Source organism: Megalops cyprinoides, chromosome 14 (assembly GCF_013368585.1).
Source record: "Megalops cyprinoides isolate fMegCyp1 chromosome 14, fMegCyp1.pri, whole genome shotgun sequence".
NCBI lineage: Eukaryota > Metazoa > Chordata > Actinopteri > Elopiformes > Megalopidae > Megalops > Megalops cyprinoides.
In genome coordinates this window covers 25,203,489-25,274,566 of record NC_050596.1, presented here as the reverse complement: position 1 = coordinate 25,274,566, position 71,078 = coordinate 25,203,489, and the positions used below count along the sequence as shown (strand labels likewise).

The window sequence follows — 71,078 nt, the reverse complement described above, 5'->3', positions numbered from 1 at the left end:
ACCGCTGCCCGTTTATCGCGGCAGAAAGATCACGTTGCTGCGCCATTCATGACACATCTAACCTATGGCCCGTCTCATTCAGAAAGCAGAAAGTCATTATGGACCTTGTCACTTTATATAACGCCGGACAATAACGTTGGACAATAGGTTCCCCCACTGCCACCTTAATTAGTTTCTATTGTACAGCACACTCTATTCTTCAAGACAGTAACGGCTTTGGAAATATCAACCAGGAGTAACGTTGAGTAGCCTCGGTGCCATCGCTTCGCCTTCACGGGGCAAATTGAACTTGACGTTGCTTTCCCTGTGTTGGTGGTAATTTAGTAGTTTTATTACAAATTAGGGATGCTCATGAATATATATGACCCCCACCAAACTCTCTCACAGGAGCAGTCTGTGTTACACATTTGTTAATTAGGGCTGTTATTAGCTCGTCAACGACTTATCTGTCGTTTATGAAACCCGTGCCCATGACTAAGGGATTAAAAGGGGTAATCGAATAACTAATGGTTAATTAGGAAGCAATTAAGTTGAAGAAAAAGGTCGTATACAGGATATCAATTCTGCAAATGTCTCTCCGTGAGGTTTTCCCCCAGCAGGTTTCCCACTCATAACTAACGCTGGTAATTGTAATGGACACCGTGAACAGACAGCCTGCATAGATCAGTCTGGTTTTATCTGTTTCCCTAAAACATATAGTATTGTGTGGGCCTGTTCTGTCTGTGTATTTTCCCTCTCTATTCATTCTACTGCCTGAAGAGTTACTAAGGTAACGAGAAAAATAGTCTAATTAGCTACTCCCATTTCTGCCAAAGACTGCAGAGTGCAGACAGTGACTTATAGCAGGCAAATTATTTAACAGTTGATATTGTCTTATCTCATTAAAACTATTTAATATTGTCTGGATCTGCAAACAGGCCTACATAAACCAATGGAAAGGGTTAGCTGGACACACATTTAGGTTTTACATCTAGCTGTCTTATGAGGGACATTCACTTGTGTGTGGTGGGGTCACGCAACTAAACATTTCCCCAGGGCTCATTTTTCAAATCCTTACCTTTCCAAAAAAAAATTCAAATTTATTCAATATTCAACCATATATTACATATAAGTGTAAGGTAAACTGCTGATGTTCTGGAGATGAACCCTTGCTATGCTTAAAGCCACAGCTGATAATGAACAAACACTCATTTAAGTTTTCTAGCACAACAAAATACACTACAGTGTCTGTGCTTACAAGGGACCAACAAGATTGTGTGAGCACATTCATCTCTCAATTCAAAGTGTGAAAGGAAATTATTAATACTATTTTATATTCAAGGAATATACGTGTTAGTAGATATTAAATAATTCCACTAAACTCAAAGAAAAAAAAAATGATGAATTCGGTCTCCATTTGTAGTGTTCATTGTCCTCATGTTGCATAAAATTTCACTCTTCAAGAGATAGTGGAATGAACTGGACAGAAAAATTCACTAAATGAGCCTTACAACGCTCAATCCAATTTTCAATGTATTCTTGCTAAAATCACTGATTAAAGTAACTTGATTGAGGTAGAGAATGGATTAAATTGCCCTGTTTCCAGCAGGCTTTTGTTGGATGTATTCTCTTCTAAGGCAATGCAAGGAGGCAGCATCATGTTCAGCAAAGACTTACTCCCTTTTTTAAGTGGACAGGCCAGTAATGTAGGTAGAAGACTGATGAAGGAACATACACTCCAGGTTGTAATGTAATAAATGTTTTAACCCAGATGAGTTTGGGACTTCATCAAACAAAATGAGAGAGACAATTATGTCCTGGGAGTGCCAGCTATAGTTAGGTGGTACTACCATTATACAGCAAGTATTCAAATCCACTGAATATCTATTTTTAAAACTTCCAATCAGACTTGCATTTGGGGGGTTAATTCCTTTTAAAAACACATCAGTACTGCAGGTTAGTCATTTTGATGGCCAAACACCACCAGATTGGAAGATTTGAATGCACTTGCTGTGCTAACATATTTTGAACGCGTTCAGCAATACATTAGTCCATATCCTAAATTTCGCAAGCTGCAGTTCATAGACATTATTCTACCAATTAGGTTTGTTTTCTTGTATTTTCGTTTGCCGCAACTCAATGTTTGTTTAAGCTTACGGTCCTATTTAATGCAACCTGTGCAGCCGAGGCAGATGGTCTGTTTTGGTGTTCTAGAATTTCTCCCTTTGTCCTTACAGACAAACCACAGTCACTTTTAACCTGGCATTTTACAACTCGCTCAGGCTGTAACCCGGAGATGCAAAGGTTTGAAAGGATTAAGCAAAATTATTAAATATAATGCGATGAAATAATATTAACACACTGAAAAGGCTACAAATGAAGACAAAAATATCTTTGCACAAACAAAGACCTGTTTATAATAATTGCAGTGGAAGGTATAGCTATACCGGCTGACCCCTCCACTCAGTGTAAATATTATTATACATTCAAGTTATGGCAGTGCTGACTAATAATAAAACTAGAACATGGAGACAGTTTGCAGTAAACAAGGAAAGCCTTCAGGGCAAATATTTACAGGGGGGAGTAACACCACCACCCCCCCACCCCCAACCCCCAGCTGATAGGGAAGTGCAGAAAATGTGTTCAGGTAATTAGTGCTCACTCCCCACCCCAGCACAACGGTACAAATCTCCTCACTTCCCTTACCACAGCTGCAGTTGCACCTGGAAAAACCACCATTCGCACAAAGGCAAGCGTGTATATATACGCAGGCTGACAGATATTCACACAGGCGCACACACACATAAGGCGCTCACACGTTCACACACGCCAGCACCCGCTTCCCTCCAAGGTGGCTTCCTTCCCCAGCCCTTTCGAAGAATGGCAGGAAGGGAGGCCCTGACCCCTCAGAGAGGCAGGAGGCACACCGCGGCACAAACACTTTCCCATCTCCCCCGTCCCACACACACACACACACACACACACATACCACACATACACACACACACACACGCAAACACACACACACATACCACACATATACACATGCGCATAGACACACACACACACACATGCACACACACATGCAAACATACACACACACACACACACACACACACACACACGTGCATGCACACACACATATACACATGCGCATAGACACACACATACCACACACACACACACACACACACACACACACACACACACACACACACACACTAGCACACACATGCACACACATACATACACACACTCAAACACACACAAAACACACATTCACACTTACACAAACACACACACACACACACACATAATTACAGACAAATCAGCAGGCCCTGAGTCACCTTGGAAGATGTTCTGGAGGTCACTCTTCTTTGGAGAGGCCTGATCCATGCAAGTCAATGTGTCTGTTACAACAGGGACCCTCTCTCATCTCAGTGATGCATTTTAACAGGGTTTGGCAACCTATATCCAGTCCAATTCATACAGAGCAGAACAAAAGAGGTGAATTTTTATCAAACTGATGTAATTAGCCTTTCAGCTGGAGACCCTAGCACAGCTGAAATTCTTTCCCTTGATTTGAACCCCTTGAGGCTCCTGGGCCAGTCAGGTCAGCAACCAATCTGTCTAAATCTGCAGAAATGTGGTGCATTCACCTCCCTCTCTGCGGCCCGGCAATGGAGCCTACACCTGCAGAGAGCTCCGCTACACCTGCTAACACACAGCATTTTCACGACATTCCCATAACACCGTAACGACGGCCATCAGAGCCGCTGCAATACCACGGCGATGTTGTGAGAACATTGCACGTTTTGGCGGGGTGGAAATTCAAGAGGATGACGAGAAAGTTCCCTGGAGAGTCCCGGGCCGTAGATCTGTTTTCCATGCAGAGGCCTCTATTTTGGTTTTGGCGACCGTGATCCTGAGCTTTGCACCTACTCATAGAGATCCTTTTATGGAGAAAAAGAAAAAAAGTGTGTGTGAGTGTGTGTTGGGGGGGAGGGGGCAGGAAATCCTCAAAGCTGTGATGTAGTTTAAAAGACGCATGGTCTGGCCTTTCCCTTATTGGGGCGAGGATAGCCCTGTCCCTCAAGGGGGAAGAAAGGACCAGGACATCCTGAACGCAAAGCTGTTTTTTGGTGGTCAGGGGTCAAGGCACCAGGGGGCAGTTAGAGTAAGCCAGGTAAGTTAGCAGTATGTCTGTCACAGATCATCACTGGATTCCAGATATGTGTATAAATGTGTCAAACTAATGGAAAGTGATGGGTCTTACATGAATGCAGAATGCTTACTAATAGGGCAATACTGTGGTTAATCTAGCCGAATCTCTCCCTCTTCTCTCTCTCTATCTCTCTCGCTCTCTCTCTCTCTCTCACACACACACACACACACACACACACACAAAATCTCTTTCTCTCACTCTATTTTTTCTGTCTTTCCTTCATATGCTTCCTGTCTGCTCCCTCAAGGAATGTTTTTTACGACACCGGCCAGAGAGGAGTCAGCCTTGCATTTCCTGCTTCTCACAGGGGGGCACGAAGAGTGACTTCGGACAGCCACGGTGTTGGGAGCAGGTCGGGCGGTAGGCCTGCCACACACACACACACACACACACACACACACAGATGCAGCTCTGGTTGTGATGCCAGCCTCCATTAAAGAAAGCAGGAGACAAGGATCAGGAAGAACACTGTCAAATCAGGCTTAATTTAACAGTGATGTATTTCGTGCACATCAGATTCTCCACTCTCCACTTTTCTGTGCTCCATCCCAACACAGGAAATTCCATGCATTAGAATGACATAAATGGGGTAGCGAGTATCAGAAAAAGATTTAATATTGTGACTAAAAGGCCATCGCCTGGAAAATTTAAGATTAAATTGCGCGACTGCACATGATAGTGCTTTTCAAACCCAATTTTAGGCCCAGAATTTACCCCGTAGATCCTCGATACCAGTGTTTTGTTTCAAAGCAAAGCCCCCATGCTAGCTTTGGCCCATATTAATTGATTTATTATTTCTTTCAACATTCAGGTTACATTCTTTTTCTATTAATTCTAAATGCTGACTATCCTGATTAAACATTTCAAAGCAGTATTCTGTATAAATGTTTGCCTCAAATATCCTGAGGTTTTAAGACTTGGCTTATATGACTTTGAGGATATCAGATCTTTTTTTTGTCTTTAAATGGCAAACTCAGGGTAAAAACATTCCATGAATTTTCTCAATAGCCTGTGCTTAGAACTACTGCTTTAAAACATATTAATTTACTTTGGAAATGCTGGTGTTGTTGACAGCATATGTTGACTTGTTTCAAATAGCTGTCTCTGCATCCTTTATGCGGTCAGCTGCTTTATCAGGTTTTCCGACGCGCACCCTAAATTACTTGAGGCAAATGCGTGGATCAGAGGAGGGCATGCAGCATGCGGCTGCCTCCTGAGCTTTTATTATACATCTGGTCGCGCATCGATTCGGCGGTAGCTCCAGGACCTGCCCTTTCTATCTGCGCCCGCACACTCTCCCCGGTGGATTACCAAGGGTCACCTGTTCCACTCCGCTGCGTTTTAATTTGTTATTACAAAGTGGATCAAAGGTTTTATCTAAGACTCACACGGCGCCGCCATTAAAGCGGTACTTGCACTTTGCCTGGCATCGATTCGAATTTAGCGTTCATTTGTGAAGTCTGTCCGCGTGTTCAGAAACACATTATCCGTTTGTTACATTGTGCAGTTGTACACATAGTGGCCAAGTAATGTTCAGAGAGGAAGCTGTGCCCATCAATTCCTTTCAAATTCAAGTGTGACACATTTCGTGGCACTTGGAATCAGAGTACAACTATTAGTAAGTACAACGTATTGCAGAAAAAACGACATAAGCTGTCCATTATCCATTTTTCCCTCTTGTTCCTACATGTATGTAATCACAAATAATGCTAAAGTCACTGAGGGCAAGTCTGTCCACTAAGGGTGTTTCCTCTGTGATGGAAAACATTAAAGGCATCAGGGGTTTCCTTGAGATTTGTAAAGAACAATGTTGCTTTGTTCTCCCACCCCCAGCCCCCCCCCCTCCCCCCTCCCCAAAGTAAAAAAAAAAGGCAGAAAAAAAACAGTCCAGTCACAGGTTGTACTTCATCCTGTGTTTTTCCCCTCATCACCGCGAGTGCAAGGAGGAAGGGGAAGTCTGTAGTGAAACAGCAGCGGAGCCTACCGCATGTGCTTCCTCCCTCTCAAGGTCTTTGTATTGTTCGGTCCAAGATAATGGACCACTTAGTGCAGGTGTGGGGCGGAGAGTTGCAATCGCTCTCCATCTCCCTGGACAAATAGATGAGTGTGGAGCACAACTGTAAAACCCCCAGGATGCCGCAGGGACAATGGAGGGCATTGCTCAACACTGCCCTCTAGAGTCTACGCTTGCTATCGCAGGCCTTCTTCACTGTCGTTTGAAATGTGATTTTGAATCGGACCTTTCTGATATCCAGTCATAATGCCAAAATGTTTTACACTGCAAAAACACGCAAACACGTGTACAGATACTTACAACCAGCTTCCATGTCTGCAAAAATAGAACAACCCTAAGGAAACCCTTTCTGGTCAAAGCTCAATGCCTGCATGTGCACATATTTCTCACAGGGATTTTACTGGTGTGTATGTTATTGGTGCAACTGGTGTGTTTAGTGCAGGCAGACAGCAGTTATGTGCAGCTCAGAGAGTGCAAAGATAAACGTGTTTCTGAATCATGATGCTACAACAAGGAATGGATCGAGAGGCTTGGAGAGTGGGGGTGCTACACCAACGCCAAGACCCCACCCCCACCCACCCAAGCCACATCATAATCACATTTTCTGTTAAATCAGTAATGTACTATTAGCATCATCACAACTAAACAGCTTAAATGTATGAAAGTGGTAGAATATAACCATCACTACTGACTCACTAGTACAGTATATCCTCTTTAATAAATCTAATGCACAGTATAGGAAGCCATAGTCTGGTCGTTGCTGCCACGTCCCGAGGCACTGCATCATCATTATCAGCTGATAGGTTTTATTGGTGCACTGATGAGAATGTATTTGTCTGAAGAGCTATACGGTAGACATTGCTCTCTGATGAGCTGACACATTTAAAGTGATTGCATGAAGTGGGCTTTATGATTGCAGCAGTAGATTTAGTGATTGCCTTCTGTGATTGTTTCCCAGGGTTTTTTTTTTTTTTGATTACCCCCCCTATGATTGCCCCAGCTTTGCAGGAAAGCCAAATACAGTCCAGTGAAATGTCAATAGACTTCCACATCGTGTTTGTTTATTGCAACGAACTCAGAAGTGGATAGCCTCTGTAGCATGAAGTCATGTGGAAAACACAATATGCACACAGAAAGTCAGCTGCAACTGCACGAGTCTGATTCAATTGTGTGAGACAAAGCAGATAGTTGAAGGAACTCCAACTTCAGCATTTTATGTGAACATGGACACGGTAGCGGGGGTGGGCCAAAAGGCATTTTCCAGATGGCCATTTTTTTTTGTGTCAGACCGATAAGGAAGGAAAGGCCAAGGGCAGCCGAGTGGAGGGGTAGGCATAGAACCAGATGGATACCGTTCACCTGTGAGATATGTGTCTTATCCTGATAGTGAGCTGCAAAGAGAGCTCTCCCTCTCTCTCCCCCTCTGTCTGCCTTTCTCCTTGCCCCCCTCTCTCTCTCTCTCTCTCTCTCTCTCTCTCTCTCTCTCCCCACTTTTTCCAGCTGCCCTCACAGGAGGCAGCCACGTCCCAGAATGACTCATGCTCTGACTAACTCTCCCCATTCACCAGAGAAGGGCTCCAGGACAAAATACGGGAAGTTGGGCCATGAATCAAAACAGCCTCCACCACTATGTCCCAGTCCATTGAGGAAATTTCCCAAGCTGTGGGGGGGAAAGACAGAGGCCAGCTCAAACTCGGGGCTGGAAAAAACAACTAACATTATTCCGTTATCACATTGTTCGGTGGGAGGGGGGTGGGGGGTGACAGTCGGATATTTTAGGATTCTTTGGGTCAGAAATTTTATGATCTAAATATGGTTTCACATCTTTACCATAGTAAGAATGCACAGCGAGGATCAAAGTTTGAATAGTGAGTCTCACTCAGGCAATGCATTTCACATTTGAATGCAGTGAAAAGCCTGAAACTGCTTTACTCTGACTGCTGGAGACTTGAGAGGTTTAGACTAACAGTCAGTCTTCTAAGGGATCACTATTTGTCTCTAATGATATGAAATAGTAACTTCCTCATTAAAATATAGTTCTCTCAATTGTTTTAAACAGCCTCCTAAACATGCTCTTAGGGCTAATATTGAGATTATGAAAATATTGACCAGCTACAGAGTCAAAATTCGAGTATCCACTGACTTCTTACACCCTGGAATGGGGACATATAGCACTGTGCAAGTACAAACCGAGCAACCATTAGGAGAGGTCTCTGCTCCCAAGACAATGTAATGCACTTCACTGGGACTCCAAATGAAGTGAAAGACAGGGAGCAAAACAACACAGTTGTTTTTACATGTAGAGCACCTTGGCTTTAAACAATGGCATTTCAGATCCAGATTCTAATCTCAGAGTTGTCCTACAGTCCATATATTGTGTTCTTATATTCCTTTGTAGCACGTTCAGTTAATTGCATCTTGGCTGAAAAGGGGGTTTTTGATTTCACCCTTTAGATTCAGTCACATCAGATTTAACTATAACCCCCCCCCCCCCCCCCTTTTGGGGCAATGGAGACAAAGAAGCAATTATGCACTGGTGATCCTGTTCCAGGAGCCTGGAGAAACGAGCAGGCTTAATTGCTTCGATAATTGCCCATTTGATACACCTGGAGCTTAAAGTCAGGCTCCAGACTCTAGCACAGCACCAAGGACAAGCTATGTAGATGAGGAGGGGGGGGGAGCTAATTAAGCTGTAGGCAGGAACAGAGCCCAGGTCTGACGGACAGTAATCAAAGACCTCGGGGGGATTTCTGGTTCCGGGGCATTAGGAGCTGGAGGGCCCCAGTCAGTCCTCATCCCAGTCTTTGTCTTTTTTTTTTCTTATTGGCCTCGATTCCAAGCTGCGGTCCCATTTTCCTTGACGCTCCCACAATACATTGAGCCCTGGATTACTGCTGATGGGTATCTGAAAAACCTGAGAAGGCTTATACCCCTGCTGACCTCTGAACTGTGTACTTGCAGAGCTTGACAGGGAACCTTAACAGATTTTCAGAGTACGCCTGGAAGAACGCAGGAGATGAGGGAATCTGCTGAAAACAGAAACTCCTGTTTGCTCATTGTTAAATCGCTGGTATCAGCAACAAATCTAGTTATCTCAAAAACAATGATTTTTAAAAATAAAGAAAATACAAGATAATGACAAATTCTCTCCAACAGGACAAATGAGTGGTTTTGTAACTGATAGGTCATACAAGTGGCAGCACAAAGAGACTGAAAAATAGATTTTAAATACTTTGGTAGGTGTATTTGACTTAAGCAATAGCGTGCATCCTAATATGTATTTCTTCTGTAAGTTGAGGCCTATTATCCCCTTATTTTCGCACATCTTGTATTACATTGTGATAACAGGTTCATCTTGAAGGGCAATGTCATGATGTCGAGGGGCACTCTGAATGTAGGACCACAATCATATTCATTCAACTTTACTGGGTGCCATTGATCCCATTCAACAGCATGTTCTGGAGTCTGAGTTCATACTCAGACAGGAAGATTTGTGAAGACAGCCTCTGTTTATGGTCATTTTTGCATTCATACGCTACCGTATGAACGTGTGGTGTCGTGTGCGCTGCTGTCCAGAGTAATGGAAGAATCTCCATTTCGTCTGCAGGCCCGCTCAGCGACTAGTTTTCAGAGGGGGAGCAGCTGTGCAGACCCCACCCAGGCCTATGCGCCCGCTCCACTGTGAGCAGGTCCCTTTACGCGGTCGTACATATGTTAGTATGCAGGCCAAGTGTCCGGCCCTGTCCTGCCAACCCCAGGGGCAGCTGCCTCGTGTCTCACTGTTTGCTGTTGCTGTGCAGGCTGGGTAGCTGTCGCGGCAGTAACACCGGGAGCGCCGCTGACGTGCTGCCAAGTGGAATCGCTGTGTCCTTCGGATCGCCCTTGTCCTTCCCGAGGTTGTTATGCATTCACACAGTGTGACACTAATGCTGAGCAATTAACACCATTCCAAATGCAGGAGCATCTTACAGGCGCGGGAGGCGCCCCTCTCCCGTACGTTCCCGGGCCGGGAAGCGACAACGGGGAACGTTTTCTCAGCGTTGGGAGGATTCCCTCCGCACGCTTTGAGTTTTTTTTTTACGATGGTCTCCAGTGCCCAGCCCTTCAAAGGTGGCTCCTTGCCCAGCCTCCCCATGGGAAACATGGCCCCAGGTGTGGATAACCGCTTAAAACAGCACCCGCTGATCCCCCCCCCCGCCCCCAGCCCAGTAACTGTCAGCGTCCACTCCCTCCAAACATCCCTCTTAGGTGAAGGATACAAGCACATTGTTCCAACGTCAAAACAGGAGCGGAGGGAGAGGGATTCATCGCTGACACCCCTGCTATGCGGTCTGTCCCTGACCTTCCACGATGACCCCGTGGCTGAGCGCTCTGATTGGCTGTCCACGTGGCGAGAGACAGTGATTAACATGTCTAATGCCGCGCTGACACTTGCTGTTTGCATTGAGAGGATGTGTATGTGTGTGTGTGTGTGTGGGTAGGAGGGGTGCCTTCTGGCAGAGGAGAGCGAGATCCACTAATTAACGTGACCTCCCTTTCATCCAGGGAGAATACACAAATGACATGTGAATTGAGATGAGGAGAGGAGGAGGCTTTGGCAAGCGGGTTTAACCCTCTGCCTCCTGCCAAAACAGAGAGCGGCCTGCAGCTCCAATGAGCCTTGCGAAAAACAAACGCCCCCCCATCTCCTTTCCGGTTTAATAAAATCAGCTCACATGGGATGGCCAGGCTTTGCCAGGGCAGCGCTGGGTATTCATTTCTCTCTCTCACACACAGTGAAATCACACAAGCTCCCAAATGATCTCCCTGACCACACTCTCTTCCATGCTTTTTTATACTTTTTTATATCTCTCTCTCCCACTCGCCCACGTCATACTTATTACCGTCTCACTCTCACTCTCACTGTCTCTCTCCTCCCCTCTCCAGGAAAAAACACTCCTTTTTTTCTCTCCCTGTATGTCCTTCCATCTTTCCCCTATCTCTCTGCACCTCTCCCCGTGACCCCAGTTCCTACCCTCTCTTGGCCCCAGACACAGGGGACTTGTGGGCGCGTGTCAGGCCTCAGACGGGCAGGCACCTTTCCCAACCCCTCCCGCTCACCCAGATGGCAGAGACGCGTATTACTCATTATCATCACGGACACTCAGGCAGACCGGAGCAGAGCATCCTTCCAAGCCCTGTTCTCTCCTTGCAGTGTCTCTCACACGAGCCGGTACGAAGCAGCACAACCGCAGTTCCAATCTTGCCGGAGACAGATTGCAGTGTGAGAGGTAACCAAAGGGGACAGGGTTGTCGACTGTGATTAGCCTCCATCTTTTTTTTTTTTTTTTTGGTTCGGGCCCAAGTGAGATTCTCTCATCATTGTTGAACATCTTACTCTGCCTCCCTGCACAGCGAACGCTAATCCTTCCTCTCCAGCCTCCCAGGTTGTGTGGATCTCACACATATCCTGTCATTAGGGCTTCTTCATTCTCCGGCCTGCATTAGGACCATCACGTTCTACTAATGATCATTTACCTCTGCACCTGCCACCTGGGTGCTGTACTCTGTGTGTTAAGTGTGTTACCGGAGGCAACAAACCAGGTTTGCGGAGTGTTGCTGGTTGAGCCAGACTGTCACAGAAATATAGGAGTTATATATGAGATTCTGATCATATTCACTGCTGCTTCAGGGTATTAATGCAACTATAAAATTCCAATCCACATGAAAGGTGTTCGTAAATAATGATGCTGCTGTATAGTTAGAATCAGAATCAGACTTTACTGGACAAGCATGCTTTTACACATGCAAGGAATTTGCTTTCATACAAAGCGTACAAAGCGACAACAACAAATACCAAACAACAGTAGTGATACAAGCAACAACAGTAGTGCAGGATACATACATAGAATAAGGAAGGAGTGAATGAGGTATAAGCAAGGAATGAATGAGGTCATTTAGGGTCAGGAGTTAGGGTTTGGGCAAGTCGTAAGTTACAGCACCATTTCACCCCCGCTGGGCTGAGCCGTGCAGTGAAGGAGTAGGGAGAACAGTGTGGTAACTCACTGGGACTGATCGCTTTTATGTAACGAAAAATCATTAGGGGCCGTCGGATCTCTGGCAGGCTGTCGGAGGCAGATTAAGGACACTATCGCCGCATCGGGCCGCGTCTGCTAGCACACAGGCCCGGACGCTGATTACAAGCTTCCTCTGTTTATCTCTCCCAGAGTCCAACAGCTCTATTACACTTCACAGCAGCGCCCGGAGATGGAGCTGTTACATTCACCACGCTTGCTTCCACAGCTATACCCTCTGTGCGGATTTAAAAACGCACTGTGTTAGACACAGCTCATGCAAGAATTGGAGAAAATGTGACATCAAAGTCCAACTCCACACAATTTTAATCTGATGTAATACCTTTTTCTATTAAGGATTTAAATCCACAAATGAGAACTTATTCTTACTCTTACTACTTCAAACAAAAGCCTAGCATCATTTATGTTATCGGCATTTAGCAGATGCTCTTATTCAGAGCAACTTTCATGTGTTACAGTTTTCTTTTTTTTTTACAGCGTTATCCATTTATACAGCTGGATATTCACTGAGACAATTGTGGGTTAAGTACCTTGCCCAAGGGTACAGCAGCAGTGCCCCAGTGGGGAATCGAACCGGCAACCTTTCAGTTATGAATCCTGCTCTTTAACCACTGCATTCACTCAGAATTGACCTTTCACCTTCCCAGTAATAAAAGTATATACTCCATGTAATGGATGTAAGTAATCTGTTTTAGCATTGCTGTCTCCTGAAATAGATGGGTGTGTCTCATTCTACCAGGTTTGTAATTATGGGCTGTTATTTTAGTGCATGAGTCAAAGTTTTAAAACCAGTCACACCCAGTATCATAGGCAACACCTTTTTTTTAAAGTTTTCCCATTGACCTAAGACATACATAAACAAACACAAAAGCCTGTTTGCCACAGCTGAGCATTTCTGAGTGCCGGCCAGCCGTGTGATGTATTCCCCTAGCCACCACCCTGATGCAAAGCATTTCATTTTTGGGTAATTAAAACAATTTAAGGTTTTTCCACATCCACCACAGTCACGGTGTTGTGGCATATAACATAAAAATGTTTTTTTTAATTACATGATTTTTTTTTTATTTTAAAAATACAGTGTATGGTGATTTGTTTTCTTTAGTGATCCTGTTATCATGTGAAAAATGTCCATATGACAGAGATTATTTTATAGACACCATGATCACAAGAACCAAATCATGTGATCATAAAGATTTCATCTTTCATCAAGGATCTTGACCCAAAAAAGATAAACCTTGTCTCCAAGGTAAATGACAGTCGACTTGTGACTGACTGACAAGACCACTTGTGACAATTAACAAGAACACCTTTTTATTCTTATTTGAAACATCCTTATTATTGCAGCCCTTTTTTCCAGAACATTCTGTCTTGACGGTTTGCTTTCATTACAACCCTGAAGGTCACATCCTTTTAGGCCCTCATTGTTGACTCTAATGTATTCCTTTGTGTCCGGCTCCAAGCAGGAAAGGGTTTAAATATTTCCAATTATTGGGAATGTGTCAGGCTGACCCGCGGTAATTAAAGCCTAATCAGCCCGGCGGATTCAGAGTGCGGTCTTCATCGCGCTTTCATTAGTCACATTTCCACCTGCTGCCAGCGTCGCGGCACCCCCGCATTCGTTACGCCGCCTTCGCTCTCGCTTGCGCGGGTTCAAATGGTCTGACCCAGGGAGACGAAGAGGTCTGCGGGCCATTATTTAGACGTTACGGGATCAAATCAAATGTGTCGTTTAACAAATGCACGGCGAGGAGATTCGCCTCAGAGTGGTTCGTATGCGTTGCAGGTGCCCTATACAACGGTCACCTTTGACATTTTACGAAATGCACACAGTTACAACCCACAGCTGAGATTTACTATGGACTACCCATTCTGGGGGGTGGCGATCTTTGAATTCTATCCACGCTGTGAAGTCATGGTCAGATCTCTTAATGTTGTAAGGTAATGTCACCAGAGCAGTCTGCAACGCCGTGGATCAAGCATGTGAGGTACGAATGACAGGTTAACACTGAGGTCAGGGTCAGGGCCGGGAAAGAACATGCATATATACATAAATACATACACATAAACATACAGTGCTTACATACAAATATATGCTCAGTGCATAAATACATACACAATACATACACACATTAATGCTTACATACATTTAGAGAAACATACATGAAACACCACTGACATACATGGAAAAAAATACATGCAGTGTCTATGATCCGCATTAGAATTCAGAGGATGCACGTGGAATAATCAAGAGGGTATCCAGTGGCATTTAGCAAGAAGCCATTTGGACCTGGTGACCTGCAATTCACATGTTCAATTGCCAATGTGACTTTGTGTTTGCCTTTCTGTAATAGCCCATGTTGCACTGTGCTCTGGTCTCTACAAGAGGTGATATTCCTCTTTCCTCTCTGTCAGAGCAGTTAAAATTAGCTCCTGTCTCCTGTTGCCTGCATCAACATCATAAAAAACCCCCAACCGTTCATTTCTGGGTCAATTTTTCCACAGGCGCAACAAACAATCAGATTATGGCACTGGCATCAATACAGTTTGCAGAGAATGACTGCATGATCCAAATAGCTTCGGATGGGGTTATGCAAAGCGCAGGGAGCAGGTCAAACAGAAGAGAATTGAATGGGAAGCTCCTGCATGTGTGATGCTGCTGCTCTGGGGGTGTACTCCGGGTCTCTTCCGCCTCCAGCAAAGACCCACGATCAGTTTATGCATTCCTGAACCCGCTCCAAAAAAAAAAAACGGTGTGAAAACGGTTCCTAGCACACATAATTGAGTGGAAGTTGTGGGTCTCAGATTTGTGGGTCTCAGATCAGTTTAATCTGTTATAATGGTTGGGGGTTAGGGTTAACTGATCCTGGATCAGTCTTCGGAGGGAGGAAATACCAAGATAACAGATTGGAGGCCATTGCTGCTTTTTACAGTAGGGGCATGCATTATGCAAGCTTTTGCCACCATGCAATCTCCCCCTGTTCTGCAGCAAGAATAAAAGGACAGACCTCAAGCTCTTGGTTCAGTGTTTATAATGTACCTACAGCTCCTCTCTCTCCCGAGTATAGGTAGTTAATGCTTTTTTCCTCAGATCAGAGGGAAAAGAAAGGCCAGTTGCTCTGCAAGGCAGGTGCTCTGATCTTGAAGATACTATGTCCCTTCCTTTTATTGGCATCTTGTTGAAATGTACAGCACTTGTCTTTACCTCTGTGCTGAGATGAGACAGAGGGTGTGACAATGAAAATGCATGTGTGGACATGCGGGTCCTTGGTCACCTCAACGAGCTTCAACAAATGAAATGAGATGTCTCTGCTGAAACTGCAGCGTAAGTTACAGTGCAAGGAGCAAGGTGATAATATTACTCAGTATTCAGCCCTGTTGGCTGTAAATATTTACCTACTGATATTCATCCTTCATGTCATTTCTGAAGCATGTGCTCTGCTTTATTACAGAGTATGAAGTGAAACACTGGCCCAATATTAAACATTATTATTATGTGACTCAGAGGAATTGGTGGCAATTTCTTTTTCTTGTAATTTCATTCGATCAGCAGTTTTCTCTTGTGCTACCTGTACCATTTCCAGTATAACGTACTGTGTGTATATGTTTGTTCCTAACAGCTGGGCTCGAGTTTCTGTGTGTATGTCATGTGAGATATGACACACTTTCTCTTTAGGTGAATGGATTTTTTTTCCACATTGTTGGATGGAGTGAAATTTCATTGTGTCCTGTCAAAATATGAGCCAGCTCTTGTACGTACAACCAGTACAACCTTCTAAAACACACCAAATAGGTGCAATCCACAGTGTGGGCTGTGTCCATTCATGACTAATTTAGAGAAACAATTGACTGCACGGAGCTCTGTAACTCTCCTGAGGGGGGTGTAACAGCACCTTATTTCTTTGACCAGAAGAAGGCAGATCAGAGACTGGGAATTAAAATCTACAAGCAATATGCCACTCCAGTGTGGTGGGTAGGTGGGTCCCTGATGCAGAAGCCACTCACAACCAAAATTACTGATATGAAACATTAAAAGCACCTATATTTTTTTAATGCGTGGAGTGTGTTTATCCAGGCTATATTTTATGAGGGAGTGAGAGTAGAACTCAGAATTGCCGTCTTGAATAAATGCACCTAGTCAGAGCTTGGTATTACTTCACTTTCCCTCAAAAAAAGGGGAAATTACACCCTTGAATACTGTTTGCTTAGATGTTACAAGCGTGGGCTAAGTATTCTTGCCTTTTTTCCCAGGGAGCATTTGCTGAATTTGAAACTGGATATATATGATCAAAGACTGCAGTGGTCTGAGCTTTCATGTATTTTTCAGCAACAGAGCGCGCTTGTGTTTTAAACAGTCCCTGAACGATCGAACGGTAAATGCAGGGGCACAGACTGGCTCCTTGCCGGTCGAAGGATACAGAGAGCGAAGCGAGCGCCAGCGCTAGCGCATTCACTCGGGGGAGAGACGCACAGCGGGGGCTCAGCGCAGAGCCGCTTCAGACCCCTCTCCAACTGCGGCGCCTTTCTCAAGGTCAATCACTGAGCTACACGCACACATGCGCGCACACCCGCGCATCTACCCACATGCGCTCCATATAAATGGAACGTAGACAAACTGCAGTTTGGATTGTTTCGTGGCTGTGAATGCATCGATCCAAACAATTAAGGGTATAAAGTAACCTGGCATTTTTTTTTCTTTTTTACTCGAGATCCTGGTAATAATAAACTATAGATGGGGGTGTGTGATACTGATTGTGTGAGTGTGTGCGCGCATAAGTGTGCTTTTTTATTGGCAGCAAATTCTCCCTTGTAAAGATAATTTCATATATTGGTCAAAATTGCCATTTTCCCTTTGGGCCTTCACCAGCTGCAAATTCCCAGTTGCCCATTAACCCAACAGGGTCAATTCCCCATATAGCGTGGTTCATGTCACAATAAAAGGCAGTTTTTATGGGTTGTGGCAGCAAAGCGCTATTAAACAGATAAAACATATGAAATGGGCATCTGGAGGATTATAAAAAGAATTGCCTCGATAAAGCCACAAACACCCGAAGCAGCGCTTCTGCTTTCGAACGCTTTTGAGTGGAATGGTTTAACAACCGTTTTTAAGTGATAAGAGTCTGCCCCCTTCTGGACATAAATAGTGATACATCGTTTTCATGCAGTCTTGGGGTTTGATTGCGGGCCCAGTACTTTGTGAAAGTGGTATTGCTGCCTCTCTCTGAATATAAAATCTACATAAATATAAACATAAAATCAAATCAAATCAACTAAACTGTGAAATTTTTAGTCACCTAAATGAAACTATTGTAAAAGGTTATCAATACAGGTCAGCAGGCTGGTGTGGGAAGTGGAGTCCCACAGATTTTTTTTTTTACATAAAACTCAGGAAAGCAAACAGTTTTGGGGTTGTTGAAATAATTCACTTAAATTCAGTACAATGTAGAAATGGGAAGAGATCTGGCAAATGAATTTCAATGTTGAATAAAATGCACAATTCTTAAAGTAGGACTTTTTCAGGGGAGGTATTTCATTTCATATATGTCTGACATGAAAAAGACTTGGGTGTAGTAACTAACCTAAGTTGTGGTGAAGCAGTAGAAAGGTAAACAGGGGAATATATTGTAAAAGTACTGAGAATACTATACTCAATGTGTGTTATATTAATAATGATAATGAAGTCAGCATCTTTTGCCAGCTGTTCAGCTTCTAGCCAAAAGTCTGTTGTGTAGATAATTAAACTTGTCAACGTCAAAAATATATTAATACATATTAGTGTGTGAATTTGTGTGAATATATGCAGACTACACAAATAAATAATGTATGTGGAAATATATCTAAAAATGAACATATAAACTTTCTGTCAATAAATATTTCTTACTGTTGACAAATTGTCTGTGTACACTTCTGATTTCTATTAAAAGAAGTTTAGCATAACCTTATAGGGACATCTAATTCAACCCCCAGTCCACATGTAGTATTATATTAATGAAAATCATCAAATAATCACTGGGGGAAAACAACTTCTGAAAAATCATGATAAACAGTTAAACTTATGCTGGTGCAAATATACTTGTGCAAATATTAAGTGCTCCTTGAGGAGACTTGAAAAGATACTGTCCTTCTCTCGCCAACTAAACCCAGAGCGAAATGAGAACAGTAAGAACAGCTGGCAAACTTTTCTTGCAGATTAAAGATCCACCTCTTCAGGCTACATTTCAACCCCAACCCCAAAAATAGCTCTAATTTAAAAAAAAAAATTACAATAGCTTTCATTTACAGGTCTATCAGCACATCTAATGGTGTGAAAGTGATGCTTAGTATTATAGGGTTGTGAGGGTGATATCGCATGTGCCAAATGCTACTGTTATTCTGATCTAAAAAACTGCAGAAATGGTGTGGGTGGTTTGGAATCGGTTCTAGACATTAATTTGTTTGTCTTGTATTTATTCATTTATTGTGGGATCCATCCTGAAATGTTGTGTTGAGGTATGAAATAGTGATGGGAGTGTGAGACCACAGTAACCCAACAGGCAGGGGTGACGTGGAGATCAGTGAGGGGTTAGGACAGGCAGTGTTATAAAATGGACAACAACATTAGTCCCTCCTTCATGCAACATAGACACTGGTAAATGCAAAGTCTGCAGTGTTCTCTTTTTAAAAACCGTAAACTCCGTGTGAGAAAAAGAAGGAAAATCAGTGCACCTGTGAAAGATGGATACCTGGCTTGCAGACTTTTCTGACTTCAGCGAAACTACCTGAAATGTCAAAGTCAAAGTCAAAGTTCTGGTTTGAAGGTCATTCGATTTAAATAATTTTAGTAACATTACTAAATAAAATTAACTATTCTTTGGGCCAAACTTTCTAGCCGCTACTTACACAGTGAGCAAAAATTCACTTCCACTCCTGTCAGATACGACATAATCCTGTCAGCAACTCCACTTAGTGTCTGAAGTCAGATGCTTCACGCTCTGCATTTATTTTTATCGTTCAGTTTTCTCTCCTCCACGATTGCTGATTAATAATTTTCCAGTCTTGTTGCTTGCTTGTTATATTTTAAGAAGTGATTTTGTTGTCCCTGTCGTCCAGCAGTATAGGCGCTTCCTTCATCTGACTTGGCTCTGTGCGTCCACCCAGTCTCTCAAACAGCTTCCTGACTAGAATGCTCACACACGCATTACGCATATAAATAATATAAAACGCTGCACAATGCTTGCGCCCAATGTAGAAGTGTCATCAGTTTGTATTTTCAAAGCAAACCGCTGAAAGTCAGTGACAAAGTTCCAACGGAAATATTCGGGTTTGCGTTTGTTCGTTCTACTGCAACGCAATGTATAAAAGCGTCTGCCAACATTTGCTACCCCTGGGCGGCATGTACGCAGCTTCAGCGTATGCATTTCCGGAAATTTCCGCCAGAACTCGGCTAGAGATCGGTCATCTCCGTTAAGTTTCGGTCTCGTCCGCGACGCACTCGGTTGTTCCCGATAGTGCCGCTGAGCTGATTTTCGTCTCCCTCGTTCTCCGTGTTGTTGTTCTCGGTGACGCGACGGAGGTGTAGCCTGACGCGGTCTCTTACGTGTCGGCCTGAATAAAAGTGGAGCTCCGAGGGCCCGGGAGTGACGGAGGGAGTCTGTATCGGTAAGAGAAAGGAAGTGTCCGGGGGGGAGGGAGACAGGGTACGTCCCGGAGAGGGTACGAGTGTCGTTGGGATCGGCCCGGAGGAAACAAAGAGATCATGGCGGCTGCGGGCTTGTTGCAGGCATTCGGGCGCGCAGGGGAGGGGAGGCTGCGGCTGGGACAAGCGGGGAGCAGGGACTGCGAGCCAGGAGCGGAACGCTGCGTGCTCGCTCAATGTATACCGAAATGCACCATAGTGTATGTATCCGTGTCGACTGAGTTCTAACCACCGATGTAATACTGCCTTTAAATGCAATATTCGTCTTTTTACTTTCATTACTGCGCATCAATGTAGTGGGAGGTTTTCAGAAATAAAAAACAATGTTGAATTGACAGTCTCAATCACTGTTTATTCTAACGCTGGGCATTACTGAAAGAGTGGCACTGCGTTCAAACGGAGTCTTGCTGGCGCGGCTAGTGTATAATAAGGGTTGTGTAAGGTAATTTAATCAATTTCGGTATGATCTGTTTTTATCTTACTAGCTAGGTAGGTAGCTAGCTCGTTGAGCTTGCATGCTAGACTAGCAACATCAGACATCAACAAGCCAACCCATTTTGGTTAGAACTGCAAATCCTTTTAGCTATTTGGTCTAACTACCTTGATACGTGACGATTTTCTGCAGTAGTTAAATATAAAGACTTAGTTCGGGTAACATTGCTCTGTAGTTTGCTAGCAAGCTATAGCTATGTTCCCAGCTAGCTGTGTTAAAAAAGGCGGCAACGGGGACATGTGGTAGATATGCAAATAGATTTTTTCTGGATAGCTATCTAACAAATTCAGGGAATTTTGATAAACACGTTTTCCCTGTCAGAGGGTGATACTGTGTTTATCGCCCATATCTGGTTATAATCTGAAATGTCGTTGTGGAGCAGCAGCAACTGGATGTGGCATGCCTTAGAATTCAAAAGAATTTGGCGCAAAGAGGAAATCATAAACAAGCCGTGTGATTGTAACTGCGCTAGCGAGCGAGGTAATACGCTTGCTATGCTATCTGCGTTGCAGGATTGGAAGAGCTAGACTTTTTAAATCTTGGAAAACTGCCAATTAACAATCAAACCACAATTTGTCGGCTCATGTGAGTTCATTCATGAAAACATTACGCGTTCTGATGATTGATTGATTGAATCGCTGTATCGTGGCATTCTGCTTTTTAAGATTTTATGACGGCTATATCTCCTGATTAAGATGTGGTCAACTGAAGTAATGTGTAGTTAAATGAAAATTAAGTGCTAATCTACTGGGAAGAATACAAATCATCAAATGGTCATGAATTAAATTGATAATCTGCACGCTTTCAGAGGGACAGAACCCAATAAGTCATGCATTGTTCACAGTGGAACGTTGTGGCAGTGTAGCCGGTGGTGGTGTATTAGCTGGAATTTTACAGATCTGTGACTCAATATTAAAAATTTCATCCCATAATTAGCAGTATGTTTTGTCTGATAATCAGAATCTTTGGTGTTTACCAAGTACTACAGTAATCTGTCTGATTACTGGGGCTAGAGAGGGACCTAAGATCAAACATTAGTGGGCCTCTAACGGTGGTAGAGTGGGTTTATCAGACTGAAATGGTAAAGCCATTATAGCATGGTTAGTGTAAAATCGGTGTAAATAAAGTCTGTGCAGTATTCTCACTCTATGTTAATACCGCCAGCTCTTATTCCATAACCACTCTTTTCCTCTGTGCCTGTTATTTGCTGGCCCTTGTGTTTCACCGCTGCAGTTTGCCACCCAGGGCAGCTGCTGGCACCACAGGCAGATTTAGTCAAGAATTTCTTCCACTGCAGCTTGCTGGGAAGGGAAATCTGCATGGTCAAGAAAACACTTTAGAGCTTTTCTGCCTACACCCTCCACCCCCTCCCTTAACCTCTCTCTCTGGCATACGCCCTGGCATGTCAGCATAGCAGCAGGGGGAGGGTGTGAGGGAACAGCCTGGGGGGTGGGTATTACATTTCCGCAGCACGCCAGGTTCTGAGCGGGCAAAACAATGATTGGTGCGTCGCGGGCGCCGAATGGCCTTTACACGAAATGAAGTGACCCGTTTCCTCGCCCTTTCTCTGGGCAGGAGGTCGTGTTTCATTTACTGCGAGCGGTGCCACAGAGCGCTGGGCGGCAAAATGCCGGCCTGGCTTTGTGGCGGTAAGCTTGCCTGGCTGCTTGCATAGCTGTGGGGCTTGAGGTGACACATTCCTGCACCCTGAACTGGATGGCCTTCTGGGAGAGGGGTGTGTGTGTGTGTGTGTGTGTATGCGTGCGTGCACGCACTTGCGTGCATGCACAGTTCCTTCCTGTCTGCCATTTGCAGTGCTGGTAGAAGTGGGTCACTCCCACATTCCTCACCAGAGTGGGTCCCTGAGGTTTTTTTTTTTTCACATTGCATGGAGCCAAGATGGCTCTCTGCTGCCCACCCCCACCCCCTGTAGCTGTTTCCCAGGCATGTTTTTTCCCCTCCACTCCCTATCGGAGTATGCTGTCTCCCTTCGTCAGAACGGTGTCGCGGAGGTCTTCTGCCCCCTTCACTGTCTGTGAAGCGGTAATTAACAGTGCTCACCTGGATCTTCACTGAGGAGGTGTGTGAGAAGTGAGTGGGCTTTTAACCACCCTCTATTGTTCTGTTACCCCCCATGATGTGTCATTGTTTCCCTGGCCCTGTGGCCTGTCTTTCATTACTGTTTGCAGTGCAGTGATTCACACACAAATGTTGTGATTACAAAAGCCTTCACAAGTCCTAAAGAATCCCCATACTCCACTAACCTCCTCATACCCATAGCAACAGACAGTCTCCTAGGAATAATGCTTTAATTGACACCTGTGTGATTTCTCTCTCTTCGCTCTCATAATGAAGGCTTCTGCTAGTAAATGATGTTGACTGCAAAATCACTCCTCCTAAACCTTGGTTTCACTCACCTTAGCCATAGTTTTGAGTTTGACAGCAGCAACTATTTCACTGCTTCAAATGGGCAGATTTGGTTTCCAGTGCTGTTTGAAGCTGTGAAACAGTGAGACCCGAGAATTGATGATGAATAGCTGCAGTGGCGACACTAATGAATGAACCGAGACTGAGCCAGACTGAAAATTAGTCATGGCTTTGGATTCGCAGCTTCATGATGCTTCATTTTTACATTTGTGTTTATTCATTTGGCAAACGCTTTTATCCAGAGAAACTTACAAAGGTGAATTGGCAGGATTAGGCATGCAGCCATATAGATGCTGTCTCATTTGCGCTATTCTTGTAATATAGCACCATGGTAGGAAGCATTGCCACAGTAAGCGTAGTGCTTTAAACACCTGCTACCCTGCCTCTGCTATGGTGTACGTCCCACCTATATAATGGAGGCCCAGGACCTGCCTTTGTCCTGCAACAGATAGTTGAGTGTCATTTTTTGAAATTGTTACATGGGCCTTACTTTGCATGACATGTTTTCTTTTGTGGAAACGGACATAAGTGTTCATTGCAAACCAACGTACTCAACCCTCGTACACACAACCAGCATCAGATATGTTCCAGCACATGTACTTGCAGCCATGGCTTGCGGTCATAGGCTAAATTTTGCATTTCTTGTGACATACCAGATATCAAGAGGTGTCCGAATGTCCTTAAAAGCCAGCCTGCTCCTTGCCTGTATGTAATGTCAATTTTCAAATTTTGGGATTTGGGAAATGCATGGTGTCAATATGATATATAAGGTGCCATAACCCCATTAGGGTTTAGGGTAGCTGGAGGGGATAAAACCCTGGGACACTGATCATATGAAAACACCTGGCTTTTACATATCTGCCATTTACACACCTGCTTCACTACTCTGTCTTCCTTAAAAGTGGGATTGAATAGAGCCACGAATGTAACAACACACAGATGCAACATTGCAGACTGCCTCAAACATCTGTGTCCTGCATATGGTAAAACGGCAAGATGATGGTAAGTCTTGGTGTTGGGTAGTAGATCCAAGAAGACATTTTCCCTGGGGGTTCATTTTCACACACTTGCTAAATCTTTCCAGAAAACTTGCAATCTGTTTCAGGCTCCAGTTGCAAATGTATTAACAAATGTTTGCAGTTACATCCCAAAACTATCTAACACCACAAATTCATGTCTGGGTCTCAGGTTGGATGAGTGTTTTTGACTCGTGCTGGAGTTGTTACTGAGGCACCCAGAAAGAAGTTAAATCATGTGCAATCAGCCGTCATACAGGTGTTTTGGTGCTGGGACCACAACGTGGCCAAAACTGGACTAGGCTGCTAATAGGCAATAAGGAGCTACAGGAGAAGACCAGAAACCTAAAGCACCGCCACAAGGACACAGCTGTTAAATGCACGCCTGATCTGAGAATGAGATGCCCAAAACATGACCAGACATACAGGCACATACTATACATACTGTACAGTGAGAGCATGTGGGCTTTTGATGATGTCAGCAAGTTCTCCTTGGTAACAGGACAGTGTTGTCTCCCCTGTGTGTCCCTAGCTAACTAAATGACCATGGAATCGGCTGCAGATTCACAGCAGGGTGGTGACACTGCTGCTTCAGAGACGGACAGCCAGCAGATTGCCCAGGCACAGATTGCTACACTGGCGCAGGTAAACCTCCACCCTACCCCCATCCACACAGACACTCTCGCCCACACTCTCAGAAAGACGGGGGGTTGTGCTGGTGATTGCACACACATTCCCACTTTCTTCTGATTGGCCCCTGGAGCTCCTCTTTGAGGAGCCATTGGCTGGAGGCAGTTGCCTGTAAGCTTTTGATGAGTATAAGAATTTGCCCAAAAGCATCACTGTGCAGCATCGGCAAGCACAAGCCATGCTTGCACACTAAAAACCCAGCTGTACAAGCACCTCTCCCATTGCAAATCACAGTGCAGTTTCAGCAGCTGACAGTGATCAGGTGTGTGGGTAGCCTGCAGCGCTACATCAAAGCAGAAATTTGAAAGTGTTTCCACTCCTGAACCTCATGTTGATGGATAATGGGTTTTAACTTTTCCCGCCACTGACATGCTCAAGTTTAGGGAGGGGTTCTGTTTCCAAGCAACAGTTTAGTGCGTGTGTGAGACTGAGGGCACGTGTTGGTGTTGTAGGTATCTATGGCGGCTGCGCACGGGACCTCTTCTGGACCCACAGTTACCCTGGTGCAGCTTCCCAATGGACAGACAGTGCAGGTGCATGGGGTCATCCAGGCTGCCCAGCCCTCTGTCATCCAGTCCCCACAGGTGCAGACAGTCCAGGTGAGTGTGCTCTGAATCTACTCAAGCCCAACTGTCACACAACAGGAAAACCTCTGTGGAGACGGTGCTGCCACACTGGCCTCAACAGAACCCAGACGAAGCAGGGAAAACAAGGAGGCAAAGAAGCTGTATAGTGTTACTGTGCTCTGGTGAAATGTCTACATTTTGAGTCTTGGCTAAGCTATTTTTGACTGATTTTATTTGACCACCCATAGTCCTGTTGTGGTGAGAGCACAAAAACACTGTTGTGACACAGGACACAACCACAAAGTGTGTCAGCATAAACTGATTATTGGTCCACTTGACGTTGACATTAATTGCACAATGCTAGCGTAGTAGTTAAGGCACCTTGGTTGAGTAACATCAATGTGATTTCCAGATCTCCACCATTGCAGAGAGTGAGGACTCTCAGGAGTCGGTGGACAGTGTGACAGACTCCCAGAAACGCAGGGAGATCCTGTCCAGACGACCCTCCTACAGGTACTTAAGCTCTGGCCTTAGTAGACGTTGTGTTGTATCTGTGGATAACTCCACATAAATCATGATTAGTGGAAGACCCAGGTCCCTCACATGGAGACAGCTAATTTAAGCCTTGTTTTGGTCCCAGGGGGTGTGACATTGTGTGAGCTTGCTAATGCTAGCTTGTTCGATTCAAAGAAGGTACCTCAGCCACTGCAAGGCTGTACAGCAAGGTAGTTGTGTATGTTGTGTGGCCTGATTTCTTTGCTCTGTCGTCCCGGGGACTGAATCTTTGCAGGAAGATCCTGAACGACCTGTCGTCAGATGCCCCTGCAGTCCCACGGATAGAGGAAGAGAAATCTGAGGAAGACTCCGCCCCTGCCATCACCACTGTTACCGTACCAACGCCAATCTACCAGACCAGCAGCGGCCAGTACAGTGCGTGCCTCCTTTCCCGTTTCATACACACACACGCTCAAAATAGCCCTCCTTTAGAAATGATTGAAGCTTATAGGATTGTATATTGTTTTTCTGCCCTGTGTGTTTGTACTCTATTTACATTAGAAGTGCTCCATGACCAGGTTTCAATGGTTGGCCAGACAAGATACAAGCTAGCTGGTAGACCTAATGAGTGTGTTAAACCATTGCATTACATTTTTTAATACATGTTATAGTTTAGCGTCACACAGTTTTGAGACATGAGAAAATGTGTATGTTACTATCTGTGTCACCCTTCCCAACAGTCGCGATCACCCAGGGCGGCGCCATCCAGCTGGCCAACAACGGTACGGATGGGGTGCAGGGCCTGCAGACCTTGACCATGACCAACGCTGCAGCCGCCCAGCCCGGAACCACCATCCTGCAGTATGCCCAGACCTCCGACGGCCAGCAGATCCTGGTGCCCAGCAACCAGGTGGTGGTGCAAGGTGAGAAGGCACAGGACACGAGCATGCTTAGCACACACACGACAGAGTTACACACAAGCAGTGTAGCATAGCGGTAAGGAGCGGGGCTTGTAACCGGAAGGGCTTGTAACTGGTTTGATTCCCTGCCGGGGCACTGCTGTTGTACCCTTTGGCAAGGTACTTAATCCAGAACTGTCTCAGTAAATATCCAGCTGTATAATTGGATAGCATGTAAAAATTGTAACTTGCAGTATGTCAGTCACTCTGGATAAGAGCATCAGATAAATGCCAATAATGTAATGTTATATAAGCACAGATCTGTGAGCCCTTTATGCGTGGCACCTACATACACACATTCCTCGCCAATATGTGCACACTCTCAGTTAATGTCCAGGTTGGGTAACACTTTGACCCCTGCTCTCACTGTGGGTACATTGTGGGGCTAGGCACTCGTGTTTCAAGTTTGTGTTAATCACCTAAACTGTTTACATGATTTTAACCTCTGTCGTCCGCCCCCCCTTCCCCATCAGCTGCTTCTGGGGATGTTCAGGCCTACCAGATCCGCACAGCCCCCACCAGCACCATTGCCCCCGGGGTTGTCATGGCCTCCTCCCCTGCCCTGCCCAGCCAGGGGGGCGCAGAAGAGGCTACCCGCAAGAGGGAGGTGCGTCTCATGAAGAACAGGTATGCACCGAAGAGAAATAAGCCCAGTCAGAGTGTTCAGTTGCCATTGTACATCTGCTTTGTGTGTATGATATGCATGTATATATACACACACACGCATGCAGACACACATATATATCAGCTACATATTGACTCTGTATGTTTTTTTTTTTTTGCTTGTGCTGTACTCTGCCTCACTTGTAAGTCACTTTGGATAAAAGCGTCTGCCAAATGAATAAATGTAAACGTACATAGCTAAATCTGGGTTTATATTACAACATGTGCAGTGTTGAAAATAGTCTGTGAATCTTTAAAATTCTTAATGTGAATCTTGTGAGTATTGGGGTTACAGAGTAATTCATAAAACCTTTCATATAGCAATTATAGATAGTGATATAGATTGCTCATAAAGCCGCAAAGACTCTGTGTGGCCTCTTGAGGCCCTGAAATCATGTTCAAAGAGCTGAGGTCATAATGGAATGCAGCTGGATCACAGTTTTATTCTCACAAATGTCTTCAAAACTGATCTGCTAAAAATTTAAATGGTGAAAGCGAACGCAATATGTGTGCATGTGTGTACATGACCATGGCACAGTTTGTTCTTTGCCTGAGAGCTTGTCCCAGGTCTTCACTGTAAGCTACTCACAGAGCCTTTATGAACATACTCCTAGGTGCGGTTTTAAGGTGAGGATGAATTTCTAGGATTTCTTTTTCAAGTGTAATACTGTGAATTTTATGATCATGACCCTAATGTATGATACATGTCTTGAATGAAAGCAGTAAGGTAAGAGCAACCCCCTCCCCAACACACATACACACACACACACACACACACACACCCCTTTGCTGCGTAATATCTGATGCACATCTGACTGTCATTCCCCACTGTGCCACAGGGAGGCAGCGCGTGAGTGTCGCAGGAAAAAGAAGGAGTACGTCAAGTGTCTGGAGAACCGAGTTGCCGTGTTGGAGAACCAGAACAAAACACTCATCGAGGAACTGAAAGCACTTAAGGACCTGTACTGCCATAAATCCGAGTAGTACCTTTCCCTCCCCCCCCCCAGCCAGCATCTGCCCCCCTGTACAGACTCTGCCTGGCAATAGCTATCTGGGCACAGACTATTCTTTTTTCTAAATGTTTTTTAATGCTATAAACTGCCTCTACGAAAATACAGGAATAGGGAAAAAACAGCCTAGGATATAATACCCTCTCTTTACTAGCAGATCATGACCTTAAAGGCAAGGAATATGACTAACTTTCAATCATTCAACAGTTGGTGTTCTCAGTGGTTCTCTTTAAGGGGAGCCCGGGCAGGAAAATTGGCTGAGCTCCTCTCGAATCAGTACCAGTACCAGGATCAGTCTGGGCCAGCAAGCAGGACATGAAGGCCTTGGGGGAACTCTTTCTGGCTCATTCAAGAAAGGATCCCCCCTCTCGGGTTTCTAGCTCGGTCACCAAATGGAAGAGTGCTATCACGGAGTGAAGCGTAAGACCTTCGGGGAAGAGGAAGCTTCATGAGTATCAGTGATTTACCAATAGAAGCAGAGGAAGTCACAGATGCTACCAGTACATGGAAAGTTTCATCGTCCTGCCCTAGGTATGGCAGTAGTGTCATCCCTGGTTCCAGCACCACAGCGTAGTGTTAAAACGAGATTGGAGTAAACCTGCAATGGGGGTGGTGTGTGGCCCTGTCTTTTTTTTTTTTTTTTTTTTAGTGCTTGTGTTGCTAACACCTTGATCAGATCATTGAGACGTGAAATACATCTTTTACTTAAGTGTTGTGGGCTGATTTTTTTTTGTTTGTTTTCTTCCTTACATATTTGTAAGTCAGATTTTTTTGTGTATTTTTTTTTGTTACCATACCAAGGCATTGTCCACAAATGGTTGGTAAACTATATCACGCCATGTGGAAGATGGATCCCTGAAGACTGTAATTTAGAAATATTTGTAAATATATTCAGATACAACACCCTGTTAACAGTTATGGTACAATGAAATACGCACATGCTTTTGGCACACGCATACACTTAACAGTTCATTTTAAATTTCCTTTTCCAGATGAAGCCCCAGTTTTCTTGAATAGCCTAAGGTGGGGCAGTGAGTGCCAGTGGGTGACTGCCTGTAAGCTGTCATTCCTGGTTCTGCCCACTGAATAGATACTGCAAGGTTCACGTTGACCTTGTTTAGTGTATTCCTGCCTCGAACCAGAAGGGTCTCGCTCCTTTTAATTGCTGCCTGAAATTAACTCAGTTGTAGAGACCACAGATGTGTCTGTTTGAGTGGATTCAAGTGAGTGAAGTTGGGAATGGCTCTTTTTTTCCTGCACTGATACGGAGACCAGTTAGCTAGCCAGTGTGAATCACAGTATTAAAACTTGCTGCACCTGGAAACTTTGGGGATCCATCTTCTAAGCCAGTTCAACTCTTTAGCAACAGAGAGGAGGGGGTGATACGAAATACGTTCTATTCATTATAGGATTAAGGAATGCCATATTGTATTAATATTATACATTATGTTGTCATTATGTGGAGCCAGTGGTCTTGGTTAGATTTACTGCATCATGTATTTTATTTTGTAAAACCATTTACTATTTTTCCATGATTTTTTTTTCATAATGTCACCACCAATATGGAATTGTTGTATTTATGTTTAAAACAAAACAAAAATAGGAAATACATATGGTCCATTTGGACGGTATCTCCAGCTTTGACACATTTGGCAGCTATCTGACAAAAAAAAAGCCGTTATGGGGATCATTGTGTTTTGGGGTATTCTGTTCCATTTTGTGTATAAGATGATACGAATGCCTCTACCAGCATAAGTCAATGGCCTGTAGTTTCTTTTTTTTCCTCTATATATAAATTTGTATATATACATATGCACAGCTCAGATGTCAAGTTCTTTGAAACAGCGTATGAATATGGTGTTCTTGCAGCTCATAGTAGAATTTATTTGCTTGCATCTGGCGTATTTTCACATTTTATTGCAAGGCTTTACCATCAACAACAAAAGCAGCATTACAAAAATTAATATGGTGATTACTTTTGTTTTCCAGATATGCCTATGTTAAACATGCATGCCATTTGCACGAGGTTGTATGGGAAGTACACGGACCCAGTTTCACTGTCACGTTTTATCCATGCATTGTATTTTATGAAAAGTGAATCCATAACAGCTGAATCAAGCAGATTTGTTACAACCTTAGCATCACTCATTTCATACCAGTTGTTCAAAAAGGGAAAGTATAGTCCTACCTGCTTCCTAGGCTTGTGCAGAACTTAATCTGCTTAGCAACGGTGGGGTTTTTTTAAAAAAAAAAAAAATAGTTACAAATAGCAAATCTGTTTCAACTTATGTTTGTAATTGAAATTTTTTAATTCATATTTAGGGCACATCTACTAGGTTAACAGTATTTTGAGTAAGCCATATATAGTCAAATGAGACTAATCCGATCAACAGACTTTTTGAATTATTGTTATTGAACTTGTTGCTAAGGATTGCACTGCTTTCTGCAGCCTGTTTAGAGTATGCATGTCCAGACTCATTTCAGGCCCCTCTAAACAACCTTAGTTGTATTGTTCAGCCAGCAGAATTTATCCTGTGTCAGTAACGCAGAGGAGGAAAAAAATAAGGAGGTCAAAATATGTTTGATCCTCTTCCTTTGAGGTTTTTTTTTTTTTTTTTTTAAACGTGGACATTGAAAGCGTCAAAACAGTATTGCTTTGCTTGCTTTATTTTTATACATTAAAGGATTGTTAAAATGTACAATATTCATGTATGTGTTTAATATCGTGAGAACAGAAGAATCATCACAGAGAGTAAGCCACAGCCAGACTAATCTTTGACCTGATGGCTGAGCCTCTAGCTGCAGACTCAGAATGCAGGTGTAGTGGTGTCTGCCTCCTAGGCTGGTGCAGAAGGCTGTCTGAGAGGTGCGCTGATGTCAGTGCACACTGTCTCTCCCTCCGTCCCGCATAGCTGACGGCCATATCCATCACCCGCCTGTCTGCCTCCCGCAGCACAGGTCACAGGGAGACTTCAAAGTTCCTGCGACCGAATCTCAGCGTGACAGATTGCCATGGCGCTGTCCAATGGCGAGCTATTTTAAGGCAAGAAAAATGGCACATTTTCGCCAAGGGGAAGGAATTTGATATAGCACACCTCAAAGCACACAGCTTTTCTTTGCCAGTGCTTTGAAACTACTCTTTAATGTAATTTCAAAATGGCTGGGCACTGAAGCAAAATCCTATAGTTTATTATCCTTTATAAATAAAGCGCAATTATCCTGTATCGATAATCACAGTTATTTACTTTAAATGTAAAAAGGGAATGTGTTCAGACAGCTGTGCCATGATTTGGGGGACAGGGGTCCACAGCTGATTTGAAAGGTGGTTTGGCTGAGGTGCATTTATGTCATTAAGATAGGCGTGTCTGGGCCTCAATAAAACTACATTTGTGAGGTTATTTGGAGAACACCTCCTACTGTATATTGCAATGGTTACGGTTTTGTTTCTGTAACTTTTGGACTGAACAAATAAGGCAACTCCTGCACATATTCGTATGGCCAGAAGATCAAAGCTGAAAGTGGATAGGCAGGGGAAGGTAAGACTGAGGCCAGTCTCAGATTGTATATGAAATGCAGTTTATACATTTTCTTCTCTACAAAATGATCCCAAAATAAGAATATCTAAGACTTGTTTTCCCAGCACAAGAAAAAATTATTTTGCTCCCATTTTCTTAAAATTTCAGAAATTTCTTTTTCAAAGAGATTTTTTAAAGGTTACTAAAAATAAAATTTAAAAAAGTTGAATAAATTTTGTGAAAATTATTGTGAATCTTATTTAAAAACACTTGTCAGGGGAAAACGGAAAAATATTTCTGGCAGTGGAATGACTTTTTTGCAAAGCTCCATGTAGGGAAGATGGTTTTTTAAACCTTTTGTGCAGTTTGTGTAATGCCAGTTTTGCCGAGTATCATTTTTAAACACTATATTGTACATACTGTAATCCTATTAGCAGCAGCTTTTTGTGTTCCAGTAGTGTATTTACTAACTGACGATCAAAAGACTCACTGCTTCCGCATTACCATCAATAACCTCTGTGCCCACCCTCCTCTTTTACCACCCTCTGTGACAATAATCTGTTGTACCAGCCTTTTATAGACTAATGTAATGCCACATTAAAACTGCTTTAAAGTACCCTCATTTTGTTTATTGTCGTTGCTCTCTCTATAAAATTAACTAAAAGTGTTGGCAAAACGCATAAAGTTTAATGGCGCCATCTGGACAGTTGAAAACCGTTGCTCCCCCTCCTGATGTATGATGGCCCTTCTTCCATTTTTCATGGAGCCCCGTCAAAACGAACCATACTGCATTACCCAGGTGTTAGACATCACCCTTTACTGCTCCTTGTATTTGCTTTTGAAAATCTTGTTCCTCCCCTTTGAGAGGAGGTAAATCAGGAGACAGTAGAGGAGCAAGTCTAAGGTCAGCTTAATTTTTAGTGTTGTGAATTTAAGAGCATTTTTACATAACTGTCCATTCTATCATGAGCATTCAGCCTTGACTGCACTATTTCTGGGTTGTGACGCCAGGTTCTGACTTAAATCTTGAAACAATGACATTTATAGTACAATTCATTCATAACATAACCTTTTATGTTTGTTTTCCATAAAAAGGGTTAAGCATTAATTCTCCAATGCCACTGAGACTGCCACATCGAATCACCCATGTCAATGAATCTGCCAACTCACACCCAAAGTGCTCAGTCTTTGAGCTGTTCAGGAGAGGCCCTGTCAGAGCTCCTCCTTGGCCTTGTGCTTCATGGCCTTGTAGACGTGAATGTCCCTCTTCTCATCGTAGTGGACCTCCTGCACGGTGAAGCTCTGGCGCAGCATGTCGAGGAAGGCCAGGTCCCGCTCGTAGCGGATCCTGCACGCCAGCAGCACCTCCGTCCTGTCAGAGCTCAGGTGCTCCAAGGTCCGCAGCAGCGCAGGGAACGTCTCCTCCAGATACACGATGTCCGCCCCCAGGATGACGTCATAGCTGCCTGCCGGGTAGCGTTCCAGGCCCTCTCCCCAGGTGAGCTCGGACACCATCACTGCCCCCTGCTGCTCTGGAGGTATATTATCCTGTACATTGGTGCGCAAGAGCTCCATGGCTGGCTCCCGGTCTGTAATCACTACTTTAGCGCCTGGGGAAAATGGTATGAGTAGCCGGTTTGTACACAGTGATGCAAAAACTCACAGATGAATGCAAACAACTTTTTTCCCCCCACCTAGCAATGCTGCCACGATGCCCACCAGTCCTGTGCCAGCACCCAGCTCGATGGCTGCCTTGCCCAACAGCTCCGTCTTTCCCAGTTCCAGGTACATGCATAGCACCACAGCCTGGCGGGGCACAAAGACATGCGCATCATCCTCCAGGACAGTGATTGGTCACAGGGACTAATTAACTTCTCAGTCAGCCCATCCCACTTAGCACAAAACAGTTTCATAATGTATACGTAATCCTGCAGGGGCATTGTGATGGCATTAATATATCATTGGAATGTGGTTATAATATGCCTCGGCTAAGTGGTGTGCTATGCACGCAACCCCAGATTAGTGCTGGAATACAATTCATTACAACAATGACTGTACTGCAAGCTAACGTCCTACAAGAGGACTACGACCTACTCAGTGCCACAGGTCCCAAAAAAACATTTGCATGGAACAAATTTAACTAGCCGCAGATGGTCAGAAGATGTTGGTGAAGTCATGGAACAATGACTTTCTAGAAGATTAACTTCAACATCAGCAAAATATTTTCCAGTAATGTTCCTTGTTCCTGACATCTTGGTCACTTCAACTTGATACCCTGAGTTGTGGAATGTACTGTATTCTTATCTGATTTAAAAAAAAAAAAAAACTGTGCAACTGGACACCTACAGAAATGCATTTACACTTATGTTGTTTTAATAGTGTAAACTGTCAGCAAGATGCACTGACATGAATTAATTCAATATCTCCAACAAACGTAAGACACGTCACTTGTCAATGGGCATTACATTAGAACAGCATAACTTCACTACCACTGTGACAGATTACTTTGGGGTATTGTGATTCCTGCAATGTCAGGTGCTTTAATATGCCATAATATCAAAACTATAGCATTGGTATGGACTGAAATGGCAACTAGTTAAGTTTGGCAGAATGAGAATGAATTGCTGCATGCTAGCACCACACATCTTTTTTCAAGTGTAAACAGGGTGTGTATGAACACCGTTAACTCTGGATGCATAACCAAGTTAAGTCTGATTTATAACCCTCCTTCGTACTGTAAAACAGCGGCGAGTCTGCGCAGCGATGAGCCAAAAATAAGATCGCCATAACAGTCTGCCACTCCAGACCAATTTAACACAACAGCAACGCCGACACTCACTGCGTCCCATACCACGGCGGCCACTCCAAGCCGGTTCCAGTCCTGGGACAGGCGCACGCGGTGGTTTGCGAAGTGGAATTCGGCCGAAGCCTTGTGAAGTTTAGAGAGCACCGGCAGAGAACTCTGTTCATAGGGTACCAGTGCCATCCTCAGAGCCAGATTCCCTGCACAAAGAAGAGGAATTTAGCAATCGATGAAATTACATTTAATTAGCGTCAATTTACTACTCTTGATAAGAGATTTCTTAAGTACAGTAACGTTATTGCTTAGCTTTGACCGGGTCTTTGGCGGTAGCCGCAGCTAGCTAGATGGTTAGTGTTACGTTGGGCTAAATCACGCATCAAATTCTTACCGATTCGTCGTTACAATTACTAATCTGACTGAATTGGTTTATCTATATACTCATGCTGAGTACCAGTCAGTGCTAACGACCTTAAACAGCAGACCTGGATAGCTACAAATATTAGCGAAGTGCTGATGGACACTTTCAAAGTATGAAAACTGAAGAGACAGCACGCTGCCTAGCCACTGTAAGATAACTACGTGAGCTAGCTAGGTTTCAACAATACAAAAGCTGAAAATATCATATTGCTTGACGATCTAGTTTACTAATAGATCGTTATAAAGCAGTAAGATAGGTAGCGAGATGGCTAACCATTGGAGTGTTGTTTAGTAGAATGATAGCTAGATATGGCTCTACCACGCTGTTTTGAGTTCCGCGAGATATAAGACTGAAATAATCATTTTCATGCTCGTTTTGTGGTCTTTGGCCAAAATGAACTGTTAACAATCTCTACCAAAATAATATAAAAGTTATCGACACGAGGTCTTAAATGTGGCAGGCCAGAGTTTGACTGGACTGAAATCTCGCGACGAAATGCAAAAGTCTAATTCAGTTATATTTCAACCCCGACGATTTCATGTTGTTTAGAGTTTGTCGACTAACCTAAGCCATTAAGATTCTTCTTTTTACACCGAAACTGATCTGAAATGTCTTCTCACCTCACGGCTAACCACGTTTTCTGATTTAAAATGATCTGTGATAAAATGGAAAAGGGATGCCCTGATATCAGAGACGGTCCCACTAAAGCTGAAAATGATACAAATGAGCCATTACCTTACCGTTTCGAATTAAACCACTTACCTTTAATATAAATTTGATTTACAGGTGACGTAAACTGACGATTTGAAACATGACGCTTTTATAACATAAAACCGTAACGTAACATTTCAGTAACTGTTTCTTTAAAATTTGGTGGGTTTTCTAGACTCTTCATCCAACCAAATCAAAGAACATGCCTGACCAAATAGCCGAGCCCTATTTCAGTTTGAAGGTGGTGCGAATTGATTGACATTAAATTCACTCAGTAATAAAGCTGTTTGGAAATGTTTCCCAATATGGCGACGAATGAGATGATAGTTATGTGAAAGTAGGCGGGAAGAGAATGAATCAACCGGGTTTAAGTGACATAAATATTTACCAATGGCTGGGCTAGCTTTCTTTTATTTTGATTACAGGTCCAATGGTAGTTGATGGAATTTTAAAATGGGCGGGTCTTGCATTCCTGCCAGGTAGCGGCGTTAGGAACAGATGGCGTTGGTGGCGGGGAGTTGATCGCTGAATTGGCCGGCGGGGTGGAGGGGCTAACGGGGGATCCTCATTACCAGGCTGGGGACTACGGCCGTGCTCCGAAAAGACTCGGACAGGGGGAAGACTCGCCTGTCCCCTGGCTTGGAGGTCTTTTGAACGAAACGAAGGGACAGTTATTTTTACAAGGCCTAAAGCCTCGGGATATAGTTGGTATTTGGTCCTGGCAGTGAACGGGTGACGGGAGCTATTCAACTAGCTAGCTGTGCTACAGAGAATTGGAGATCCCGAATCCTAAATCAGGGATTCTAGTAAGAACTGCACGTTGTTGGGAGCATAGCTAGCTGGATACTAGTATTTATTAACTTTTAAGTGCACCATCAAGACGGCAAGGGACTCGGGTATTCTGTACCAGTATTCTCGCTGGTGACCTGACCTGCCGAGTAGTTTGCAAGCTAGATAATCGTGTTTTTAAGTAATGTAGCTAGCTAATTAGCTAGGCTCTTGAGCTGAAGAATGGATAAATTACCGAATGTGTTATCGTTTCAGGGAGCTTTAGGATGGTCTGCGAATGCCGGGAATGTTTGCTTAGTTGGCCTGTTCTGAATTTCTTGTGAACTACAGATTAATCTTATCTACGAGCACTGATTTATCCTTTGGCAGCCGTCAGATCAGCTCATTTTAAAGTCGCTCGTGAGACGTCTCTAGCACAGCTGACCGTGTTTGCGTGAGCACAACGTCAAATAGGCATGAAACTTTTTAATGTGAGTGATCACTAATTGCTAGCTAAGCTAATATTTGTAGTGTTTGCCATTGCCTCCGTTTTAATACTGAAGTAGCAAGTTGTGCGCTCTAAGTTATGTGATATCAAGATTATAGTTGATGTATGCGTGAAAAGGGGATATTCTCTGCCCAGTTAGCTGCCTAGCTACTTAGAGGACGTGTGCGTACTCCAGGGACTCGTAGTATTGGGGCTGTGTCAAGTCAGGAATGGGAAACACGGTATCATGCTGCGTTTCTCCCGGCGGGAGCCCGAAGATCACCAGGCAACCGGACCGTATAGAAGACTACCAGGTCAACACCGACCTGAGCGAGGACACCGGGCCGTATCTGCAGCACATCAGCGACAGAGAGGTGCCGGACGGTAGGTGCTCAGGACAACGCAAGCTGTTGAGTGAAGGTGGAACGTTTTAGCCTTACAAAGTAAAGAGGCCCCCGAGCCCTAATTTTTAGGCTCTGTTCACGTTCTACATCTCACATGCTGGGTTAGTCTGCAACGCACACAGCTGTAGTCGTGTTGGTGATTAGTTGGAAACATCTTCCGTTATGCTCTACTGTGCACTGACAACATTGGACAACGTTAGTTTGTACCTTATAGCTGTTGGTCCTAACCCAGAACCACACACTGACAACTTCTTCATAAAACAGTGGGTTCATCTATAGTGTGGCCCCCTAAATAACTGGCTAGACAGACAGGACAGTTATGAAAGGGTTGAACTTCAGAACTGGATTTTATTGATTAGCCATGGCCATTCATCAAGCAATGCAGTAGGCTTCACATATAGGATCCATATTAGACATCACAGTGCTTTCCCATGCAGACTGGGGTTTGATGTCAGTGGATATTTACAGCTTTTATGGCTGTTGATTTTGTCGCTGTTATATTTTTTTCTCCCTGGGGTAGACTGGCACAGTCACACACAAAAATAGCTTCATGAAAATGTATGGCTGACTTCGTAATCCAGTTAGCCCTCTGAAGTGCTGCAGGCCTGCGCGCTCAGACCCGGCTGTTGTCAGATGTTGCCGAGACGGCCGCTGCCACCTGGGCACCCTGCACTCTACCTGCCGGGCAGCGGGGGTGTGGAGGCAGCGGAATGGCTGGGCTTCCAGGAATCTCTCGGCTATTCTTGGAATTTGAAGGATTGGATTCAACTGGACAGCTGCATCACAAGCGCACACACAACACACACACACACACATTAAAGCCGGCACACAAACGCGCACGCGTACACTCTTTTCATACACACTGACAGAAGCTGACAGAGTCAAAGGAAACGAATGCGTGCACAAACCAATGCAAAAATCCATAGGAAGACTAAACAGACCTGTGGATCTTTTTGCGTACTATAGAGATGTACACACATGCATGCGGAGTCACGCTAACTTCTTGTTATGTGATACTGTTGTTTGGTTTGTTTTTGAATATGTTAGCACCCCTAGATGGCTGTAGATTTTGGAAAGGGGTGTGCTAAGGGTGATATTGACCTTTCCAACATACAAAGTTTGCACACAGAATATGTGATGAGGTAATCCCAGAACCACTGAGGCATAAGCCACTATCCAGTAGTGAGTTTATAAAGTTTATGTGCCTTGAGTGATTTAACCTGGATGACTTGATTTTTGCAGGAAGACTGCTCGTGTTCAAGACAAAATTATATTGACTTGTCGCCCAAGTTAAGTTTAGGGGGTTTGTATTCCATTTTAACTCCGATAGTGGACCAGGGCGTGGAAGCTGTAAGCAGCCTTTCTTTATTTCTGGGAAACCAAAGGCGTTTCTCTTGTCTGCGCTGTATTTACTTTCCCGTTGGAGCGTTTTATTGCAACATGTCAAGCACTGGAACTCCTGTGGGGCAGGTGAGGGCTGCTTAGATCTTGCCAAATTCAACATTTCACTTTGAGTGATTGCACTCACACCCTGTAATTGCACTGGTTACAAGTGTTTTGCGGGAAGTACCAGGCACACACCTCGTGGATAGTCTTTATAGGGCTGATATATGAACCCTTGATACTTCCAAACAAATGTTTTCTCTGCTTTTTGCTTCAGCTTTCCCTGGGTGTTATCTTTACGTGGGTTATCTCACAGAAAATATCCGGAGGTAGTCTAAAGTGCTTTCACATTTATGGTTTGCAGGGCACTGATGTTTCTAGATCAAGTGTGGCTATCCAAGCTTATCAGTGCTTTATTGGCTTCACTTAATCTGTTGTATGTGTGGGAACGAGTTGAAATGAAATTTGAATTTTAAGACGATGCTGTCCGTTCCTGTTTGTGACGAGGGCCGTGAAGCCATTTGATGGAAAGCATTTGAAAGCACTGAGAAGCAGAAACCTTAATTTAAGGGAAGGATGACACTTCAAGCTGGAACATAATCTGTTTTCACAGCCTGCTCAGTGTAGGTCACCAGAAACAAAAAAAGAACCCTGCTAAATAAGCTCTGACAGTGTTTTTTTTTTACTAGTCATGGGAGTGTTTTATTTGAAACATAAAGAACCTTGAAAGGGATTGTCGGTCAAATAAGACGGCTAGTGCCTGCAGCTCAAACCATTAAATCAGGACTCCAGAGAAAGATGTCTGATGTATTTATGAGTGCAAAGAAAAATTAATGACATCTTTGTTTTACAAGATGTCTTGAGACTTCAGAAAGGAGTACAAAGCCAGGTTTTTGTAGCTGGATTTGTGGCAACTCTATTCTATGATGATGGGATTAAAAACAACCAGAAATGAGGCGCGGGACTCCCTGTATTGTTGCTATTTTGGTAGGGGCTGTGTGTTAACTCTTTGCCTGGCTCAGCTCAGGGTCCTTGGTGCTTCTGCTGCTGTGTCCTTTGGAGGACCATTCCTGCCATAGCCAGGGAAATTACTGACGTCGCATGGTGTTCTATCCAGACTTCTGCACAAGAAAGTAAATAGAAGCAGAACGAGCACAAATGCTGCGCTGTTTCACTTTGCTTTTTAGTGGGAAAAGAGACAGACTTTCTGTCAGATTATAGAGAGCAGCCAGAGGAACCAATTAAGGGAGACGCTGTGTCATACAACGGAATGCCCACAAAGTTATCGGAACACAAACATAAAGTCCGTCGCTTTGTGGGAGGTAATTTGTTTGCACATTTGTTCACTGCTCAATAAGGAAGAGAAGCAACCAATGAACCCATTTTTTTTTTTTTTTTTTTTAATCAATTTTTCTATTCCGGAATGTTCATTTTGTTCTCGTACATGAACTCGGTTGGGGGGGGGCGGGGGGCACGTCAGGACTGGGCGGACAAATGTATCGTATCTGTCATGAATGACGCTACAAGGCTCATTTGTTCTGATAAATGGGCAGTCTGTCAAGTTTCTGCTGTTTGGGAGTCCTCAGTTTCACATATTGGACCCTTTAGACTGCAGACCCGCCCCTTGCCCACTGCCTGATCACCGCAGGTGGTCAGATAACACTGCAGTCTGGGGAAGCAGTCCATTGATTCCCCATGGGGCCGTAGAGCCGCAACAGTGGCAGTTGCCAATAGCATTACTATCAAATTTGACTGGTCTAGCTGTCTTTACCCTTACAAAAGGTCACTTGCATGGCTTATATGGAGCCCTTGGCTATTTATACAGCTGGGTATTTATTGAGGGAGATTGGGTGTAATTGTTGGTAAAGTTTTGCTTGAGGGTTCAACAGGAGCTCCCAACCCAGGATCTGAGCCTGTACTCTACAGAGAGGCAAGTTTAGTGCCTTTATTACAATGGTATGGACATGGATAAAGCCATATTTTTTATTTTATGCCTGCCAGGCCTTACATAAATCATCCATAACATCCAAAAAAATCCATAAAGTTTTATTTCTTATGGTGAACTTAACAAAGAATTGTTACAGCATGCTAAACAAAAAGCTTATACTGTAAATGGGTCACGTCACGGGGGCTGTAACTTAGCAATAGTAGCAATAGTATTAGCGTGGCAGAAGTAAATTACCAAGGCCGATAGTAATAGAACATATAACATGTAATATAACATGTGAACAATATGTTCTTAAGAGTTTAGAAAAAGTTCCCTCAGTCGTGAGTATGGTAAATGTAAATTTGAATCTGCCGTATCTATTTTGGTGGATGATGGACTTAAACTACCCCACAGTTAAACATCACAGTTCAACAACACCCTTTTACTGCTGTATGCAGTATGAGTAAGCCCATTCAAATGAAATGCACTGCGTGAACTTATGGGAAAAGTACATGCACACACGCGCGCACGCACGCCTTTGCCGGGAAAGGGGAAGTCAGTCTGGCACGCTTACCCTCGGTGTGTCAGTAGTAAGGCACTTGTCTGTGCCAGTTCCTGCCTGTGGCTCTCAGGCAGGCCGGAGGTATGCCCACCATCTCAGGCACCATTACCCCCCGACGTAACCTCCACTCCCCCTGATGCAGAGGGCCAGGGGCCGTAGCCTTGGCATGTGCAGGTGGTACCCTGAGAGGAACGCCTGCAGGGGGTGATCCACGGGGCAGAACGCAGGCCGTCAGTCAGGGATGCGCCAGGCTGACTGGGGTTAGGCTGTCTGCTCTGTGCCTGTGTCTGCTTGCTTCTCCCAGCAGCACCTGTAGGAGAGCTCACATGCTGGAGGCCTATGTGTCTCCAAAGTTTTCAATTTCACCTATCTCCGGGCTTAATTTTAACCCCTATCGCACAGTGTATAGAGCCATATGTATACATTTAATTTATTTCATGGACATGTATTCCAAGAGAACTGCAGTAAAATATTTTTTAAGTACAGGCCCCAAATGCTGTTGATAGCTATGGTGTGTCATGCTGAAAAAAGGTCCCTTTGCACCTACTTTAAAAGACAAGCTGAGTCACTTCTTTATGTAAAATGGAAAGCAAACTGGCTGGCATGAGAAGGGCGATGCGGGGTGCATGTTTGCAGACCGCCTGCGTGGGTGGTCTGCGATGGAGCGCCCCGAGCGCGAGTCATTTTCACCTTCACAGCTGCCCACACTGTCATTACTGATATCGGCTTAAGCAAGCCTGGTGTGAGGAGTCGGTCTTACGGCACTGCAGCCAGGACTGCCCGCCCTAGCTCTTATGTTTGCCTTCAGTCACGTGCGTTTGATGTACTTACCGTAGGCTGGGCATTGCTGTAAGATTTGGTTACATGTCCAGTTGATTGAAGGCTATTAGGTGGCAGCTGTAGCAGTGCATAGTGAAAGACTGGTCACAACTCTGGCATCATGCAAGGGGGTAATGTGCATTGGTGTGGACCTTACTCTTCACAGCAGGCTTAAGGTTGGATTCGTGATGACTGCAAGGTGGTTGCCAAGGCAAAAATTGGTGCGCTCCACCCTTGGACACCTGGTAAAAACTTAGTAAGTGTCAGAACATGAAAAGAGAAATGCATGCTGTATTTGAAAGATGAAAATTGCATTGGCATACTGTTATATGTTTTGATCATTGTAAGCTATGATTGTCCTACTTGGACTAAAATTCTGATAATTTGTGGAATAATCTGGTTACATCAGATTAATAATTTTCTTATTAGATACTTAATCACAATTTTTCCAATACCACCAGATGTTTGCAGAAATGATTCCGATAAAGTTCCTTGCACAAGGTACAACAGCAGCTCCCCGCACAGGAGGTGAGCCAGTAACCCTGTGGCTGAGAGTTCATCCCTGTGATTGGCCCGGGCTTCTACGGCCCGTTTTTGGAGCGGGGACTCCTTTCACCCGTCCCCAGAAGGCGTGCCAGCGCATGGCCCAGGGCCACTGCAGTGAAGGCGCTCTCTATTCTCTGCTGGCTCCATACAAAAGGCCTATTGTCCCTGCCGCCTCTGCCCCGGCATGCACCCTGCCACCCACCTGCCATGCCCCCCACCAGACTAGTGCCCTGTGGATTCGCGGGACCCTAGAGGTCCTGTCCCAGCAGCTTCAGCGGGGCCTCCGTCTCCTCCCAATGTTAAATATACTACCATCTTATTAAGGCATACAGAGAAGTGGTTAGACCACTGCAAAACACTGTATCTGGATTTGTGATACAAATCCTACCATACAGACATGCCCCGAAGGGTGCAAGGGTTTGATAAAATCAGTGACGTAATGGTAAAACTCATTCTACACTAAGAACAACAGACACTTGGAAAGGCAGGGTAAACATGCATGGCTGCAGTTCCACAACATTGTCTATATCCAATGTTTTGTATTCTGATTGAGTTGAGGGTGCTATTAGGGCATGATTTGAAGTCGGTGACATTTTATCTGTGGTTCTAGGCAGTAGAATAATGTTGGGCTCAGTAAAAACACTGATTTTGAACCAAAGGCTTCCACACCCTGCTTTCTCCCTCCCCCCGCTATTGAACGGGGTCAGTTGCGGAGACTGGCTGCTCGGTGTGTGCAAGGTCTAGTGCATTACGTGGGGGTTCAGCTGGAATGTTCTCCTCACTGACTGCAGCTAATCTGTCAAGCCACTGAAGTGTGTAGGAAAGAGATGCATGTGTGAGCAGCCTAACCCAGCAAATCCTTTAAGAGGGGAGCCGTGCCTAATGGGATAGTAGTTCCAAACCAGTCATTTTTTCAGTGTAGTTATTTGGCTTGGTGTCCAAGGGGGTTCATTATTGTCTCCTCCATCTTGTAGTGTGCTGGGAATGGCAGCCTGTCCTTCCCTGCTGATCCTTTCAGGGGTTCAGATGTCTTCCTGCACCTGAAGTCCGTTTTGGATGTGAAAACCAAGTCTGTCTCAGACGGTCTGCACACACCGAAATCTCAGCGTCTGAGTTTGATGAGAGACAGATCCTGGAGTGAATTAAATTCCCTCACGACACTGGCCTTATTCCTCTGTCCTTGGATATCCTCTCAAAAGCAGCTGCCGGTCATGAAGTCACTGCAAGCAGCAGTCACTGTCTGCTCTGTTAAGAGAGCTTTAAGGCTCGTGCCGCCTCATCCCACAGAGCAGGTCTGTGGTATAAGGTTAACACGTACTGAATAAATAGCCCATTACATTACAAAGCGGGTTGATAAATGTCTATTAGCCCAGCCAAAAATATTCCCTGGGTTTAACTTGTTAACCTTAAATTGGAATTCAGCATTTAAGTCATCAGTTCATATTATGTTTACCTTGAATAGATACAATTATGTTCTATTGTGTTGGAAGTCGCTCTGGATAAGACCGTCTGCAAAATTAATGTAATGTAATATCGTGTACCCCTTCCAAAGGTGACTCACAGCGGTGACTTATCTGATCTCTTATCTGTTTCAGATTTGGCTCTTGAGTCCAACCCTTCTGACCACGCCCGGGCAAGTACCATCTTCCTCAGCAAGTCTCAGACTGACGGTGAGTGCCTGTGCAGGACTGACTGTAAAACGCAGAGCTGGTCCACTGGATGCATCTTTTGCACACTGGCTGAACTGCGTAGCCACCTGCATTGGATGGGAGCAGTTTTCTGTTTCTGCTGTACTTTCCTTGGGGGATTCTAAACAATCTAGTTTTCTTTGTCCATCAGTTCTTTTAAATTTGTCCCAACATGATGTTAAATGACTTTCAGCGAGGGTGACAAAGCTAGCCATCTTAGATCTCTCTTCTTGACAGCTGTTCCTTGTTCTAATGTTATAGAGCAGCACTGTGGTGGAAATTTGGTCACATGCTAAGTTAAGTGGATGTTTAAGTGTCAAGTGGATGCTTGGACTCCAATTTTACATCTGTATGCTTTCAGTTAAGATTGAGTGTCAAGTACTGAAGGAACTTGAAAACGGCAGGTGTAAATGCTCAAACATTTGTGGTCTGGACACCTACCCCAGTTTGCTGCCAGTTTTGTACTGTCTGCGTCTGTTGCATTTGTGTGACCCAGTCTTGCACAGTTAAGCAGGTCCATGTAAATGTAACCGTGCAAAGCTGCGGTGAGACTGAGGTGGGTGTGCTCAGCTGAGTCTGCTCACAGCCCTTTGTGATGGTAGTGTATCTCATGTTGCTGCTGTTTACAGGGTGAGCCTTATCCGGCCCGTACTGTATGCCCTTGACCATAATCGTGAATAAACACAGAAGCCGGGTGCTAGGCAGTCCCTGATATGTGGAGAGGTCTTGAAGGACACACAGATTTATCACTGACCCCCTCAGTATCAGGTCATTCCTGTAGGCAGTTTGCCCTGGGGGCCTGCCTTTGATTGAGTCACATACAGATCCTACTAAATCACTGTTCCGAGAAGGCTTTAAAGTGAACCGAAAGCGCATTCTAACAAAATGAACTCTGAATAAACCATTCAAGACCAGGACTTTGCTGCATGACCAGAACAGTGTCGCCTGGTTACAGCTGAGTTCTGGTCGCTCACAAGGTATCTGATCTTTTATCTCCTGTCTTGATATCCATCATTTCTTTGAGAAGTTAAATCTGTTAAGGTGAGCAGGGTCAAAAGGTGAGTTAGTCAATAAAATCTGTGACAAGCATAACAGCTGCCCCCACTGTGCTACAGTTCCTTCATGAGGTCTCTAACACATACAACAGCTGCCCCTAGTGTCCTAGAGTTGCCTGTTTCTGCTTGAGATTGCGAAGGTTTTGACTTTGACTCTTTCTTTTTTTCTTTCCAGTACGCGATAAAAGGAAAAGTAATCACATAAACCACGTAAGTAAATGGAGAGTGAGTAGTCATTCTGGGCTTGTCCTAATCTGAAATAAAGGGGATAAATGGTGCAGGGGAATCGGCTAAGCCTTTTAAATGTAACAGGAGAAAAATTCTCTGAATGTAATTGAATTAGTGCAGACGTGGCCCATGTGCTGCCCCCAGCATGACTGGTATTCCTGTCTTTTCTGGGTCAGGAGGACACCCTCCCACCAGAAACCGGAAGGCTCAGAGTCCTCACAGCCTGTAGCCTGCAGACTGTCCCCATGCTGCTCAAATACCCCACATGCACTCATCTGGCTTTCTTCTGAAGCCTGTCTATGTCTGTGCTAATGTCAGCCGTACCTTTGTAAAAATCTATAGGATCAATGCTTAGTCATGTTATTACCCCTGAGGGTTGAACTGTCTCTTGCCTTTCTTTATTCTTTAAAAAAAAAAACATTTGGACGGTAAGTTGAGATGCCCCGCACGTTATTTACAAACAGGTGAGGTTGGAAGGTGTCACTTGAGCTTAGCTCCCAGAATTCTCTCCAGCCCCTGTAGCTGCGCGGTACCCGCAGTCGTAAATCACACGCCTTGAGGAATGTTAACATATATGCAAATATGGTCTGAGGGCAGGTCTGTTTCACAGAAGCGAAGATCTGAGTGGCCAGCCCTTCCCCCACGGGGACCATTAATGTGTAAGAGGAGCTGATGGCTTCAGGTGATGGGACCAAAGCAGTCGGCACCCCTCATGTCTGTCTCTTTACTGACCAGATCAATCGCCTAACAGAGTGTAAACGTCGGCTCATTGCTGGCTAGCCTTAGTTCCATTCACTTCCACCTATTGGTTTTCAGGCTCAAAGCCATACTGTGGCTGAAAGCGATAATTTGAAGATCAAGGGTTCTCAAATTTAGGGTCAGGACCCTGAATCCTGTCAGGAGATGTCTACTCACATTCATGATACATGATGGCATGAAATTGTATGATTCTTTAGTATGTTCAGCTGTTTGTGAAAATGCCTGGTAGAGCAGATTATATTGAGCATGCAAATGATGTTGTCAGCTACTGTGCACTTGGCATAACGCTGAGATATGGGGAGTCAGAGGAAGCCTCAGTTCTGATACAAGGATGCACAGGTATTCTGTTAGCCAGTGTTCTGTGCTCTGCTACAATGGCTGTGCTTAGTTATGTTGAGAACCTAGAGCAATTTTAATTGTTTCTAGTAGTTTACATGTAGTGATAGTTCTAACAGCAGTCATCTTGACAATATACAATTAGTAACATGTATTTCATATTTAGCTACGCCAGGAAATTATTTGTCTTGTTATTGTGCAATTTCCACTTTTTTTTTTAACCAGACATGGCCGGTCCTCAATACTGTGGCTGTGTTACCACTTTAATGCCATACATGAGAAGTGAGAAGTGGATGCATTTTTGTTATTTCTGCAGTTTGATGGAGAATGTCATCAAATGTTTATTGCTCCTGGTGTGCTATTATGCTTCACTGAGCAACAGTATCTGCATTTCTGCAGGGCCTCTCAGTGAACTTTCATTAAAATTTTACTGCAACTTTTTAGTGTTTAGTGGACCTTTTAGTGTCTTCTGACTCCCGCTGATTGACGGTGTCTGTCCTTTTCTCAGGTGTCTCCGGGCCCCCTGTCCAAGAAGTACAGCTCCTGCTCTACTATATTCATAGACGACAGTACGGTCAGCCAGCCCAACCTGAAAAGCACAATCAAATGGTTAGTTCCAGCTACCGCCCGCCATCAGCAGGCTGTTCAGAGACGGCTGCACTGTGGATTTGAGTCAGGAGGGCAGGAGGGGTCATCACCTGAGTGAGGCACTGAGGCGGCAGCATTCAGAATCTGTGCCGGGTGTCTGGTAGCGCTGCAGGCAGCACACCCTTTTAGCACACGTTCCAAAGCCAAGCAACAGTCTTTTATTATTTTCAGCTGTGCAAGGCAATTACCAGCTTATAATTGAAAGCTTGAACTCTGAACATTTTCCAACCTTAATATACTTTCTTTTAATGTTGTTGGCATATTTTGATCTGAACATTCTCATCAGCCATCATTAATGGGGGGGAAATATACCTCATGTTGGACATTAAATCTGCATCAGTACTGATACACGCATGCATTTTGCCATGTGACTGGCATATTACAGCAAGCTGCAGACAATGGATGTTTATCTGTTAGCATAATCAGTGACTACAGTGTTTTGGCCCTATGAGCATTGGCTCCTGAGACTGACATCAGAGGCTTGGTTATGTCCGATCCCCATAGTGCTGTCTGCTGTGGGATGCCATATACACCCACCTTTATAACGGACACATTTAGTCCTGAATACAGCATTAAGCCTAATGGCTACTGTGCAGGTTTCAGGTTGTAGGTATGACACATCTGCTCAACAGTGTAAAAGCTATCTCACCTGTATAGACCTAGTTGGATAGTGCAGGCCATCTAAGAAAACTAATATGTAACGCCTTGCATGCTTAGAAAAATATGCAAAATATAATTTCATGAAAGTTTTCATTAACTGTGTTTCTTCCTCTTTCCCTTTCAGTGTAACACTAGCAATATATTACCACATAAAAAACAGGTAAGTTTAAGTCATGTTACTCCATTTGCTCTTTGTCATATGCATATGCAGTGTTGTTAAATCAAATGTAGTGTGTGGGTGTTCCATTTAGGATCAGGGAGGTGATGTAGATCTATACTGCATGTAGGTGCATTAAATGCATTCCTTCTACGCCTGGAGTAAATGGCAATCATTAACACCTAAGATATTGTGCAGTGAGACTAGCTAAAAGTGAGGAATTGTGGAATTCAAGTGTTCTATGATGAGTTTAATGACAAGTGATCTGTCTGTATGCCTGTGCCTGTACTGAAATGTGTCTGTATGGAGTTTTGTACTGTTGTACTGTAAGATTTGTGTGTGGGGTGGACTAACTGTGGTTCTGCCCCAGGGACTCGGACAGGTCACTGGACATATTCGATGAGAAGATGCACCCCTTATCGGTGAGTGAGGGAGGGGAAGGGAGGGGAAGGGATGGGAGAGTCAGGCTTCAAAGACCCCATAAAGGGCGGAACATTTCTGGATCATCAGTAAATGAACCAGTCAGACTGTTCCAGGAATTAGAAACTTTTGATTGGTTTGTCAGTCAGTGATTGACAGTATGGCAGCTACTCCTCTTGTGGGGGTTCTTTAAATGTTGTATTCATTAGGGTGAAGCCCTGTGTTGGCCAGAAGGTATCACAACACACACGCGCAATCACAAATATGCACATGACTGCACGCACACAGACACTTAACCTTAAATCAGTCACTCTGAGAAAAAGTAATCTTCAAATTTCAGGATAAATCCCTTTGATTCAAAACCTCTTTAAGAGCAGTTTGTAATCCCTCGAAACTGATGGTGGGAAAGAGATTATAGATTCTGTGGTAAACAGCTGCACTCTATCGAAAAGCCAGCTGTAACTAAAAACATTGGTCTGATGTAGTTTCCTCACTGCATAATTCATATCACTTTAAAGGTAGCAGAGCTTTGTTATTCTTCTTTATAACACACTTCCAAGTCCACTGCAGGTGCAGATTTGAATCAGTGTGCAGTGAATCTTATGTTGGTGAGGGGCAACATTCCAAACAAAATTGGAATGCACAAGGTACATGTAGAATGGTTTTGTGCTTTGTTTCATTTAACAGTATTTTATGCAGTTGCATTAAATGTCCACCTGGGTGCAGTGTTGAGCTATCAACCCCTCACTGCATTCCTTATAGGTTTGCTTGTCAGTTTTCCTTAGAGGACAGCAGTATGCATGGCAGCAGATGTGTTTTTATGCTGGAAGGATCAAGCTCAGCAAGCTGCTTCATCCCTTCCCTGTTTCAAAGCTGAGTTGAACGGGTTGGAAATAACATAAATAATGTTTTAATAATAATATAAATAATATAAATGGCACACTGTCAGTGCATTAGGCTGTGTTCTTTTAGCAATAGTGTGAAAGGATTTGAGTGTCTGGTGGACCGGTCTGCCACACAGAGATAGAAGACCTTAATTAAAGTGACCGCTGAGACCGAATGCCACGCATGCGTGTTGTGGAAATGGGACGCGTGACCGTGTGCCTCCTTCACAGAGAGAGCAGGTCCCTGACGACTACTCCCGAATCGACCCCGAGCACAAACTCATCTACCGCTTCGTCCGGACGCTCTTCAGCGCCGCCCAGCTCACAGCGGAGTGCGCCATCGTCACCCTGGTGAGGAAGAGTCAGCCTGTCCATCAGTCGATGTGTCAGTCAGCAGTAGCACATTGCCCCCTGCTGTATCGGACATGGCCTCACTTAGTGCTGTCGGTAGCTGCACTGCCTGGACAGTGTGCTGACGCGCAGATGTATGCAGGTGAACGTCAGACCGTCACATTTGCAGTGTAAGGCCAGTGACTGTCGGTGCGTGTTTAGCGAAATCAGATGTACTGCAGCCTATACTGATAAGTCGGTAAAGAGGAAGAGGGGGTGCTACAGACCTGGGCCATTTTAATACACTCATGCTTCAGCAGAAAGAATAGGGGCTCGGAGCAGAGGGGCCTGGCTCCTAGTAGCACCTGCAGAATGACAGATGAACTGACAGACATACAGGGGAAGGTGGACTGTAGATCCATTCACCACCCTTATGTCTCCCTTAAACATTTGACCCAGTGTTTTATTGTCTTTTCCCCCTGTAAATAAGCATAAAATGTCCTCCTTGTGTAATCGCTTTTTAACTGCATATTTTAAATGCAATTCCATTCATGCATTGAGTCCCAGCTGTTGTGTGACCATTAGTCAGATTTCGCAATGACACTAGAGGGCAGTATAGCACTATCATTTAACTTGATCTGCACATAACCAAGCCAGACTTGCTGCGTTAAAGAGGACATGGAGCAGACTGGAATGAGGTGAATGGAACTGTGAATTGGATGGAAAGAAACTGCCACCAGCCCTGAAGGAGCTGTGTTAGGAAAAGAGGTTGTACTCCTGTGTGTGTTTCCATGCTATATCTTGTTCAAACCCCCCCGCCCCCCCAAAACGTAGGTGTACCTGGAGCGCCTGCTGACCTACGCAGAGATGGACATCTGTCCCTGCAACTGGAAGCGTATCGTGCTAGGAGCCATCCTGCTGGCCTCCAAGGTGTGGGACGACCAGGCGGTGTGGAACGTGGACTACTGCCAGATCCTCAAGGACATCACCGTGGAGGACATGTGAGTGGCCGGCCGGGGCACTGGGCCGGGCCGCTGCGGGCCGCCCGCTCCATCACGCTCACAACGGCTAACAAAACTGTACCATGGTGGCATTTTAACTGAGTTGAGGTGGTGTTCTGCATTCAGGAGTCAGGAGAGATAGATAGAATAGTGTTTGCCAGGGCTCATTGGGTCTTATAAGAACCCCAGACTGTGTCTGCTTTCAACGGCTGAGTCAGGTTATTTTTCAGAAGACTTCGTGGTGACCTTTAATACAGGTGGTTCCGTGCAGGGTTACCTGGACCATCAGTTTCACGATTTAAAACATCTGTAAGAATTCAGACTGTGAGTTCAGACGAGTCAGGTCTGGTTTATTGAAGAGAGTAAATGATGATCACCATGTACAAGAACACCAAGTATTGCAAGGCACGGCAAATACCAGGAACTGTTACAGCGTGTGTGTCTTCATACTTTACAGGACCAATCGTGATGGTTCCCCCACCCCCAGGTCAAGATCAAAGAGACTGATAAATCTAATTCACTCTCACAAAAACAGTGGTTATGCCAGCTCTTAGACCAAATGGTGGCCTGTAGCTTTAGCATCCAGCTGTCATGTAAATGTGCCTTCCTGAGACACCAGGTTCTGCTGTCTATAAACCAATTCAACCTACAAAAACACTAAAATAGATTCAGTGAATCATGTTGTCAGGAAGTGTCATTTCTCTTCACCTTATCCCGAATAAGTATGTCCTGTAGTACAAATGCATCAAGGTGTATCTCGTGCAGTTAGGGTTAAAATAACCAATGCCATTTTTCCCAGAAATGTCCTAAATCTGGAAAGGATATCATAGGCTGTGGGTGTAACGTTGTCTTTCATTGCTGTTGGAGATACATGAGAATTCAGACGCCTCCTTTCAGATACGAACGCATACTGCCTACAGTGCTGTGCTGTCCTCCCAGAACTGCAGACTGTAATGGCCTGCCTGCCCGTATCTGTGCTGATTTCATTAAGAATGTCTCTGTGGAACGAGACAATGCAGGTGCTCTCATCACGATCAAGGGCTCGGGGGATCCATCAAGTGTCCGGGAGCGCGGGGACTTCATGAAAGGAATCCAGGCTGAGTGCGTGTGTGATGCGGAGCATGTATCCAAGCGCCCGCCCGTACCGAGGCCGTCTGAAAGGAGTGGAGGGGCTGTTATTACACTACTCCTCTCCACTCTCTCCAGCCTGTGCCTGCAGTGTATCAGGGACAAGTGTGTGTGTGTGTATGTGTGTGTGTGTGTATGTGTGTGTGTGTGTATGTGTGTGTGTGTGTATGTGTGTGTGTGAGTTTGTGTGTGTGTGTGTGTGTGTGTGTGTGTGTGTGTGCGCGTGTGCGTGTGCGTGTGCGTTTTTCTGCTCTCTATCAGTGTTACTCAGTCCCTGGTCCACGGAGCAGCGCTGGTCTGTGGGAGGTTGCTGATCAGTCCCTCATTGCCCTTTCTCAAGCATTTGCTTAGCTAGCAAAGAAGCTGGTGTTAGCTAGCCATGTGGTCATTTTACTGGCAAACGTATTCAAATGTGGCTTCCCGATTATGTTTAACAAACAGCCTCACAGACAGCGGCTGCGCTGGTTGTCAGGGTAATGCAAGTGCGCACAGGCTGCTTACAATAATAGGAGACAAAGTTCAGGCGAATCAGAATGCGTGGTGTTTCTTGGCTAGTTAGTTGGCCAGCTGGCTAACTTTATGTCCCTTTCCAAACAACCTCTTCAGTTGCGCGGTTAAGTGAAGGATGAGATTTCAGGGGCCAGTAATAGTGTACATGACAAAACAGTGATTCTATACCATTTATCTTGCATTGAACATGGCTTTATTTCTACTGAGGACAAATTTCAACCTAACTGCTGTGTGTACTCTGTCAAACTACTTTGAGTAAGGATAGTATGAAAACCAAACAATGCTGAAGGAAAAGTTGCCGGATATGAGAGCGAGGTCCCAATGAACTTTGCAGGAAAGCAACCCTGCTGTGACAGACAAGTGTCTGAATCGAGATTTCAGTGAGTACACAAAGGTTTAACTATCTTTACCTGGTGTGAGTACAGTCAGTTGCTAACTACTGTATGGTTGCATTTTTGACCATTAGTTAAATATCTTTTTGTAGACCACAGAGCATGCAGGTGTAAATGTTTTTTTTTTATTTACCTGCTGTCAATATATCAGGGGTTTGGCCACTACTTTAGTTAAGTAAGTGATGAATATTTTAGATTTTACTGAACTGTAACACTGCAGTGATAAGCTTCTTGGAATTGTATTTGCATAAGCAGTACTTGGCCTATCTGAATAACCTGTCATTATATGAAAATAGATCAAATACATGGAAGGTGGTTAAAAATTTGCTGGCTGGGAGTTCACAGGGAGAGAAAGGGAGAGACAGAGCCAGAGCCAGAGAGACGAGGGAGAGGGGCTGACAGAGCGGTTGATAGGGAATACATGTGCAAGGGGGTAAGTATTTTTGTTGTATGCCGGGGCAGTACAGCACCGGTCCCTGCTATGAAAAAGGTTGAGAAATGCTGCTCGACATCACAGGCCTGCAGGTTTATTTTCTCTCCCTTTATTGAAGCCCTCTTTGCGAGGCACGCCTGGCCCGGCTCGAGTGCTCTCAAAGCTCCCGGATAATGGCCCCGGCTCCCGGCCACTCCATTAGTTGCCCCTAGCGACCAGCTGGATCCCCCAACCCCCCCACCCCTTACCGACCCACCACATGCTGTAAACATTCAGGGCGCCATCGCTGTAGCAACTGGCTCCAGGCGCTCTGTTGGGATTAAGGGGGTGCGGCAGGTATCTGCCACAGAGCCCGCACCCTGGTGCAGTGACATCACTACTGATGCCAGCTGCTCAGTGGGCTGGGCGTGAGTGGGGTGATTTGGGTGGCAGTGGGGTGTAGTGGTTTTTGTAGTGGACTTGCAACCGTGAGGTTGCTGGTTTAAATCCCCCATGGGACACTGGTACACTGTTCTGTATTATAGATGTGAGTATTGTAGGCATAACTGCAGTGGTCCCCTCACTGCTCTTGTTTCCTTCATGTCGTAATGGTGAGGACATGCTAGTTTGTGCTTTGTGCTTGACTTTAGGACTCCCTCTGGTTAGGAGCATCTACTGGATGTTAAATATATAAATATAACATTAATTGTACTCGCATGTGGTATGTAGCTCTGCATAAGAGCATCTGCTAGTTTATGAAAAGAGTTTTAAACTGTTGCATCAGTAGCTGCACGAGTCTTGTTTATTCCTTTCCCGAAGTGACATGATCTTTCTCCCCCAGGAATGAGATGGAGAGACACTTCCTGGAGCTGCTGCAGTTCAACATCAACGTCCCGGCCAGCGTCTACGCCAAGTATTACTTTGACCTGCGCTCCCTGGCTGATGACAACAACCTGAGCTTCCCGCTGGAGCCGCTGAGCAAGGAGCGCGCCCAGAAACTCGAGGTGAAGAGAGGAGGGGGGGCAGCCATGCACAGACACCAAAGGGGAGCAGGGCAGGAGGAGCAGCAGTACAGACACTGAAGGAAACAGGGCAGGGGAGCAACAGTACAGACACTGAAGGAGAACAGGGCAGGAGGAGCAGTACAGACACTGAAGGAGAACAGGGCAGGAGGAGCAGTACCGACACTGAAGGAGAACAGGGCAGGAGGAGCAGTACAGACACTGAAGGAGAACAGGGCAGGAGGAGCAGTACAGACACTGAAGGAGAACAGGGCAGAGAGCATCAGTACACACACTGAAGGAGAACAGGGCAGGAGGAGCAGTACCGACACTGAAGGAGAACAAGGCAGGAGGAGCAGTACAGACACTGAAGGAGAACAGGGCAGGAGGAGCAGTACAGACACTGAAGGAGAACAGGGCAGGAGGAGCAGTACCGACACTGAAGGAGAACAAGGCAGGAGGAGCAGTACACACACTGAAGGAGAACAAGGCAGGAGGAGCAGTACACACACTGAAGGAGAACAGGGCAGGAGGAGCAGTACCGACACTGAAGAGATGTGAGTCAGGCTGTGAAGAGGCTGCTGGTGCAACTAACCACTGATATTAACTTTCCCACGCCACCCAAGCAAATATTTCACTGCTCAGATTGAACCCAGCTACTTTCACTGCCTACCTTTCTGTCTTTTCGTATTCAAGGGCATGTTCACATATACGTTTTTAGGTTGCATTCAGTGTTACTTTCCAATTCAAATGCAGCATCAGGGTATCATTGCCTTTGAATGGATTGGTGGGCAGAAAATACAAGCACGGATAAATTTGGTCTCAGCCGGTGTCCGTGACAAATCTTCCTTATATGCAATTTATATCTTAGCATAGCGCACAACCTCTGTAATGTCAGCCCAGAATGCAAAAGGCAAACAGGAGGAAAGTAGTCCAGGAAGAGCTAGAGGGGAAAGTCAGTTGTTACAATAACTGACCATCATGTATCATGTAATTGAGTGACATAATGCAGCCTGCAACCCATAATTATCTGTTACAAGCCTTTTTCGACTGTATTAAGTGCTCTTGACAGAGGAAAGGAATGGAGCAAAGTAGATCCTGCCTAATTTCTTCTCATGCCTCATGAGAACATGTGCACTTGGTTCTTATTGCAGGCAAAAAGAGGGAGCAAAGCAGATTGCTCAGCTACCACTTAGAAGTGGATGCTGGGTGTGCACATATACGATAGAGCCAGACAGCAAGAGCAGTAGATGTTCCATTTTGAAACAAATCTGAACACGATTCTACTGTGACTTTCTGGAATAAAGCCAACCCAAAGGTCAGGTCTCCGTGTTGATGAGAGAGCACTGAAGTGGTTGGGTGTGGCTGTGTGCTGCACTGACTGTCTCCCCCCCCCCCCATATGTCCTGTCTGTCCTGTGTCCAGGCCATCTCCAGACTGTGTGAAGACAAGTATAAGGATCTGAGCAAGGCGGCCATCCGACGCTCCTTCAGCGCCGACAACCTGGTGGGCATCCGGCGCTCGCAGGCCGTGATCTCCTAGGGGCTAAGGACCGCAGGACCCTCCCGCTACACTGACTCTCTGACCTCTGACCCCTGACCCCACCAGGAGCGCAAGATGGTGCGCTCCCTCGGCCCGCCGCTACACCACACCATTCCGCCGGCAGCAGACCCCCCGACATCTCCCCCCGATGTGGTGCAAAGGAAACTAACTACTTAGAGAGACTGAGACAGAGTTGTTTTTTTGATTTTGTTTTTTTTTTTTTTTTTTTTTTTTGGAGTTCTTTTTGCTTACTATGTAGGCTACTAGCTGTGAACTTTGTCAGTTTTTAATTGAAATCATTTGCAGATGGAGTATTTTAAATAAACACTAACCATGTAACAAAAGGGTGGTTTTCACGCTGGATTATTGTGGCGGCCTCTGCTTCTGCTTCGTTCAGAGCCGCACATCCCGTTCCAAACCGCTAACCTCGCTTGCCTCTGCCTCGGCCCACTGTGGACGCACACTGGACAGTTAGAGCTCTCCTTCACGACTGTTTAGCCAAAAAGGTCTATCAGTCTGCAGAGCCACATTGTGAATTGCTTTTCAGCAGAAAGCACACTGATCAGCTCTCCTCCACAATGGTGTGTAGGGGTGAGTTACACCGTTCTGCTTCGATAAGGTATGCCTTACCTGCAGAGGACTGACAGCACATCGTGGGCCGAGCCAGAGGAGACGCCACACGATATGAAATTTCCAGGGGACCCTCAATATTTCAGAACACTTTCAACCCCATAACCCCTTGCTGATCTGAGATCAGCGAGAAGATATGAGCACTGATCGAATATGGAAGGCTGGGGAGTAGTGAGTCCGCAGTAAGCTGCTGTTATGCAGCAGGGTTTGGCAGATCCAGTCTTTCTGGGATGTTGGGGACCAGTTTTTCCCTTCATCTCCCACCTTTAGAACATGATGGTAACCTTTTCTGTTCCTCAAGAGCCAGGTAGGTTCTGCAGAGCTGGACCTAAGGAGCCATATCATGTGTGGAGTAGTTACTCTAAGTAACAATTGTGCAGTTACATTACACCAAGGCATCTTCAGAAGAATGTAGAAAATATTGTTTGTATCTGTTGCTGATCCCACAAGTGTGGCATTGGATGCTTAAAAGCACTGCTACACAGCCGCTGTTTCTATGAGGTTAAAGGGCAATCCAACCTTTCTGCTTGCACTTTTATCCATATTCTACCTAATTAAATGTGAGGGGACTTGGAAGACACACCCAGAAGCATGTCTGATACTCTAGGATTATGGCTGCTGCTGTGATGTAGAGGAATTGGTGGTTAAGAGGCCACATGTTAGTTCTTTGTTCCTTTAGTTTATAATGGCCCTATTATATTGATTAGACAGTTAATTACGTAGCTACTGTAAATAAAGTAATAGGATAAAGCTTGGAGAGTTGACACACAAAACAAGGTCATACAAAGGTCATACATAGCCCTTCCAGGAACAGTTTGGCACCCATGGAATACTCGAAAAGGACAAACGAGTGTCAAAAACAGGCTCTCATTTACAGATGCACCCACAGTTTTATTCTCTACCAGAGTTAGAGAAACAAAAAACAAGTCAAAGGAAATTACAGTCTCATAAATATCTAAAGTCTCAATCTTTTTAAAATCTCACAATCAACAGTTTCTTTTTAAAAAATAGAGTACATACAAGGCTGCAGTCCAGACTATGTCAGATCATCATACAAGATTTACATCTGAGTGAGAGAAACACACATACACGCACATGAGACTCAACACTCACTCTGCTTAGTTTCTGGTAACAACTGTTTCATAAATAAGACTTAAAACCCATTCATAACCATTTTTTACACTGGTGTTCAAAGAAGTAGTTATGAAAAAAATTATTGTGCACTACTGAGAACAGTTACACAGACAATCTCAGGAAAGCAGTCACAAAGAGCAAGAAGAGACCACTCAAGCTGGACAAGGTCATGGTACCAGTGAAAGCTGGAACCAGTACCCGCACCACATGGTACCACCTGAACCAGATCTTGACTGACTCCACCCGGCAATACTGTCATCCTACTGAGTTTGCACCCCCTTAGCACGGCAAACCTAACAAGTGGATTCCACAGTAATCAATACCTCATTAACGCTTCCAAAAGGGACTTTGTCACTCAACGCACAAATTTTCCTAAACCTACAACACAGGCATTTGAATTTGGTTCCTGTTGGAGAGGCAATGGAGCTAGCCAAAAGAAAACAGAAGACAACTGAGAAGAAGACTTCCTCAGTCAGACTTGAAGTTATGTACAGACCACTCCTAAAATATTTAAGTCTATTACATATCAAATCAAGTGAATCTTTTTTTGTTAAAACCACAATTTAGTGTTGCATTTCATCTTTTGCTCCAAATAGACCTTTTAGCTTTCGATACCCAGTCTGGAATAAAACTATAGTAAGAGAAATGAGAGCAGATAATGGAGAACACTGTAATTAATATCAATTATAACACCAAATTTAATAGCAATTTGCTTAAGAGGAGCCCATTTAAAGCATTGACAATTCAAACCCATGTGAAAAGCGGGGTGGGGTTGCGATTGTAACCAGCAGCCACAAGAGGGCAGAATGCTCCATGAGAAATCGCCATGGTTTCATGATCAGAGCTGGTGGATTGAGCCCTTGCTAAGTGCAGTGACACTGACAGCCAGGTCACTGACCGTGGGTCAGCTACATTTGGACACTCCACATCTGCTGTCATCAGGTGTAGAGAGAGATCTAATGGAAGCTGGTAGCAAAGAGCAGCTATTCAGGTACTGTGCAGTCTAGGGACTTATTGGGTAACACCTAAAAATATGCCAAATAAAGCCTTGTTTTCACTTGGCTATTTCAGAAATAAATTCACATTATGACTGGCACCATTGCAAAAGATTCACCCTTTCTTTTTTTTAAGTTACAGCATGTCATTTCATTTTTTGTGGGCATTACTTTTAAAGCTGTGTTTCAATTCAGGAGATTGTGCTGCTGTAAATCCATGATTTTCCCTTGTTTTTGCTTGCTCACTCTCTCTCCCTCTCTCTCTCTCACACACACACACACACACACACAAAAGAATGTTTGTGGCATTATACCTGTTAGGGAATAGTCCCGGAGAAAAATCCATCCATCTCTCGGGTCCAAAGGTCCCATGGCAAGATCAACAAGTTGACAAAGCGTCTCCACCTGTTAGATCAGCCCAATGACAGCAAGCTGCGACTCCACACTTCCTGGTGTCTTTCAAACACACATCCTCCATTCGTGCTGCAATGCATTGTGGGACAGAACATTTATCAACACCATCACCTGGCCCACTGCTAGGTCTTCCACAACTGCAGAAGCACAAACTGGGAGTATAAAATGTTCAGCCTTTACCCTGAACTCACACACACACACACACACACACACACACACAAACACACATTCATACACGCAACCTTTCCTGTGTCATCCTGTACATCAGACAATAACTCACTGGACATGGCAAGCAGAAAAAAAACTTCAAATAAAATTACACTTATTGTCACAGATCACATTAAACCTCTAAAATGCTGTTTTTGGTCTACCCGGTGCATCGCAGTCGTGACTGAGTACCACAGGGGAGACAGCTGAACACAGACTCAGTGGCTGTAGATAGAGGGTGGATGGGACTTGAGGGAGTCTCTGGCTGCCAAACCTTAAGGCTCACACCCCCACCACAGCACGACCCTGTGGTACAAGCTCTCTCTGGACCCTCTCGGGCCTCAGTATATAAGCACATAAATACTGAACCTCCACTCCCTGGGTTCAGAGACTGTTTAAGAGTGTGCTTAATGTCATACCTTAGTCCCAAGTGTGTAGTCACTGAGGTATTGGCTTTTTAAGCACGTTCCCTCTCACCTGACGAGCAGTCCCTTCTTTACTCTAGAAGCTACCCTTAAAGTAAGCGATACACCAAAGCAGCGACACTTAAGTACCACAGTAAACAAGAACTCACAGCCATATTCTCTTTTAAGTAATTCACAACAATTTGTTGTCATCTCTCTCCCCCAGTGAATTTGTCTCAATATTCGATCGCCCAAATATTTGTCTCTGTGGATCTGTATGTGGGCGTGGGGGACAAGGTCGGGCGAAGAAAGTGATATTTACAGCCTGGGTAATAAATTAGTCACGTGACCTCCACGCCCATGTCCGCCCCTCCCTCCAGTCAGAGAGACGCTGGTGAAGTCACAGTCACATGGTCTGCCTTCCCACCCGCCCCGGAGTACGTGTGACGGAGGGGGGCTCACACGTGCGATGGGGGTGCGGGTTTGTGGTAAGACCCGGACCCCACCGTCCCGGCGCGGGCAGTGAGAGCGGCGCCGGCCTCGCCGTAGACGGAGGCGCCCGCTGGCTTGCGGCCTCGACACGGTGGGCAGCAGCGGCTGGCGAACTTGCGCCAGGACTCCAGTGTCTTGCCCGACCAGATCCAGACACCAGAGGTGATGCCCACCACCAGGCACATGAAGTACTTCAGCATGAAGACGGCGTAATCGGGCCCCAGGCGCTGGCGCTCGGTGGGGCAGGAGCAGCCCAGCGCCCGTTCCCAGCCGGGCCGGTAGTGCTGCTCGTACACCAGGCAGGCCACCACCACGGTGGCGGGCACCGTGTACAGCACGGTGAAGAGCCCGATGCGGATCATCAGCTTCTCGAGCTTGTCCGTCTTGGTGCCGCCCTGCTTGATGACGCTGCGGATGCGGAAGAGGGAGACGAAGCCCGCCAGCAGGAAGAGGGAGCCGGTAAAGAGGTAGACCACCAGCGGCGCCAGCACAAAGCCCCGCAGGTTCTCCAGGCTCTGGTTGCCCACGTAGCAGATGCCCGCCACGGGGTCGCCGTCCACGGCGCTGAGGGCGAGCACCGCCACCGACTTGACGCTGGGCACCAGCCAGGCGGCCAGGTGGAAGTACTGCGAGTAGCCGGCGATGGCCTCGTTGCCCCACTTCATGCCGGCCGCCAGGAACCAGGTGAAGGAGAGCACCACCCACCAGATGGAGCTGGCCATGCCGAAGAAGTAGACCAGCAGGAAGACCAGCGTGCAGAGGGCGGGGCCGGTGGTGTCGTACAGCACGTGCCGGCGGTCGGCACCGCACGCCACCCGCTCGTGGCCCGCCGCCAGCCGCACGATGTAGCCCAGCGAGACGAAGAGGTAGCAGGCGGCCAGGAAGATGATGGGCCGCTCCGGGTATCGGAAGCGCTCCATGTCGATGAGGAAGGTGGCCACGGTGGTGAGGGTGGAGACGAAGCAGAGCACCGACCACAGGCCCACCCAGAAGGTGGTGAAGGCGCGCTCGTCCGGGGAGAAGTAAGGCTGGTGGCAGGGCAGGGCGCAGTTGGGCAAGGGGCCCGTGCGCACACGGTTGTACAGCGGGTGCGACGGCTCCTGGACCGGCACCAGGGGGTCGCGGCAGCGGCACTCACGGTCGCAGCCCGGCGGGGCGGGCGGCCGGTGGCGGGGCGGACCCTTGGGGGTGGGCTTCTGGAAGAGCGGGGAGAGGGTGGTGGTCTCGCTGGTGTTCTGGTCCATGCACAGGTTCTCGGTGTTGCCCAGCATGGGCAGGCGCTCGCAGCTCATGCGCTCCGGCCACTCGAACCCATACTGGCTCATGAGCGGGGAGCAGCCCCTCTTGGCCCGCTCGCACACCGAGCGGCAGGGCGGCAGCGGCTTCTTGTAGTCGGGCAGGCAGATGGGGGTGTACATGCTGCAGAGGAAAAACAGCAGGTCCGGCGAGCAGCGGATGCGGACCAGCGGCCAGAACTGGTGCACCTCCAGCCCCACCTCCTCCTGCGTGTCGTGGTTGAACTGGTTGGGCATGTAGGTGAGGTTGTAGCCGATGCCCTTGCACATGGGCACGGTGATGGGCTCGCACACGATATCCTTGGAGGCGGCCAGCGCGAGCCGCGGGAGGCGCGAGAGGAGCAGCACCATCAGCCAACGGACGACGCCGCTGAGCGGGGGATTCACCGGGCTGGCCATGCTGCAGGAAGGTGAAGACGCGGGAGATTTACGGCAAAAATATAAAAAGGTAAATACCACAGAAATGACAAACCAAGAGTTTTTCCCTTTCCTTTAAATTATTACTGCGCTTTGGAAAGATAAAATCCCACGAGGAAAGCGTAATAGTTCCAACAGCATGTCCAGAGCCTTCAGGTCAATAAATCTGAGGCAAGGTTCATTCCTAACCGAGCGCGCATATTTACTGCAACAGAAAGAGTTGCAACCGCTCATAAAAACACGGTCATTCTGAAGGCAGCCATGGTCCGAAAATGTATATCACCATGAAAAAAAAATATTTGAGTTTCCTTCAGGACTAATGTACCTCTTTCGTGCCGTAAACGAAATGGGCTACTGCAGAATGCTACAACTTTGTCGGCGTGTCAGAAAAGCACGAACATTACCTGATTCTTTCGGGTTTGAAGTATAAGTCATTCACCATTCTTTAAAATACACAAGATGAAGCTTCATTTCCTTCTCTGTGGCTCAGTCCTGGTCCAACGAGCGCAACAACTCCAACTTTTTTCAAACAATTTCCCTTCCCTCGCCTTTTATATTCCACATGACAGGTGAAGTCGCTTCTGGTTAGCCAATGGAGAAAAAGATTTCACTGTCTCTGGCAGAGCAATTAAATCCCCCCAAAAGTACGTTAAAGTGTAATAAATGTTGCGTGTTTCTTCTTCAGGAATCGTTTCTTTTAAACGGACCCATGCGGTTCGCCTAAAGTCCGTGAGATCAATCAAAGTCCATTCTCAGCGAAGGCGCCGTGATGGAAAGTGGGAAAGTGTGCTCGCACATCGACTTGTAGAAGAAAACAGATTTCAGGTGGCACAAGACATCCTCTTCTTCCTTTCTTTCACCAAAAAAATGAATAATCCAGCGGGAGTTGCTCAGTTCTGTATTCCTCGAGAACCACTTTACTTGAACAGTTTCATCGGTATATATTTTTTTTTCCACTTGATTGTTTAACTCGATACAAGTTGTTTTAGCTCACGCTGCCGGTTGGATGTGGCTCAGTCTCCGGAATACAAGCAAAACTCTGCTCCGCTCCAACGAAGTAGAATAAACCCCACCCGCTACAAGACGGGCAACACGCCCACCTCGTTCCAGTCCCGGCCCCCTCCAATTCAGCGCTATTGACCGAAGCTCGTTGAGATAAGAATGCCCTGCCTACACGCGCTCCTACACCGCGCCCTCGCCAATGGGAGCCGGAGCTGTATAAAAGCTACCCACAGTTTATTTGCCGGTTACCCCGGTGCCAGGGAGCTAGGAAACAGGTGTCTTCGGGAGAAATCAATGTAACACTCCTCAGATGCAACCCTGACGCTCCGCACTCCCCGCGAAAGTAGCTCAACACCTTGCTGTATCTGAACCAAATCGCCATAAAGAAGTCGTATCTCTATGCCTTTAGGAGGCGCGTCGCACAAGCAGCAATTTTATCTGGGCGTGGGTAAGGGGCTCAGCATACATGGCGTAACTCACAGCGTCTGCATTATGTCCGCCTGTCAAGACCCCCATATATGTCAGGAAGAGCCGAGTGTTGTGCAGGATGTCACACAATGCATGGATGCCAGGGGTACGGGAGCAGGATGTATGCTGCGCTCAAGTCACTGGAAGCTGCAAATAAAACATGATTGTCCAGGCACAGGGAAAAGGGAGGGTGGGGGGGGGGGGGGGGGGGGGTGGTAAGGTCGGAGGTCGGCCAGGGGTTGCAGCCTGCAGCCACTTGTAGCGGTGCATCCTGTATTGCCTCTTTGTTTACTTACAGGCCCCATTCAGGACGGACGGGGCTGGGCAAACACAGGCATAATGGTGCTAATGCAGCCTTAATTCTCTCCACGCAAACACGGCCGGCCTGACCAGGAGGCCGCCCTCCTCTGCTGCCAGTTACCGCAGAGATAACATCGTGCGGGGGATAGAAATGCATTAATTTAATGGGACGAGAAAGCCAGAGAGTTCAAAGGTCATTCCCATGTTTGCCGCTCGCTTTTCCGCTGCCTGCCACCGCAGTCAGACCAGAGTTCAGCGGTAAGGCAGCCTCCAAAACTGCTCTGCACAGGACTTGCATGAAGGTGGATGTGATGACCGGCTTGCACTCTATCTATGCATGTCACCGTAAATGACAGCATCAACCGATTTTGTGGGCTGTCCCTGCTGCTCCCCATGGCAAGTATTCTTAGCATCACGCTGCCTTATTGATCAAATGTCTAGCATTGGTATGTGGCCAGCCCTTACTCTGTCGCACTCACTTTGGATGAAAGTGCACTGCAAATAGCAGATATTAATAGAGTTACTCAGCTCCTGAGAGCACGTGGAGACGTGGTCTATATGAAAAAACGCAATGCTGTTTCGGGGCTTTGCTGAACTCTTAGGCTTGGTTGACTTGTGGCTTGTTTCCCCTTTCCCTGTTATTAAGGAATCAGGAAATGCAAACTACAGATGGATCAATATTTATACAAGGAAGCAAGGTTTTGTTGTCACTCTGACACCCCCTGTGCAAGGTCTGGTTGGGCTTTGTTCAATGTCATCAGTGCCCTCTAGGCCACAGCGAACTATATAACGGGTAATGGAGACGCTGCGTAATTGGAAGTAACTAGAGCTACATCAGCACTATTACTTTTACAGTGATGCCTAACGACGTTCAGCCCACTGCAGATGCATCACTTTCAGGTGAATTATGGGATTGTTCCGGGTATTCTTTGTCCCATTCTTTGTCTCTCATTCCTGAGGGACTCCACACATACTAATAAAGATGTGTAGACTTCAGGGATGTTTTGGAATTCCTGTTGAAAGGGTGGGTCTCTCTCTCTCTCTCTCTCTCTCTCTCTCGCTCTCTCTCTCTCGCTCTCTCTCTCTCGCTGTGTCTCGAGCAGAGTGATTTCCTTTACTTGGTTCAGAAACCACACAGTTTGCCGGGAGTCCAAAGTTCACGAAGGGTGTGTGTGTGTGTCTGTATGTAACTTTAACAGCTAAGTTCAATGTTTCTATTGCGTGTTAACATCGAGATTACAGAGGCTAAGCTACAGCATACAAGATAGATGAGAGCAAACAAAAGGCTTCACATTCCAGAGGCGGTCAAGGAACCTGACAGAAGGGTTTGAGTTCATCAATCTCACACACACGCACACACACACACACACGCACACACACACACACACACAGAGTATCACCCTTGTCGCACCCACGTAGGTTTCCTCAGTATGTTTAAGATGTTTGCATTAGACTTAAACACCTGTGGGGCACACTCAAACATTACTCACATTTCCTCATCTAATGACTGATTGAGCAGGTTGCCGAGGGATACAGTAAACATCATATTCAACAACCCAGGTCATAAAGCCAGTGATCTGTCATTCTCTCAGACGGAGCAGACACGTGATTGGTTGGTGATAATTAAGCTTTCTGTAAAGACACAGGTGGGTGTAGTATGCATGGGATATATGCAGATGTCTGAGGAAGGCTGTGATACAGAGAGAACATAAAGGGCAAAGACAGACGTAAGGAGTATGAGGTATTTCAGGCCAACCATTCAGCTGATACAGTGTCAGGCAGGGATTTGCGACAAAGGGGTGGGGTTGATCAGCACCCTGTTCCTCTTGAAAGGAACGCAACGGGCAACAACAGTGATGATGTTTTTCTCTTCATACTATCCATCACCTTAAGCAATGCACCCTGGTCAGCCAGGCATCTCAGGGGGCCCTTTAGTGGGGTGCTTTGGGGTTTGATGGCGAATTCAGAGGCAGAGAGCCGCTGGTGCCCTCACCCCCTCCTCCTCTCCCTCTACCTCCCTCTCTCTGGAGCGAGCCCTCGCCTGCGTGCCCATACAGGTGTCTACACAAAAGCTTTTATTCCGCACTTCATTGATGTATCTCCTCTGCAAAGAGAACTCTGCCACACACGCACTCGCTCACTGACACACATTCATGCTCAAACACACACACACACACACACAGAAAGCCTCCTAATGTCATTCTGGAGGCTTGGCACACAGAAACAATCCCTGTCCTCTCTCTCCCGCCCTTAGTCTCGATCTTGCACGCCTATGTGCCTCCATATTTGACACAAACATCACTCAGTCCCTACAATGCAATGCTCTTTCCAACCATTCACAGTGGGCTCTTCTTGCACTTCTTGCACTATCTGACAGCTAATATTTGTTGCCTACTTGGACTTGTCACGTCTTTGGACGCCTTTGGACTTTGGATTGATCTCCTTTTTAAACACTGTGGCACCAACACGATACTCATTGACAGACCGTAGCCACGGCCCCTTTGCATGGCAGCTATCCCCACCGCTGTTCTTGATGACAGCAGGGTAGGACTCAGCAGATCTCCTCAGAGCTCACCAGTGCTGGGGCGCTCTCTCCGAGGGCGGAGGCTCCCAAACACAAACCATCGCTTCCTGAGGCGCTGACCTCTCTGCAGCTCTCTCACACCACAGCCACACCATCCCACGCTGGAACACACCGCTGCTCACCGTGACAACCAGACATCACCGAGACCCAGGAGGCCTGAACTGCTTTCAGGGGGAGCTGAGGGGTCATCATGTTTAAAAAGAAACCTAAAATCAAGCATTAGGAGTCAGAATTTAGATGTATTAGACGTACACCTAAAAACAGATAAGAAAAACTTTGTTTCATTGGCATAAAAATGTTTCTTCTTGTTATGTTTGTATGACTCGTGGTATGAATGAGTTTGCATTCAGTTTGACATTGTTGTTTGATTTGGAATGAGAATGCTGTGTGTTAGCTGTCCTGACTGTGAGCTGAACCTGATGGCCCACACAGACAGAAGCAGCTGAGGGGCTGGGGGCCTGAGGGGTGTAGGAATGCAGTCTGCCCCTTTCTGTGGAAGTCACTGGGTCTGTATCACTAAGATGGGTAAACAGATAAGGACAGAGTCTCTGTGTGTATTATTGTGTGTGTGATTCAGGGCCTATTATTGTCAATGTTGGGTGGAATGGTAAGCAATTCCCTGCCCTGCCCTCCTCCCCATTAAGATAGAATCTCATTACTTACTAGCAATGTGGGGATGGCTGCCATTTTGGGAATACTGTGAGGGCTATGAGATTTAAGGTTTCAATTTTCTATCTATTTTCACCGATTTAGACTAGATATAACATACTTAAGAAATACTTCAGAAATTCCAACAATAGCTTGGAGTGTTTAAATGTGATGCTGAAAACTGCCTGGTTATTAATGGCATTTATTAATGAAATACTAAAAAATATGGACATTTAAACAGTTTATTTCTAATGTAGCCTATACTCCAAATGTGTATTGGAATTAGACAACCTGAAAGTAAACTAAGTCAAGAACTATTTTTGCACCAATAATCAGGAGCAACAGCAGCCCCCTTCAACTTTGATGCAGGTCAGTAGTAACAGCAGGGCCCTGCATATCTTTGTGTGGCCCCTGGACATGAAAGGGGCAGTGTTGTGTATGTACGTGTGTGTGAAGAGTGTGTGTGTGTGTGTGTGTGTGTACATAACAGAGGGCTGGGATGCGAATCCAACACTCGCCCCTTTCACGAGCACAAACCTCGCGTTCCGTCCCACATTGCTGTCCCCCCTCCCCTCCACCACCCCCCACCCCCCTGCCTCCCAGCCCCCTCCTCCCTCCCTCTCCGTCCGCCTTTTTCTCCTTAAACCATCCTTTGTTTTCTTTTTCCGATGGCATTTCAGTCCCATGTTTGTCAGGGCCCTAAATGAGTCTTGACTGGCCCGCGGGCCACTGGAGAAGCACAAAAGGAGGCCGTTCCGCTCGCTACAGTTGAGCCATTGTAGCCGCTGACGATGCACTAATTGGCAGCGACAATTAAGCGCGGCGGCCACTCAGCTTCGATTTGCCCGCTCCTCGATACAAATCAGAGGCAAATGAGTCAGGCAATGCAGAGCAGACACAGACACACACACACACACACAACAAATCCGTTACACTTTTTTCCTTCTTTATCCATGTCTTTTTTAATCGGAGGAAAGTAGGATTCGCTGTCAGGTGGGGTGGGAGGGAAACTGGGACTAAAGGGAGAAGAATAGATTCTGCCCCCAAGTACTGACACAGGATCTGTGTCTGCTTTTATTATATAATGGCAGAGGTTAAAGTTTGGACTCTGGAAACTGATCCTGGATTGGTTGTTGAGGGCAGCAAGTGGCAAGAGCACTCAGAACTCTCTTTATTCACTCTCAATAGTAGAAACTGTATAAAACAAATGGACTGTCATGTCATCAGAAATGTGTGCTGTTTAATACTTGAACAGCATCTTATATTTACCACCAGTGCTTCTTTTTTAAACTGATAAATAAAAGTTGATAATTGTCACATCACACCTTCTGCAAACCTTTTGTTGACAACAGTCAACATGAAGGTGAGATTGTGAAATTATTTTGATTTTTGACATGTTTTTTTTCCTTTTGTAAAAATCATTCTTGTTTCAAATGTGAGATTAAGTTATCTGACATGCTGCCAAATAAATGACACTGGTGGGGGGGGGGGGGGTAGTGTGGTGTGGGGATGCCGGGGAAGTTAAACTTTGGCCTACCATGCATTAAGACCTTAATGGAGTCAGCCGAGCGACTTGACACAAAACCTGCCCTGGAAGAGAAAAACACACCGCGCGATAAACCTTCCAACCGTCCTGGTGTTTGGAGAACAAAACGGCGGACGTGTTTCGGCCCATCAGGCCTTCGCACGGAGCCCCGCGGATTACTCTCTGTCAGGAGGGAGCTTTAGTGCTTTCAGCGTCCAGGACAAATTGCTGCCGCAGGAGAGGGAGGGGAAAAAATGGAGCGCTGACAAAGTAAACCAGAGAAGAGGCCGCCGTGCTGGCCGGGAAGGGGAGAGGGAGGGAGGGAGGGAGGGAGGCAGGGAGGAGGAGAGATCCCCTCCTAATTGTACATAGGCCGTACTCTCCCCTCAAATGTGGTGGACCTGACCTCACATGGAAGCCCAAGGAAAACCCTGAGCGAAAAGAAGGAGCTATTTTCTGAGACCAGGGAAAATTACAGCCTGGGCAGCCAAGGACACGAGGGGCTGCCAGTGTGTGTTTTTCGGTGCCAGGCTGCATGGGGCAGGATTCGGGCAGGTGCCCAGTGGGCAGGGCCCGCAACGGACTGCCCAACCATGGGCACATGGGCTGGTGCCCACCCTCCACTCCCAACGTGCTGGAAGTTACTCTGGGAGCTGTAATGTGGAGTGGTGGTTTGGAGGCTGAAACCCCTTTTGGGTACTGTGGTTGTGTGCCATTCCTGGGTAGTATGACACATCATATGTCATATGTCCACCTTACCAGTCATCCAGGACAAAGGTGCTTGCCAAGCAAATAAGCCATGCCGAAAGGGCCTGTATGGAGAAACTGATCATACACCGGCATGAACTGTATCACAACCCTGATGGATCATCTTACAGCAAATTACAAGCCTGGTACTGCAGCGGTTTTTGACATGTCAGAAGACGGTTGGCTTTTTACTTCGCAGGGAACCCAATATTACCAATAGCTTTATCATTCAGGATTAGAGGGCGAGTCGATGGCTGGGTCCAGTATGGCCAAAACTCAAGCTAAACAGAAGCATGGCGGCCAATGTTCAGTCTCAAAATAGGAAGCGAAAGATTGGTGTCAATCTTCACGTTTAGATCCAGAAGGGGAATCAGGTGTGAATGGAGTGTGCAAGAATGCGTCTTTCCAATCTGGCGTCAATTCAATGCCACACAAGGCCACAAAAGCGTTTACACCACACATAGGGCACACACTGGTTGTGATAAATAGTTTGCTTTATTGGCATCGGTGGTAAAAAAAAAAAAAGAAGAATTAACAGGTATTGAAACACAGTCTTTGTACTTGCATAAGAGATCAGCTGCAACACATTAACACACACAGAGAAAAGTTGTTCACAGACACATGGGAAGCAGTGGTAAAAAACATAAATAATAAATAATAACAAAATCTGATATGTATTGGCTGTATGTAACATACAATGGCAAACAGTAGTACAACAAAATGATTCAAGTCAGTCAAAAGGAAACAGCAAAACGGAGAGGAAAAAAATCCATTTGGTGCTTACAGCAAATATCCTACACTCTACCTGATTTCAGTGCCCTCGTCCACCCCTGTGTTATCCTTCACACTGTAAGTGCTGAGCATCCCTGACTTTCAGCAAGGAATTCATCATGATCAACACTATATTCAAGTTACCTCTGTGAGACATCAGGGTTTCTCTTTTGTTTATCGCATCTTGTCAGAACATTTTTTGACATCCCGTACCTATGGAAAAGCTTATTTACCTCTTCAAGATAATCATTATCACAGCTACTAGCATGAAGTCTAAACATTTCCTGTCCTCTGTGCTGACCCTTTTCCAGTCGCCTCCCTCCCTGTCCTAGCGGTTTTTTTTCAGCCATTTTCAGCAGTAAGGTGACAAGGTAAGGGCATCATGAGATTGAGGATACATTAAGAACCAAAGAATCGTCTGCAGAATTAGTCAAAAACAACTCCCTGTAGTTTGGATCAACAGTCTATTTTGGGAAGCAATTTTATCCTACTCCTGACAGAAAATGACCAGAATCTACATGTAATACAGGGTTCCCATATGCAAAGTGCACCTGACATGTACAGTTTATACATATGTATATATATAGTCAAAATCCACTTATATAACACAGACCGCTCCTACGCTGTCAAAACCGCATTAGCAGGGAATGCAAAACATCAATAGGCTGTTATACTGGCTTTCAATTTAAGGCAGGCTAAGAGAAAGGAATTCGATAAGTAAGAGGAAATTCTAGACCTGTACAAGTGGCACAGTACATCTTCCACCTCCCCCCGACAAACACACGCATGCTATTTACACATTTACAGAGCAAATCATCCGTAACAAAAAAGGTTCCCTTAGTGCAAGTGTCAAGTTGCAAAACAACAAAATTCTGGCAGAACTGGAACTGCACTGAAATTAACATACATCTTTGCCAGTTCCTCTTAATGTAATGATTTTTTTTCCTTTCTTGATCATCTTCAGTACAGAAATGGCCAGATAAATACATCATTTAATATGCAGTGAAAGCCTGGGGTCCTCCATGAAACAGTGTCCTTGAGGAGTAACCCAAAATGACCCCAACTCCCTTTTACGGTGGTGGTGGGGGTGTTGTTGAAGCTGGACCTGATGTAATCCTGTGAGTAACCATTTACACACCCCCCCCCCCCCCCACACACACACATACAGACACACTGAGCAACCAGGCCGAAACCTGTCCCATTCTAAACCCATCCCAAAAGAAGGCAATATGTTTCAGATTGGGGTCATCGCTTTAAACTACATATCA

At 45.5% G+C, this 71,078-nt stretch overlaps 4 protein-coding genes across 5 annotated transcripts; 2 read left to right on the top strand and 2 right to left on the bottom strand.

The window, feature by feature from the left end:
* Window positions 1-19,816: 19,816 nt before the first annotated feature.
* On the top strand, window positions 19,817-28,902 carry creb1b (cAMP responsive element binding protein 1b). 2 transcript variants are annotated; one of them, XM_036545111.1, is made up of 8 exons: window positions 19,817-19,927; window positions 24,433-24,545; window positions 25,043-25,189; window positions 25,569-25,669; window positions 25,947-26,086; window positions 26,392-26,574; window positions 27,084-27,237; window positions 28,113-28,902. In XM_036545111.1, exons 2-8 carry the CDS (start codon window positions 24,441-24,443, stop codon window positions 28,255-28,257), a joined length of 975 nt encoding a protein of 324 aa, XP_036401004.1. In that variant the 5' UTR covers window positions 19,817-19,927; window positions 24,433-24,440; the 3' UTR covers window positions 28,258-28,902. The 2 variants fall into 2 exon arrangements, with proteins under 2 accessions (XP_036401004.1, XP_036401005.1); XM_036545112.1 differs by having other exon boundaries at window positions 19,921-20,164.
* A 3,159-nt stretch (window positions 28,903-32,061) lies between these two features.
* Window positions 32,062-35,896, bottom strand: mettl21a (methyltransferase like 21A). Its single transcript, XM_036545872.1, has 4 exons — window positions 35,782-35,896; window positions 34,638-34,801; window positions 33,493-33,604; window positions 32,062-33,408 (listed from the first exon to the last, which is right to left on the bottom strand). Exons 2-4 carry the CDS (start codon window positions 34,782-34,784, stop codon window positions 33,011-33,013), a joined length of 657 nt encoding a protein of 218 aa, XP_036401765.1. The 5' UTR covers window positions 34,785-34,801; window positions 35,782-35,896; the 3' UTR covers window positions 32,062-33,010.
* A 310-nt stretch (window positions 35,897-36,206) lies between these two features.
* On the top strand, window positions 36,207-55,958 carry ccnyl1 (cyclin Y-like 1). Its single transcript, XM_036545803.1, has 10 exons — window positions 36,207-37,369; window positions 44,222-44,296; window positions 45,545-45,579; window positions 47,201-47,301; window positions 48,125-48,160; window positions 48,528-48,579; window positions 49,693-49,812; window positions 50,626-50,792; window positions 54,076-54,238; window positions 55,661-55,958. Exons 1-10 carry the CDS (start codon window positions 37,216-37,218, stop codon window positions 55,775-55,777), a joined length of 1,020 nt encoding a protein of 339 aa, XP_036401696.1. The 5' UTR covers window positions 36,207-37,215; the 3' UTR covers window positions 55,778-55,958.
* A 3,828-nt stretch (window positions 55,959-59,786) lies between these two features.
* On the bottom strand, window positions 59,787-62,775 carry fzd5 (frizzled class receptor 5). Its single transcript, XM_036545141.1, has 2 exons — window positions 62,170-62,775; window positions 59,787-61,748 (listed from the first exon to the last, which is right to left on the bottom strand). The coding sequence occupies exons 1-2, from the start codon at window positions 62,205-62,207 to the stop codon at window positions 60,020-60,022; spliced, it is 1,767 nt and encodes a 588-aa protein (XP_036401034.1). The 5' UTR covers window positions 62,208-62,775; the 3' UTR covers window positions 59,787-60,019.
* Window positions 62,776-71,078: the final 8,303 nt, after the last annotated feature.

Bases quoted from the DNA above. Each gene is read 5' to 3' on its own strand.
- creb1b (XM_036545111.1), top strand. From the start codon at position 24,441: ATGACCATGGAATCGGCTGCAGATTCACAGCAGGGTGGTGACACTGCT. The intron at 25,190-25,568 runs GTGAGTGTGCTC...TGTGATTTCCAG, and splicing joins CACAGGTGCAGACAGTCCAG to ATCTCCACCATTGCAGAGAG. The intron at 26,087-26,391 runs GTGCGTGCCTCC...CCTTCCCAACAG, and splicing joins GACCAGCAGCGGCCAGTACA to TCGCGATCACCCAGGGCGGC.
- mettl21a (XM_036545872.1), bottom strand. From the start codon at position 34,784: ATGGCACTGGTACCCTATGAACAGAGTTCTCTGCCGGTGCTCTCTAAA. The intron at 33,605-34,637 runs GTGAGTGTCGGC...GTGCCCCGCCAG, and splicing joins CCGCCGTGGTATGGGACGCA to GCTGTGGTGCTATGCATGTA. The intron at 33,409-33,492 runs GTGGGGGGAAAA...CATTTTCCCCAG, and splicing joins CATCGTGGCAGCATTGCTAG to GCGCTAAAGTAGTGATTACA.
- ccnyl1 (XM_036545803.1), top strand. From the start codon at position 37,216: ATGGGAAACACGGTATCATGCTGCGTTTCTCCCGGCGGGAGCCCGAAG. The intron at 44,297-45,544 runs GTGAGTGCCTGT...TTTTCTTTCCAG, and splicing joins CAGCAAGTCTCAGACTGACG to TACGCGATAAAAGGAAAAGT. The intron at 49,813-50,625 runs GTGAGGAAGAGT...CCCAAAACGTAG, and splicing joins AGTGCGCCATCGTCACCCTG to GTGTACCTGGAGCGCCTGCT.
- fzd5 (XM_036545141.1), bottom strand. From the start codon at position 62,207: ATGGTGAATGACTTATACTTCAAACCCGAAAGAATCAG. The intron at 61,749-62,169 runs GTAATGTTCGTG...ACCTTCCTGCAG, and splicing joins TTCAAACCCGAAAGAATCAG to CATGGCCAGCCCGGTGAATC.